Source organism: Sphaeramia orbicularis, chromosome 16 (assembly GCF_902148855.1).
Source record: "Sphaeramia orbicularis chromosome 16, fSphaOr1.1, whole genome shotgun sequence".
In the NCBI taxonomy this organism is placed as follows: domain Eukaryota; kingdom Metazoa; phylum Chordata; class Actinopteri; order Kurtiformes; family Apogonidae; genus Sphaeramia; species Sphaeramia orbicularis.
Window position 1 is genome coordinate 24,552,368 of NC_043972.1, and position 72,089 is coordinate 24,624,456.

The 72,089-nt window shown below is 35.9% G+C and overlaps 2 protein-coding genes across 4 annotated transcripts; one reads left to right on the forward strand and one right to left on the reverse strand.

Moving 5' to 3' along the window:
* Positions 1-21,834: 21,834 nt before the first annotated feature.
* Positions 21,835-33,997, forward strand: cmc1 (C-x(9)-C motif containing 1). 2 transcript variants are annotated; one of them, XM_030158026.1, is made up of 5 exons: positions 21,835-21,944; positions 22,386-22,478; positions 31,793-31,883; positions 33,250-33,378; positions 33,412-33,997. In XM_030158026.1, exons 1-4 carry the CDS (start codon positions 21,926-21,928, stop codon positions 33,368-33,370), a joined length of 324 nt encoding a protein of 107 aa, XP_030013886.1. In that variant the 5' UTR covers positions 21,835-21,925; the 3' UTR covers positions 33,371-33,378; positions 33,412-33,997. The 2 variants fall into 2 exon arrangements, with proteins under 2 accessions (XP_030013886.1, XP_030013885.1); XM_030158025.1 differs by having other exon boundaries at positions 33,250-33,997.
* Positions 33,998-35,057: 1,060 nt separating this feature from the next.
* azi2 (5-azacytidine induced 2) lies at positions 35,058-48,207 on the reverse strand. Of its 2 annotated transcripts, none has more exons than XM_030158024.1 (8): positions 48,058-48,207; positions 46,153-46,406; positions 45,339-45,455; positions 44,978-45,077; positions 43,172-43,305; positions 41,775-41,839; positions 39,972-40,096; positions 35,058-37,272 (listed from the first exon to the last, which is right to left on the reverse strand). In XM_030158024.1, the coding sequence occupies exons 2-8, from the start codon at positions 46,369-46,371 to the stop codon at positions 36,830-36,832; spliced, it is 1,203 nt and encodes a 400-aa protein (XP_030013884.1). In that variant the 5' UTR covers positions 46,372-46,406; positions 48,058-48,207; the 3' UTR covers positions 35,058-36,829. The 2 variants fall into 2 exon arrangements, with proteins under 2 accessions (XP_030013884.1, XP_030013882.1); XM_030158022.1 differs by having other exon boundaries at positions 44,972-45,077.
* Between the last annotated feature and the right edge of the window lie 23,882 nt (positions 48,208-72,089).

Sequence of the window (72,089 nt, forward strand, 5' to 3'; positions counted from 1 at the left end):
CAAACAGAAAAACAGACAAACAGACAAACAAACAGACAAACAAACAGACAAACAAACAGACAGACAAACAAACAAACAAACAAACAGACAAACAAACAGGCAAACCGACAAACCCAGATGAAAACATAACCTCCGCCGTTCCACTTGGCGGAGGTAACTAGAAAATCAACAAGAAAAGCACTCAGAGAGCGCAGACGTCCGCCAAGGCAGATCAGTCCCCCACCACCACCACTCACCACCAAAATGTAATCATTTGTTCCTTGTGCCAGTATCAACATTTCCTGAAAACTTAATCAAAATTCATCCATAACTTTTTGAGTTATCTTGCTAACAGACAGACAAACAGACAGACAGACAGACAGACAAAACCCAGTGAAAACATAACCTCCACCGTTCCACTTGGCAGAGGTAATAATCAATTCAAATAAAGTAAAAGAGCAGAGTGCAGATAGAACCCTTTCAGTTGTTGAACGGAGCTGTTTTCAGCCTGGATTTAAACATTGTCAGAGTCTGTCCACGTCATCAGAAGACTGTTCCAGAGTTTAGCTCATGGAACTGAAACGCAGCTTCACTGTGTTTAGTCCTGACTCTGGGCACCAGCAGAAGACCAGACCCTGAGGTTCTGCAGGGTCCAAGATGGTTCATATGGGACCAACATGTTGTGCTCATGTTTCTCTCGTTTTTTTGTATTTCCATCCATGCCATACACTATCTGAAAGGTGCACAATGTGAAGAGTGGAGCCATTTAGCCTCTAATTTCTATGGAATAATTTACTTGATCACTTTATCAATAACACTTAGATGTGATGAGGTTTTTTTTTTACTATAGCAGAGTTTTTCATGGTATGTAGATTAGATTCGATTCGATTCGATTCGATTCGATTCGATTCGATTAGATTCAGTTCGATTCCATTAGTCTGGTTTCTACCAACTCATGTATGTAAAGCGTCATGAGATAACCTTTGTTGTGATTTGCCACTATATAAATAAGATTTGACTGACTGATTGATTGATTGTTTGACATTCTCGTGCTGTTGTGTGTCAGTGTTAATAAAAGTATCCCCTCTCAAATAACACTCTGTGCTAAAAGTTCATATCAGAGCCGATTAAAGTTTCTCCGTGTAGCTTTCTGTTTCTCTATTTAGTAAATTATATTTGAAGCGCCTACAAACAGAGTCACATGCTTTGATGGTAAAAACCTATGAGTCAGAAGTGAGAATGTGGGGTGCTGAATGGTTTCTATTTTAGTTTCAATATAAGCCTGTTTTTGTCCCAGAAGTTTAGGGGGTTGCATGCCCACTAACACCTCCAGTACAGTCATAGATTTTCCTCCTTCCCCTTTCAGTACATTTCTCTAAAATGCAGTAAATACATAATCCCCAACTTGATCGTTTTCCTCCTCTGCAGAAACTTTTACCTATGTCATCATGTCATATAATGCTATTTAGGTAATGTGATGTTACAGGGAAGCCATTTCAGAGTGTGGGTGAGTGCTTCTGCTTCTGTCCCAGTCAGTGAACAGCTTCCCCTAGCTGTGCCTGCTTTTTGACACATCTAAAGGGCTGTTTTTGAAACCGTGCCATCCTGCCGGCCACAACTCCTGCAGCGCTCAAGCCAGGCAGGAGGAAAAAGCTGGTGACCTGGCCATCGCCGCTCTGCCCTAGGCCACTGCCGTCCCGCCAGCAGCAGAAGGTCTGTTGGTCTGCAGCCACGCCAGGATCTGTGCCCGCCGCAGCTTGTGATGTCACGACAGACACGCATTCGGCACAAATATCTGATTGGATGTGAGGATCTGTCTTTCTTATTTCCTGGGAAATGCCCTCGCCCCATCCACACACATACAAACCTAATTAATTATCACTTTAATTAAATGTGATCTCAGCTTTCTGCCCTGATCATCTGCCTTCACAGATCATACAGATAAACACAAATATGTTCTCCCCTCATGTGATGCAATTTGCATTTGAAGAGGATTATGGGAGTGTTGTAAAAAAACACTCACAGCCAGTATATGAAAATTTGTTATTAAAATTATGTTTTGACAGCTCATGCTTTACTCCCTTTCTGTAATTAGTTAACACTCCATAAAGAACAGAACTAATTTGTACAAAGTTTTTCGTGTCAGATCAAAGTTAGGCACTTGATTCAGGCCGACTAAAATGAGTTGTCTTACTATGGCAATGTTTTTCATACTATCTGAATGGCACATTATGTGAATTTATCTATTATTTTTATCAGTAACACTTAGATGTGATGATTTTTTTTTTTTTTTTTTACTATAGCAGAGTTTTTCATGGTAGATTAGATTAGATTAGATTAAAATAGATTAGATTAGATTAGATCAGATTAAATTAAATTAGATTAGATTAGATTAGATTAGATTAGATTAGATTAGATTAGATTAGATTAGATTAGATTGGATTGATTAGATTAGATTAAATAGATTAGATTAGATTAGATTAGATCAGATTACAATAGATTAGATTAAAATAGATTAGATTGATTAGATTGATTGGATTAGATTAGATTAAATTAGATTAGATCAGATTAAAATAGATTAGATTAGATCAGATTAGATTAAATTAGGTTAGATTAGATCAGATTAGATTGATTAGATTAGATTAGATTAGATTAGTTTAGATTAGATTAAATAGATTAGATTAGATTAGATTAGATTAGATCAGATCAAATCAGATCAGATTAAATTAGATTAGATTAGATTGGATTGATTAGATTAATTAGATTAGATTAGATCAAATCAGATTAGATTAGATCAGATTACAATAGATTAGATTAAAATAGATTAGATTAGATTGATTAGATTGATTGGATTAGATTAGATTAAATCAGATTAGATCAGATTATAATAGATTAGATTAGATTAGATCAGATTAGATTAAATTAGGTTAGATTAGATCAGATTAGATTAAATTAGGTTAGATTAGATTGATTAGATTAGATTAAATATATTAGATTAGATTAGATTAGATTAGATTAGATCAAATCAGATTAGATTAGATTAGATCAGATTAAAATAGATTAGATTAGACTAGATTAGATTAAAATAGATTAGATTAGATTAAAGTAGATTAGATTAGATCAGATCAATTCAGATTAGATTACATAAAATTAGATTAGATTAGATTAGATTAGATTAGATTAGATTAGATTAGATTAGATTAGATTAGATTAGATTAGACAACACTTTATTGATCCCACAACCGGGAAATTCAATGGTCAAGGCAGCAACAGAATAAAGTGCAAGAAAAAAGTATACATGCATAAAGATAGTGCACAAAACAAAACAAAAAAAACTATGAAAAAAAAAAAAACATATTCAGTCCAATCCAATCCACTTTATTTATATAGCACATTTAAACAACAATAAAGTTTCCAAAGTGCTGCACGTCATAAAAACAATAAAACAAAAGAAATACACTAAAAACAATAAATAAGTACACAAAACTACAACCATGCTATAAATAAGACAATAAAATGAAATAGTTAAAATATGGATAAAAACTATACAGACTCTATACATATTTACAACAGAGAGGAATGGTGCATAATATATAATAATTAACCTCTGATTTGCATGTAATAATCTACTATACACTCTATTAGTAATACTTATGGGGCATTTACTCAACAAACCAGTGGCTGACGGACTGGCTTCAAACAGCAGAAGGTTAAGGCCTATAATGACCCACTTCCTCATTTCACCCCTACGCTTACGTATATGGTTCGGTCCTACATCCTGTTAAGAGTAGCAGCAGGAGCGGACCATCACATTTGGTGCTCAGCGTGGGGGCGGTTGGTGAGCTGTCATGTTCCAGCTATCCCATGGAGATACACTTCTGCCTCTCCGTGAAGATTTGGTGTTTTCTCATTTGCATTTGCTAATGAGATCCTGTTTGCATGACTTTATACTGGAAGGCTATCTCACTGAATATCTCTTTACAAATATAGGAGGTGGAGGGAGTTTTTACATATTTATCTAGTGTTTGTTTAACAGTTAGTCCCATTAAGATAAGGGTGAAGCATCAAGATCGTAATGTAATGTTATAGGGAAACAAAAGAAAAGAAAACTACAATAGACCTCATATTATACCAACAGGAATAGGAAATAGAATACAAGCTATAATCATGTCTGTTCAGTCGCCCAGATGTGTTCAAAACAAGTGTAAAACTGTTTGTTTTTTTTCATCCTGCGCTTTAAAACAATCCACATTTTTACTGATCATCAAATGTCTGAGCCTGCCCTAAGTTTGTGCTCATTCAAAGTTCACACAAGGGATTCATTTTCCCAGAAGCTTCCTCAGCCAACACTCATGACTTCCAAAATCACTTATTTGATGGGAAGTTGTCAAAGTCCCCGGCCAATGCCAATTAAGGCCCGGTTAGAGCACTTCCTAGTTATCACCCGATCTGTACTGTTAAGAATTCCTGCCCACCAATCTGCCGGTGTCAGCAGCCCCTGAAGACCATCCCAAATTGATCTAAGATTACATAAAAAGGAGTTTTTGCACTAATTGTGTATTAAAAAAAGTAGTGATACCTGAAGTGAAACCAACAGGAAGACACTATAAACATACTTTATGTCAAAGCTACATGAAGTAAAATCACAAAAAGAAGCCAGACAGGGGAGTGGAGATTACACTTATAATGGGATATATACACTTAGCTTACAAGCAAATAATAAAGACAAAATCCTTTTTTTGTTTTCTTTCTTTTTTCACACTTTATTGGTGAAGACAGACAAAGACAGTGACACAGACCTGACATTAAATACATGCATACTACAATATATAGGGTCTTGATCAAGTTTTTTGTGATGTCTTTTCATTTGTTGTTTATTTCTTCATTCATTCATTCATTTGTTTTGAGCAGAAGAAAAAAAATAAACATTTTTTGTGTACAAGGAATTAATATCAGAGCAAATACATTAATAAATAAAGGTGATCGAGACAATATAGCAATTGTCATGTACACTAGTAATAATAAAATAAATTCAATATGTACTGCTCAAAAAGGAGTGGGAAGAAGAAAACTTATTAAATCCCACCCTCGTCTCACATTTACACAACATAACGCATTACTTTTGCTTCCTTAATGATATAATAACATCTGTTTAGAGTCCTAATAATGTAAATAACTGATAGAAAATAGATTAGGAAAACTGATGTATGTTACACTTAATAACTATCTAAATAATAGTCTGCATAACTTATTATAATAATAATAATAATAATAATAATAATAATAATAATAATAATAATAATAATAATAATAATAATAATAATAATGATAGCTTTATTCGCATAGCACCTTTAAAAACAAAGTTTACAAAGTGCTTTGACAGAGGGCACAACAGCAGGATACAAGAAGCAAGTAAAAACACTAAAACAGAAGCAACACAATAAGAGAGATGTGCACAGCAAATGCAAAACACATGACACTTTGAATAAATTAAGTGAATCGGAGTAAAGAGGCCAGGGATAACGTAACATGATGCTGTCAAATCAATGCAAAAAATGAAGAAATGAGATAAAACAACATCATGTATGAGAATATAAATTAACAATCAAACACGGTAAAAATCAAATTTAAAAAATTAAAATTAAAAAGGGACAGACATCACATAAAAGCAAGTCTACAAAAATGTGTTTTAAGAAGTGATTTAAAAGATGTCATTGATTCCGCAAGCCTTATCTCCTCTTATAACTTATAATACAATATATTCAACAATTATCACATACCAACAATGGTAATGGAAGTGGAACATACCAACGTAAGAAAGAGCCAAGGATGGATGGATGGATTTGTTTGTTTGTTTGTTTGTTGTTTTGATGATGTCTATGTCATCATCATTATGTGTATTTTTTAAAATGCCGAACAAATGATGTATCAATGTTGGCTGTTTTATGTCTTGTTCTGTCACCTGCAGATGAAAAGTAGTTATTTTTACTCATTCTGGCATATTTACATGGGTGAATTTTTTTATACAACAATGTTCATAAATATGCATAGTCCCTATTAAATAAACTAATAAAATAAATGTAATAAAATAAAATAAAGTGATAATTTACTAAGAAGAAATTAATTTTTTTTTTTTTTGAATCTGTCATTTTAGATGGTGATTTTATACATGTATATTGCAGATTAAACTGTCATACAAGGTACACAAAGCTGTTGCAGGATGTGGTGATATATGATACATCACCACAGACAAAATCCTTCAGATAAAATTACTTTTAAGGACGTCACTTAAACCCTCTCAGAAGCTGTTTTTCCTCTCACCTAGGCCTGTGTTTTTTTCTCCCTATGGAAAAAAGCACTAATTCTCATGAAGGCTCAAGCGAGGATTATGTTATTAAGAAGTATTAAGATGATATAAAGCACTGGTCAGCAGTTTTCCCTCTCCTGTCCTTTTCCTTTATATAATTTTTCCAATATATTTAATAATAATAAAATTTTAAAAAAAAACTCTCCTCTGTCCTCAAACTTATATCTTCTTGTCTGAGATCTGTGATTAAATTCACCCAACAACGCAGCAGAATAAAATAACCAAACAATATCAAAGTAACAGAAAACATTGCCTGTATTGTTTAGAGGAATGTCCCTCTCTCCAGTGGGGTGGAAGGAATATTTTCTGCATTATGTCCTTTCTCCGAGCAGGCAGGCAGGACCCTGAGCATGTTTTTCTCATACGGCAAATCTGCTGACGCTGGTATCACTTTATGATTAACAATTTAACTATGATCCCATTTTTTCCTCATTGTTATTCCACAGATGACTGGGGGTAAGAGCAAAATGCCAGCGACGGCACACAAGCTTCATTAGATTCATTGATTGATTTATTGTTTTCCATGGTTGTAATCACTTCCCCCAAGGTAATTTGCAAGCTCTTTATGGTTCAGAGGTATAAGCCTGAGAGTTAATTAATCGGCTTTGTTTAGAAGTTTGGAAGTAGAAATGCCCATCTGAATTAGTAAGTCCTACAAATGCAGCAATATCTGTGACTTAGAATCCCTTGTTTACCACAACAAAAGATCAAATCTAAGCAGGTAAACAGACATAATTATTACTGGATAAGTTTTGAGATCTTTTGGATTTACATTGAGTTTTGATGATTAAATCTTTTCATTCATTTAAGACTTTGTGTCAGGAAAAAAAAAAAAAACACTGTTTGGAAACTTGAAAATTACAAATGTGGGATTGAAGTCAATAGAAATCCCACAAATAATTTAAAATAAATGTCATTTGTTGATTGAAATAACAGAAAAAAACACTGTTGAAACTTGATAGAGATTTACATTTACATTTATTTACATTTATGCATTTGGCACACGCTTTTTTCCAAAGCGACTTACAGGGGAAAAACTAAAATAAAAGAATAAAATACAAGAATAGATTAAAGACATAAAGCAGCTAAAACAGTGTCGACCAGAAGAATAAAAAAGCAAAATGATAGACTAAAATACAAGAATAGATTAAAAAGTGGCTAAAATTTACTTAGGGGGTCAAATGAGTGGCCATTTTTGTCAAAAACAAAAAAAGTTGTAAGAAATGCATAGAACTGTGTTGAAATAATGCTAATACATTTGTGCACAGACTACTGATATTATTTGACAGTGGAAGCTATATTTTGAGACATATTGGATTTTGAATAGCATGTGTATGTGAAAACTTTTGCTGGTGGACGGACGTGACATTACCCATGATGCTCTGGTCAGTACCAGTACTTTATTAGGAATAAACTTATATACTTACTATTGATAATTATCCTCTTATTCATAACTGTTAGTATTGTGGATCTAAAACAATAACAGCTGACACAAAAACACAAAATGTGGCAGTGGACGGATGTGACATGGTTGTTCCGGATCCCATCATACTGATGCTCGGCAGCCATGTCACCGTTTCCACAAATGATCCCTGTGCAAAAACTAGCATCAGAATTATTTATTGTATAGTTTATCATCGTACTAAAGAGTAAATAACAATATAGAATTGTTATTTCTTTATAAAAATGCTTATTATTAGAAAACTGTTGATTTAAAAAGTGACGTGTGACATTCTTAATGTATGTATTGGCGTAACATAAGCAGGATGGATCAGCACCATACTCCATATTGAACCTGTACAAATAAAACAGGTGATATGTAGGATATAATTTGGAAGAAAAATTGGGGAACCTAAAAGAATAGAATATTTGTTTTTCAGGTAAATTCAGTTCAAATATAACTTGTCCATTTGTGACATGAAAATACAACATTAATTGTGATGAAATTGGACATTTTTGAGCTGAAAACATAGTTCATATGACCATCAACATGTTGCAACATACTGTAACTGAAATCCTGTAAATTTGCATAACTTGCATTTACCAACACAAAGTTCCTTTGGGGATTCACTTAGATTGATTTCTTATGCACAAAGACAGAAATAAGACCTCTAAGCAAATTGACATAAAACAGCTGTACAATTAAAAACAGTGAAATAAAAATACCAGAGCTACTATATATATCATTTCCTATGAATTCTAAATTGTCCTTGTTCCTATATTTTATTCTAGTTTTAGTCACTTCCAAAAAAATATCTCTCCTATCCAGCTATCAACGTAGAATCAGGAAACACTATTTTTATTTTGTGACGCCTATATCCCCTCTTGGCAGAAGCTTAAATGACACACTTGTCCCCCAGTCACCCCCACCCACAAAACCTTTCGATATCAGCTGGCCTTTGGCAGTCTTGAGGCTGGCTTTAATTGGCTTTTTGGTGACATGTGAATAAGAACTGCTGTTTATGGGTTAAGTGCATCTTAATCAGAGCTTTAATCCACTCATTAACAGAGAAACATGAGGTGTCGAGAGCAGTGAGGAGAGGTTGATAATTGAGAGGCTGCTTTCTTGCTCCCTGCGCTGTGTGTGTGGATGCGTATGCTTATTTTAGGAGTGCTTTGTGATTCGGAGGGGGAAAGCTGACGAGAACATGCAGCAAAGCTAAATATTTGAAGTAAATCCAAAAACTATAGGAGTGTAGTTTATTGAGGCTGCACAAAATGATGATAATGTAATAGGGAGTTGCCCGTGCCGCTGTAAAGTTACGAAGGGAATTAAAAAGACGGCCTCGGGTGTTCGATAACCAGATGAAAAAGACTATTCCATTTTAAACCATACGTCTGTATCCCGATGAAAACATATATACCTTTGCTGATAGTAAAAACAGATTGTTATTGTCTCCAAAATACTAGTCTTCCATACCACCCCATTCCTTCCTGTTGCTCAGCTGCCACATTCTCACTGAGTTTTTCTCACTGTATATTTTAGCACCTATCCCTGTGTGAGGCCTGTGTTCTTCCGTACCCCCACTCTAGTCCCCCCGTCTCACACACACACACATATACACACACATATACACACACCAATGCACAGAAGCGTTGAATCAACAAGACTATATTAAATAAACACCCAGCTTTTAGATAGGACCCCGATTTGCATCATCCTTTGCAAGGTGTATTTTTCACCGTTTTTTAGTGTAATTTATTATAAATATACACACACCTACTGATCCTATAAAAGCACTGTCAATTGCTCACAAAACTCCAGTACCACTCACCTTCTCAGAGAGGATCATCAACAAATAAAACTCTGAAATCGCATATTTAGGTTTGACTAATGACATAGAAGTTGTGTACATTAGGCTCAGGTTCCTGTAGCTGTTTATACATAACTCCATAAACACCCGAACATCCACTGGTGACCAAAATCATTCACTGATATTAAATGTTTAATACTTGTTGAGCTGGGTAAAAGGGTATTTGTCTATTCTGCTCCTTGCACATGGAATATGTTGCTAAAAGACTGGAAACTGACTGAACTGATCTCCCTGAATGCTTTTAAATCCAAACTCAAAGTGCTAGAGCAGGGCTATCAAACTCATTTTGGTTCAGGGGCCATATTCAGCCCAATTTGATCTCCAGCAGGCCAGATCAGTAAAATAATGACTTAATAACCTATAAATAATGACAAATCCAAGCTTTTCTTTTTGTTTTAATACAAAAAAACCCCAAGTAAATTATGAAAATATTTACATTTTACAAAAAAGATGTGAATAACCTGAAAAAACTGAAATTTCATTTGAAAAGTTAGTGCAATTTTAACAATATTATGCCTCGACTTATTATTTATACATGTACATTACACACAGTGTTACATAAACATTTGGTAACAGGCAGAATATTGTTAAAATTTTGGAGTTTGGAACTAAAATTTGAACAATTGCTACAATGTTACATCTCTTATTATTAACATAACTACAGATCACAGCAGATCCATAAATGCACAAAACATTTTGTAACAGGCAGAATATTGTTAAAATTGCACATTTGGAGTTGTTCATCTTTGTTTTTATTCATGTATTTATTTGCGTTTTATTGTGAAAGAATAGTTTTGTAAATGTAAATATTTTCACAGTGTAATGTTATTTTTTTCACTTAAATTTTTTCCACATAATTTTTCACAAAGAAAATTTGTCGTTGTCATTATTTATGGGTTTATTGTGTTGTTATTTTTACTGTAGATCACATTGGTCTGTATGTGGAACCTGAACCAAAACGATTTTGACAACCTGGACTGTTCAGGTTCATTTTTGCACTTTCATCCCTCGGGCCGGAATGGAACCTTTGGCGGGCCAGATTTGGCCCCCGGGCCGCATGTTTGACACCTGTGTTATAGAGAATATATAGAAAAACAATTGTGACCTATAATGAACACTTGGACTTGATATTTGTCAGTAAATCTGGACATTCATTCATGCACGCAACCTTTGGCGGGCCAGATTTGGCCCCCGGGCCGCATGTTTGACACCTGTGTGCTAGAGAATAACTCAATGACTTGCGCTTGTTTTCCATAGGTTGACTTGTCCTGTAATTTATTGTATGTTGTAACTGTATGTCGTAACTATGTGTTGTATTTCATGCTGCCTCTTGGCCAGGACTCCCTTGGAAAGGAGGTTCTTAATCTCAATGGGAAATTTTTCCTGGTTGAATAAAATAAAATAAAATAAAATAAAATAAAATAAAATAAAATAAAATAAAATAAAATAAAATAAAATAAAATAAAATAAAATAAAATAAAAATCCACTGGTCTTTTCAATGCATGCAAATAATTGTTGTAAAATACAGTTTGTCATCTTTTCATGGTCATCAGATATGACCCATTTGGACGTTCAGAGGCTTTATTTACATCAACAAATACAGACAAAATAGACACTCAAGATTTTACAAGAGGATATTTTGCACATTAACCTTTGCTTTAAGTCACTTAAGTGTGCGGTCACTTACCGCACAAGTGCAACTTTATCATTTATCGTTATTATTTATCATCTACTTTATCATTATTATTGCTATATTTTGTCACTTTAGTCACTTTAATAAACTTGTTTACATTTCATATTTCTATATTTTTCTTTTGTATTGATGCATACAGTCTTGTGCTTCTATACACACTTGAATTTCCTCCTTGGGGGATCAATAAATATATTGTAACTTTATCTTATAATAAAGTAACAAGAGCAACCTGTTAAATGATGAAGATGTGCACTAAATTTGACTCTGTGTATACTGCTGTCCTGAAATGGCTAATCAGAATTACTATATATTATGTTTTAATCCTATTTCTCACCTGTACAAAGACTTTAACCCAGGGGTCTCAAACATGCAGCCCGGGGGCCAAATGCGGCCCCCCAAAGGTTCCAATGCGTCCCGTGGGATGAATTTGCAAAGTGCAAAAATTCCACAGTCAAGGCTGTGGAACTCATTTTAGTTCAGGCTCTACATACAGACCAATATGATCTACAGTAAAATAACAGCAGAATAAACTACAAAAAAAAAAAGACTCCATATTTTCTTCTCGGTTTGATGTGAAAATAATATTACATGATGCCTATAAATAATGACAACTTCAAATTTTTGTCTTTGTTTACTGCAAAAAATAACATGAAATTATGAAAATATTTACATTTACAAACTATCCTGTAACAATTAAATGTGAATAATCTGAACAAATATGAACAACCTGAAATGTCTAAAGAAAATTAAGCACAAGTTTAACAATTTTCTGCCTGTTACTAAGTATTTAGTGTCTTTGTAGATTCGATCCATAATGCACATGTAGAAATGATAAGTTGAGGCATAATTTTGTTGCATTTATTTTTCTTGAGAAATTTCAGTTTTTTCAGGTTATTCACATCTTTTTAGTTTATGAAAGTAAGTATTTTCATAATTTAATGGGTTTTTTTTGCACTAAATCAAAGACAAAAATTTGGAGTTGTCATCATTTATCGGTTATTATGTTATTATTGTACTGGTACGGCCCACCGCAGATCAAATCGGGCTGAATGTGGTCCCTGAAAGAAAACGAGTTTGAGACCTCTGCTTTAATCATGTGTATATGTGCCTGATTGGGTATTGTGTACTATATTTGTGTATTATTTTAAGGTGTGAAAGACCTGATGACAAGAATAATACTACAGGCCAAGCTTGACCTCTCACAAGCAAAGCTTTACCACACACCACTCTCCCCGTGAAAGCGTGAAAACATTTACAGGCTATTTACAGCTCGAGATAACACTTCCTCCCAGGTCAGCGGGTCACGCTCAGTTTGCTGTCAGCCTAACAGGCAAGTAACATCTTCCTCTGATGCAGACAGAGGGGAAGGAGGCAGCAGGCGTTTTGCATCAGAGACTGGTTCATTCACATCAAATGAAGAGGGAAAAATGAAAGGATGTGAATGTGAGCGCATACTGGAAAAGCAGCAGAAGAGATGATGCATATAAAGTGTAGATTAAGACATCAGACTGTAAGAATGTGACGATATAATGCTGGAGTCTGGACAGCGCTTTTGTACACCGACTAGAAAGTCATAAAAGTGACTTTACTGAAGCACACACATGCAGACACAGTCACACATCCACCGATGCACATACGTTTTTACTTCTGAGATGTTATAAAAACTTCTCTTTTATCCATTAAAAAACTATCGATCTTGTGCTTTGCCTTCTGTACTTGATGGGTTTTTTCTGTCATAATGGAAAGTCTCCCAGGCCATTTCTTCAGCCTATTCTTTATTTGGAGTAATTATAGATGGAGAGGTAAAAGATGTTTTTTCCCCTTTCTTTTCTTTTCTCCTTCCTACCTATCTTCCTCTCCCCCTGCATGCATTCAGAGGAGCTCTCACCACTGCATTCTTATTAGAGACATGTCTGAAAGGCTCGCCGCAGCATGTGGTGTCCTCTGACCATTCGCTACGGCTGCTTTTTGTTGGCATTAACAAGCCAAGCAACCAAGGATAGCTTTTCAACAGGTACAAACTTTTCCTTTTAGATAATTAACCGCATTCAGACACTCAGTGCAGTGTGGGTAATGTGGATACAGAAACCCGGAGAGGATCATATTCTAGAAAAAAAAAGGATAGAGAATGGTGAAAAAGATGACGGAAAGAAAAAAAAAAAAAAAAACTTGATCAAAAGACAAGATGTTCTCTTTGGTGTTGTTTAGTGCTAGTAGGTTCTATACCAAACTCCTATTCAAATGCCGTGGTCTTCATTTCTTCTCTCCTTCGTCATCCTCATCTCTGCCCTCCTCATCTTTTATCAAGGTGGACCATGTAATGAGGGAAAAGTCCGGGCATTGTAGGATGGTCAAAGGTTTGGTGCCTTAATGAACAGAAGAAACACAAGAAGGACTGAATGCTGTTTCTTGTTCCTGTTTTCCTTGGTGCAAAAGCCCCGGGATGTCTCCTGAAGAAGGCCTCTTCCATCTATTACTGTCTCATCTCTTGTTAAAGGGGGCATAAAGCGAAGCCAAAGGGGAAAAGTAATTTTCTGCTCCTATCTATCCATTCTTTCAGTGGGTTTCTTCCCCTTTTTCTGTGTACTTTCATAAAGCTTATAATTATCTTGGCAAGAGGTCCTCAGACGTGAACGAATGGGGTTTTTGTGCCCTTCTCTCTTCAGCTCTACCCAGTTTCTAGGGAAGGAAGTCATATTAACATTTGGTTTTTCTCTTACAGATGCAGAGAAAGCCAGCTGTGCCTCCTATTTCGGGGGAAAAAAAAAAAACTTCCAACAATTAAATTTTTTTTTCTGTCCTGAGTCACCACCGCTGAGCATGTCAGAAAAGGACTGAAGCATAATGTAGCTCAGCGTTTACTTCGCACACATTATTGGAAATCTGTTGAATTTTTAATGACATTTTTATGTGAGTCTGTCGCAACTTATGTGCAGCGCTGTTATGGAAACCAGACTCTCATAGTGAAAGTCTGACTCCTTAAATTATGTGTTAGGGTTAATACTTTATAATTTAAGCGAGACCCATCAAATCATGTGTTGTACAGGGACCAAGGTTCTAATAGTTTTGGATTTTTCATTATGGGTTAGTTTTATTTAGTTTTGACTTTTTTTTCTCTAATTCAGTTAGTTTTAATCAGTTTTTAGAGCAGGTTTGCTAGTTTTTATTAGTTTTTGTTATTTTCTAAATGTTTAGTTTTAGTTTAGGTTTTTCATATATTTTATCTTCTTCGCCATCTAATTCAAATAAATCCCAGACAGAGAGTCCTGTATGGGATTTATTTGCTGCTTTCTCCCAATTTTAGTCTCCATGTTTCCAGGTAGAGTGGGGATGAGAAGACGACTCTAAACGACAAGTGACGACAAGTGACGGACCGTTAAATATCATACGGTGCCAGCAGCTAAAAATTGCTTGAGGGAAATAAATTGATTTCATATCAACCTGACATTGACAAAGACGAAAACGAAGGGAATTTTATCCATAATTTTTACTTGTTTTAGTTAGTTTATTGTGTTTTTCTTTTAATTAAAGTTTTTATTTGTTTCAGTTAACGAAAATGTTTTTACAATTCTAGTTTTCGTCATTTCGTTAGTTTTCGTTAACGATAATAACCTTGACAGGGACAACTACAGGCTGTCTAAGCATTACAAAATAGCATCTGTATCTTTTTGGTGACCTGGTATCAAAGCCCACCGGTCTAAGGTCAAATTCTCCCCCTTTTATCATCTATGCAAACCTTTCCTCCTCTGACTCCCCCCTCCCTCAATCCCTCTGACCTCCATCCCCAACTCTTTCGGCTGATTACTCTTAATGTAATTTTAATTAAAAACTGTGGTGTCAAAGGGTTTAGCCTGCCTGAGAAGCGGGTGCAGATTGTGGCACAGTGGCAGACCCCTTCACTTGCTTGAGAGGAAATGCATTCTGACATTACTCAGGTGGTGCCAACATGACCAGAGCCAGGTTAAAGAAGAAGACTCAAAAGCTGATTTAAATATCACAGTTTACCTACGGTGAAAGTCAAAGTGAAAATGTAAATTTCTTGTTGCTAAACATGCTAATTACAATGATTTGGTACACTGGAGCACTGGGAAGTTAAGTTGGGGAAAAAAACTGTAATAAGCTACAGATCAGTTAATAAATTACCTAATTACCGATCAAAGTAATGTCATTTTATTATATTTGTCACTTTCTTAGCATTAAAAACAATCTCGTCTAACAACATCGACATTGTTATGGCTGACTGTTAGTCTACATACAAGCTTTTTACTGAAAATCTCTGTAATAGAACCTATTTTAATCTCTTTTTTGTTGCTTATTATTGATTAATTTTATTTTACTTTTCTTTACAATTACATATAATAGGTAGTTTAATTGCATGCCTGTATTGCACTGACCATTCCCAATCTGTATTAGATGAGCCGAGGAACAAATATTACCGTTATATTGATATGAAAATGTTTTTGTGCCTCATATCGTGTACTGACAGAGCTGATTCATAGCAAATTCAAGAAAGAACATGATTTTTTTAAGAAAGCAGAAGCAGTTGCTTTTCTTTACCTCCTGGCAGTCAGTCTAGCACCCAATGCCACTCAGATAAACCAAAGCCAGCTGAAGGGAAAGAAGCTCCTGAGATGTGATTCATTCAGGAGACACTTAGTTGACATTGACAGTAATTGGTGCTGCTGAATTTCACAGTGGGGACCTGTGGAAGGTGCCCCACAACAGGACTCAACAGCAGAGGTCTGCCTGTAGGTTTGTAATCCCCTCACCCGAGCCGTTGGATTGTCTGCTCTCCACCGACCCTGAAGAGGCTTCCTGTGGCTCGGGTTTAAACACTCTCTAAAATCTCATCTCCACACCCCATCTGCCGGCCAAACAACGTCTTGGAAGTCACGGGATACACAGGAGCAGACGAGGGATCAGAGGACACATCCACTTTGTCGCTGTGGCTGCATAGAGCGAAGAACAAGAGTCTGAAGAAAAACCCTGACTTCAGTGTCTAATCATTAACCCTTTAGGGCACTCATAGAAATACTCTGAAATTAAAAAATTCAACTTTAGTGTGTTGTTGGAGAACATAACAAGAATTTATTACTTTTATGAACTTTATCAAAACATTTTTCTTGTTGTTGTTGTTGTTGTTGTTGTTGTTGTTGTGTTGTGTAGTAAATCAAGATTAATGAAATTACCATATTTGGTTTCTTGCCTGTATGTGGTAAATAAATAAATAAATAAATTAGGGCTGTCAAAATTAACGCATTAATGCAGATTAATCCATCATCATGATTAATCTGATTAAAATTTTTAACACAATTAATCCATCTGCAGCACAGAATGACTCTGAGCATCTCTGTCAACGCATTTGGGTCAGTTTGTCCAAGTAGAGTTAACATCACACATGAATAAATGGGCAGTAGATCTGGTAGTGACAGGCAGCAGAACCAACCCATAAAGATGGAAGACACTAAACAGCACGTTGGCCCTCTGGATGGAAATATGAGGACAAAAAAAACCAAGACAGAACAGTCGACCGACATAAAGTATTATCCACACTCTGCAGGAAGGAGTTTTCTTTTCACCGAAGCACTTTTAACTTAAAATACCGCATTAATGCAAAGCATACGTTAGTGTGGGATTCTGCTAGCACTTTGGCTAACACGTCGCCCAGCTTTTGACAAACACGTTAAGTGCATATATATTCCCTTCTTTCTTGAGTCTGTTTGCTCATGCAAAATGAAACATGATTAATATAGATTCAAAATGAATGATATTTAAACATGATTAATCGAAACAGCAACCCTGTGATTAATCTGATTTAAAATTGTAATTGTTTGAAAGCACTAAAATAAACCCAAGTATTTATAAAAGATACTAGAAAAACACATGTAAGGTGAAAAGAACATGTATTTTAGAATATTACAACATCTTTTTCGGAGCATTACTACATCATAAGTGCTGATCCAGACCCCTGTCTACATCCACATTATCCCTTTGAACATCATTCCTCACATTAGTACCATTACTTCATGGTACCTAACAAAGCAGGTACACTCACTGTTCATGCAGAGGTGGACCTGACAGACCCTGTAGACCACATTGGACCTGTAACTGTTGCTGTCACTGTCTTGTAATGTGTGTGGAAATTACCAAAAAATAGTCACTTGCCCGAAAAAGGGTTAAAACATAAGAGAGTTTAGTTTCAGTTTGCAGCTTGCACGCTTTCATCTAAGGAACACTTTATCTTAGCAAGCAAGAAACAGCCTTTTTTCCTATATTGTGATTTATTCCCTCTTTTTTATGACAGCTATTATAAATACCTTTTATGACAAATAAACATCATAAAAATATACCATTAATCCTGATTTTTTTAGTGACTCTCAAGACCAAGAGGTATGGGTGTCACTGACCCTTTAACATTCTCTGACAGGGGCCTTGTTTTGTGCCCGTCAGTGGACAGTTGGAGGAGCTGGTGGTTGGCCCTGACCAGTGAGGCATGTAGTAAAAGGGTTTAACTTTGCTAACCTCCTTCTGCCAGGTTCATGGGGCCCTGCTGCTTGGGTTATATTGGATCAGTGTTGGGAGTCTATGCCCCTGCCATATCAGCCAGCATGCCACCTCGGGTAGTGAGCAGTTTCTACTCCAGAGCCAACTGGGCCTGGTCATGGCATACTCATTGTCTTCCATGTGGCACGTAACAAATGTATCTGACTTCTTCTGTAGTATTTTGAAGAGAAATACATATTTTTTGACTGCATTAAGGGTGATTTCTTCTCTTCTGTGACATATCATAACAATAACTTGTAGCTGGATTGGATATATGTGCTTGGCTTTTAAAACTTAACCTAATTTCAAAATAACACATGCTCTAATAGATGCAATTGCTTTAATTCTGATAATGCTGAGCTGCAGATATGTTTCATAGGCAGTGTACTCTAAATCGGTGTTTCCCAACCTTTTTGAGCCATGGCACATACTTTACGTTAGAAAAATCACAAGGCACACCACCTAACAAAAATGTCACAAAAAGTATATTTATTGAAATATAATGAAAATCTAGTCTCAATTTACTTCCTCAGTGTGAAACTTGGGTCTGTTTAGTTGAACACAAAACTGATATTCTTGAAGGAATTGAAGATTCATATAACAGAGGCATATGCCCCTCGCCCCAACCCGATCCGCGGGTCTGCGTTACACTAGTGTGGGTGGGTTTACCAACAGAACCCACAGCATTGGGGCTGGTTCATCTTCATTTTCACTTTGCAAAGGGGAACTTTTGTTGTAGAGTGGATCACTGGCGCGTGCAGTTATACATATCCACATCACCATCACCACAGCCACTTTCTTACAGAACCAATCAGGTGAAATTAGATAATCTTCCGTGGCACACCTGATGATTTCTCATGGCACACTTATGTGCCTCGGCACACTGGTTGGGAAACACTGCTCTAAATAATATGAAAAAAAACCCCAAAACTAACCTCAAGCCCTAATCCAAGAAAAAGTCATAACATTCATCGTTCCAGATATCTGTTAACACTACTGAGATTATAGATAAAATAGACGAGATAAAACAGTTGCTTTAATACTAAGAATGCTGAGCTGCAGATGTTTCATAGGTAGTTTATTCTAAATGATATGAAAAAACCAAAAAACCAAAACTAACCTCAAGCCCTAATCCACAAAAAAAGTTGTAACATTCATTGTTCCAGATATCTGTTAATATTAATGAGAATATAGATAAAAAGAGAAAATAAAACAATTGCTTTAATTCTAATAATGCTGAGCTGCAGATGTGTTTCATAGGTAGTTTATTCTAAATGATATGAAAAAAACAAAAAAAACTAAACTAAACTCAAACCCTAATCCAAGAAAAAAGTCATAACATTCATCGTTCCAGATATCTGTTAATACTAATGAGATTATAGATAAAATAGATTAGATAAAACAGTTGCTTTAATTCTAATAATGCTGAGCTGCAGATATGTTTCATAGGTAGTTTATTCTAAATGATATGAAAAAAAACCTAAAACTAAAACTAAACTCAAACCCTAATCCAAGAAAAAAGTCGTAACATTCATCGTTCTAGATATTTGTTAATACTAATGAGATTATAGATAAAATAGACAAGATAAAACAATTGCTTTTATTCTAATAATGCTGAGCTGCAAATGTTTCATAGGTAGTTTACTCTAAATTATATGATAAAAAAACAAAAAAACAAAACTAACCTCAAGCCCTGATCCAAGAAAAAAGTCGTAACATTCATCGTTGCAGATATCTGTTAATACTAATGAGATTATAGATAAAAATAGACAAGGTAAAATGTAACAATATAAGTCTAGCGTTCAAGAAAAAAAAAATCATTTTCCCAGTTACGGTTAAATTTTGCAGTTATGTCTGTAAATTTCACTTTGACTGCACTTGTGTTGCACTGTGAACTGGTCTCGTGATATTGAAATCAGCAGATGCCCACCTAGTTTCATAAGAAATCGACAAAGAAGGCTGCGCTGGGGTGTTTGCCTGGAGATGTGTGTGATCACCTGTCTATACGTGTGTGATTCATAAAGAAAATCATGTGCTGAGGTGGTGTTGAAGTGTGGTCTCTTTTTGTTAGATGAGCCTTTTGTCATGATCCCCTACAGTAGGAAACTCACAGCTTCGACACTGTGAGGTCAGAGAGCTATGAGAACTTTAAGCAGACAGGCAAGAAATTCAATGTATCCCCTCGAATGGTAGTGTGTGTGGGTGAGTGTGAGTTGTGAAAGCGAATAAGGTGTTTATGTGGTTTGGATGTGGAGGTGGGTAGTGTTCGCCTGTTTCTGACTGAAGTCTACAGTCTATATGTGAAGCTTTTGATTCAAGGTGTGTGTGTCTCTGGGTGGTGTACCCGTCACTTTGACTGAACAGGTGGGTTCTCTTTGCTCTTTGCATGGGATCCAGACAGTTAGCTCGCCACGCAGCTGACTGTGGTCAGGCTTACTGTGCTCAACCTGTCTGTAGTGCAGCCTCGGATACTTTGTGGTTCCATGTCAATTTACTTTCAGTGGCTTGTTTGGCTTTATGTCACTGATTCCATTTGGTTGAAGTAGCAGATTTGTATGTATGAAGTAATTTGAGATTTATTTGTTTTGTATGAAGATGTACAAGGAAACAAATAAAAAAACAAAACAAAAAAACAGCTAACAAACACACAAAAGAAAGACTTCAATTCAACATCTATCTACCATTTATCAGAACATATATTTCATGCCTATATTTCATGCCGTTAAATCCTGCATACATTCTAATTAACACATCCATTAATCAAATCTAATGTGGTATAATACTTAGGGAATATTGCTAAATTTACACAGTTAAGAGTATTGGTGTGATTTGTGGATCACATGATTTGGATGAGGGACTGAGATATAGATCCACTTTAAAATAAAGGTTATTTATATAATGATTTTGAGTAAATTTGCAGCAAACAATATTTGCTTAACACCAAAAACTAAAAATGAACAAATAAATGAATTAGATGTATTATTACATGTATTATTGCATTATTGTATGCTATATATTAGAATAGAATAGAATAGAATAGAATAGAATAGAATAGAATAGAATAGAATAGAATAGAATAGAATAGAATAGAATAGAATAGAATAGAATAGAATAGCATATATCTTTATTGTCATTGTACTTGTACAATGAAATTTAAAAAGTGCGATCCTAAAAGGTACAATGCTTGACATAAAAAAAACACACATACACAATCACACTCCCATAATAAATAGATTAAGAGGTAAAAACACAGACACAGTCACATCCTATTGGGCAGGAGTAGAAAATTATGATAATGTAAATATATGTAACATGCGTGCCGACTCCACTACTACACTCCACTAATACCACTAATAATAACAAAAAAAGAAAGAATAAATTAAAAAATTAAAAATTATTATTATTATTATTAACCCTTAATAGGTAACCATCTAAAAATGTTAATTTTTAGTCAGTTACAATACTTTATTGCTTATAGTATGAAAGGATTGCAATGAAACGAAAAAAAAATAACAAAATTGTGCTTTATTTTCCAAATAAATTCTCTTTTACTGCGTGAAGTACAATTCTCCTTTACTGCGTGAAAACATAAAAAATTAAAAACGTGGGGTCTGCTGGGACCCCAGGTTACCTATTAAGGGTTAATAGTAATAGTAATAGTAATAATAATAATAATAATAATAATAATAATAATAATAATAAGAAGAAGAAGAAGAAGAAGAAGAAGAAGAAGAAGAAGAAGAAGAAGAAGAAGTAGAAGAAGAAGAAGAAGAAGAAGAAGAAGAAGAAGAAGAAGAAGAAGAAGAAGATATCATTCGTGTGTGTAATTACTGTGGATAAAACATTACTGTATCCGTACAACACACCGCGCGGTCTACGGGAAGACGACAGGACTACGCATGGGCTTCTGGGACTTGTAGTTTATAAACTCAACGTATTACGTCAGCGGAAGTGTTTTGAGCGTCTGTTAGCTAAGCTAGGAGGTCACATTGGTTCAGTTTTGTAATGTTTTGAGAAACATCACTGCAATGGAAGCAACTAAAACAGGTAATAAATATTTATATAGATACTAAAACCATATACGTGTCTTTTCTAATATATTGTTATAAATTTCCACGTTTCATCGCTTTTTTGTACCTCTATTTGTGACTGCAGGACAGGGTATTCGTGTTATAGTGTAGCTCACATGATGAATTTAAACACTAATCTCCTTTTAGATGCTAATTATTCCTGTCCATATGTCCAAAAATGTACACATTCATCACACCATGTAATGGACCAAATCGCTTTAGAGTTTCCTTAATAATATGTAAAAGAAACTGTATTGTAGTGTGTGTTTACATTGTGAAATCATGAAAGCACAGATCCCACATGGCGTCTGAGCTGTTTTTAAAGTCACCTAACTAATGATGCTGCAGCTGGTGGTGGCCGAGGTCTGTTGTTTTATCTTTGTATCTATCTGTTTTTGCTTTTGCCCTGTTTCTGTAGATGACATACAGCTCAGGCATGTGGAGAAAGATGTCCTGATCCCGAAGCTAATGAGAGAGAAAGCCAAGGAACGCTGTGCTGAAAAGGTTGAAGGTGTGTGAGAGGCAGTATTTACCCATAGAGCACCTCTGTTCTTCTGGGAAACAAAGTCACACACTGACATTATTATAATGCAGCTTAAATCGAATCAAAGTCATCAAATCAAATTTTATTTATATAGTGCCAAATCATAACAAAAGTTATCTCATGATACTTTACATATAAAGTTGGTCAAAACCAGACTCTAAGCCAGTTTACAGAAACTCAACAGAATCCTCCAGGAGCAAACACTTGTGACTGGTGACAGTGGCGAGGAAAAACTTCCCTTTAACAAGCAGAAACCTCGAGCAGACCCAGACTCCTGGAGGATGACCATCGGCCTTGACCAGTTGGGGTTAAAGAGAGAGACTAAAGGAGGAGAAAAAGAGAGAGCAATAGAGGTCTGAGGCTTACATAAGGTCTGTGTGTTGGCTTAGATACACTGCAGTCCAAATCTGATGGTGTTTGAGTAAAAGTGTGCATTTTCAAATAAGTTTAGATTATTGGTGTGAGACTTCAGTAAAGGCTACAAGTCCTCTTGCAAGAAGAAATTATGTTTACATGGCACCCATTTTAATCTCTATTATTGCCATTTTAGGTACAAGAAATAGTTATTATTACCCCCCCCCCCCCCCCCCCCCCCCCCCCCCCCCCCCCCCCCCGAAGGGGAGGCAAGGGGTCTTGTTTTTGATTCCGTTTGTTTGTTGTTAACAGCAAAACTATTGTTTGAATTGATACCAAACTGGGTTTATAGATTGCCAGTGACCCAAAATAGATCTGATTACATTTTGGGGAAAGTAGGTCAAACTAAAAAAAATTTTATTTGAATTTTAAAATCTTTTTTCCCACCGACTTATAATGGGCGAAATTTCAAATGTCTGTAGCAGCAAAACTATTGATTGAATTCATACCAAATTGGGTTTATAGATTGCCAGTGACCCAGAATAGAGATCATCACATTTTGGGAAAAGTAGGTAAAAGTTCAAATTTTGTATGAATTTTGTAAATCTTTTTTTTTCTTCCATTTACTTATAATTGGTGAAATTTCACTTGTCTATAAAATCCTCCTGAGGCCGATGAAAATAAAAGTTATGCTTTTTTGCATTTAATATTTGCCTTGATTGGAAACAGCACGATGCAGCAGTTTTGTCAGATACTTTTATGTTTGTTTTTTTTTTTTTTTGCGACAAACAGTAAAGAGGAATGCTTCATGGACCTCCAGGCAGTAATGAAAAATGGTGAAGGGAACTGTCACTGCTCAAAAAATACAAAAACCAAGGCACTCTCTTCTAATTTTAAAATGCCTTTATTAATTATGGCATGTCTCAATGGACCTGACTGAGCACCAACGTGTTTCAGCCTGCTGGCCTTCATCAGGAGGACAAAAAACTTTATTTTTTATTTTTATTTATTTTTTTTTTAAGGGAAGGTCCTTTGCACTGGACAATTTTTTTTTTTTTTTTTTTTTTTTTTTTTAGTAAAGCTGTAAAACTCTCATCCCCTTGAGAGGACAAAACACATTGCTGGGTTTCAGGAGGATATAGAGGCAATTGATATGCTGGAATCACCACACGCATAGACAAGATGACATCAGCTGGATCAATGCCAAAATAAGCCACAATACATGTGAGGGGCAGGGTTTGTTGTGCCTGGCATCACTTGTTAATATATTGTATTCATGCCTCACTAGACAGGGACAGATACAGTGTACACAGATAAAGTGACCACAGCAACCCCATGTAAGTAGAGTAGTGCTTGTAGCAAATGCTAATTATCAACAGTTGTCCCTAGAAAGGGCTTTTATAAACCAACAAAGTAAAATACATAGTGAATGCATTTCTAACTACTTTACAGTTTGAAATGAATACAGCACAATATAAGGTCAAATACAGTCATTAAAACTGTTTACAGCCAGATACCAAGTATGCACTTACACAGATACATTACATTTAAATGCCATCAAAACAATAAACAAAACTCGTTACAGAAGTCTGCCGAGGACAAAGTACAACTACTGGGGAAAGCCATTTTAGTTGGTTTTGACACACCTCACTTTTATTTGACATTAATTTAGCTTGGCTTCAATGCTGCAGCTATAGTTACAGTTAAAACCCTGACAATTAACTTTGTTTTACATTAGATTTTTTTTCTTAGCCTGATTTACAAATTTGTATCCCAGTCCTATACCCAAATTCTTTATTTGTTATGAATAATTAAACAGCTCCATGTAGTAGGGTCTTTTTTCATCAAGTAAAGTTGAATGGCGTTTCATATATATCAAGATAGTTTTTGACCCATTATAACAGTAACAGTAAAGATGGAATGAAGAAGACTAGTATTATCTTAATTGGATAATAAATGAATCTTAAATAGTTAAATAGAGTTCTATAGATCCTTCAAAATAGAGCAACTAAAATACAAATACACCAAGTCAATAGATATCCTCAGTCGTGTTACAGAGCCAAAAGGCTCCCATAAATAAATTGTTGCTGCTATTTTTTTTTAGTGGCATACATAAGCAAACACCAAACAGCTCTCCAGAAAATTCACAGGGATATGATAAAAAGTACAATAAATGTGAAAATGTGAGTTAAAACTGGCAGGACTATAGAAGTAGACCCAAATAAACAGTAGAACCTTATTGGTACATTTATTTAGTACCCATTAAAGAGTACAAATGAATGTACTTGTACCCTAATGAATTAAATGCAGTGAATACGTCAATCTGCATATGCTCATTTCAAATGGTGTCACTTTGATGGCAACTGTAAATTTTGTTTATTGCAGTGCGGACCATCATTGCAATATTGAACAATGATATTTCACATTTCAGATTTTACGCCTATCATTCCGTCATGGTCACCATTTTATTTATGTGGAATTTAAATTCAGTATTCATTACAAATCCCTGAGTGCCTTCAGTGGCAGCTGTTCTAATGTGTGCTGTGTGCTAATGTTAATGCTAGGTTCTGTGTGTGTGTATTATGGCTGAAGTGCAGAGTGAATTTCCCAACAGGGCTAATAAAATAAATCAACCTTTAACCTTTAAATGATCCACTTTAGCCTGATTTGCAGGTTAGGTTGAGTTCTGGGATTTTACAAACAATAGTTTTTTTTTTTTCAGATTTTAGGAACACAAGGCGTATTTTTGTTTCTTTCTTTACTTTTTCAGGGATCAACTACTGTATTTACTACAATGGCAAGTGAACAGAAAATATGAGAACAGGTCTAAAGTTGCTGTGTGTTCAAATCACAGGCTAATTTTGGATCTGTTTCTAGTTATCTTTGGACATTAATAAATCCCTTGACAATTAGGGCTGTCATGATATTACAATTTCAGTTGATTAAATGTCATGCAAGTGCTTGTGTTAACACAAAGACCCAAACAAGCACTGGCAACAAAAACCATCTACTGATCTAAACTGTTTAATACCTGTTGATCCACTAATCCTATCAATGCATGTAAATAATTGGGGTAAAATGCAGTTATTCATCTTTTCATGGTCATCACATATGGCCCGTTTTGACATTCAGAGGCTCCATAGTTACCATGGAAACCCTGTCATCTTCTACAACATTGATTCACCAGTAAAACCCATAGAGTTTAATAAATGACAGTCGATGGAGACACTGGGTTAATGTTCAGTTCATGAAATCTTTGCTGAAAAAGTCACTTTTTCTTCACTTTTCTCTGTTTCTTATATAATAACCCTCAACTTTTATCTGAGCTTTTATGAACATCTACATGATCAGTGAATTAAATATAGAAAAATATAGGATTTACACTGAAAAAACGCAAGATAAGGAAGATAATATTACAATCAGTGGCGATAAATTAAGTAAGAAAGGTTCAATATAGAGGAAAAATTGATTTGGGAATTGACACAAAAGTAGCACTGGGTCTTTATGGGTTAATTGACATTATTGACCAATTTGTAAACTTAGACTAATCGCTGCTTAATTATGCACATATACCATTTTAAAACACATAAGTAATTATATTTGCTTTTGTTAATAAAACTTAAACATGGCAGGTACAATATAATTAAATATACAAACCCTATTAATTAAAATATTCAACCATGGGTAAAAAAAAAAAAAAAAAAAAAAAAAAGAAAGAAATTGCTACAGTGCTATTTCTACATTTTACACATGGCATTAGAGGAATGACAACTAGAAAATGTCAGTAAAAGAGCTTCAGCCCAGTGATGGTAGATGGTGTAGATTACAGATGAAATATGACGAGAAGATTATTGTGATTTTCATGATTACAATAATAATGCTTATTTAAAATAATTGTGATACGGGGGTTATGTAATAATTGTGACAGGGGTATTTATAAATGGACAAAAGAATATGAAAAATGCATTTGTGATTATATTGCAGATTGTAATATGAGTCACTATTTTAGCAGCAATGGTCATATTTTGAGTTTGACATAAAAAGGTGATTTTAATTATCTGGAGAATATAAATAGTAGGGCATTTTCTGTGGATTTTTCACTTGGACATATTACGAATTTGTTAATATTCAGTTAATACCTGAGCACTACATGACAGTAGAGAAATTTATATTAAGTGTTCAGTCACTGTTGTCAAGTCTTTAATATTATTGTATGATTTTTGTCACCTTTAGATGACAATAAATCAGGATTAGTGTTAATTTTTTTTTTAATGTTTTCTCTTGTTTCCTTTTTTGTCGTTTTTTTTAACATTTTCAATCATTGTGACCGACTGTAAACATCCTTGTTTACATGTTTAGTCTATTTTTCTCTGAATTGAGCAGCAGGCCAGTGGGCTTGACACTGGTTGCCCTTTCATGTGCATGTAACCGCTGGCTGCAGTTTGCTCACGCATGCCCTCTCAACTGCAGCGACACATCAGCCAGATAGTGACTAGGATGTGTGGTTTCTAGAAAATCTGATGAGCCAGTGTGTAGTGCACACGCAGACGATGCACATGCAGCCTCATGTGATGGGACAGCAGACAGTGGCTGTGTGGGTAGTGGAAACCCCCCTCACATTACTAGCTTTTCGTCCCACTCGTTTTCACACCTCGATCCTCCACCCAGTGTATGTTTGTATCTGCACTGGGCTCCCACGTGTGACTATCTGAACGTGTTTTACAAAGAAGAAGTAAAAAAAAAACGCTTGTGTGTTTTCCTGTGGTATCTATTGCTCTTATCATACCACTTTCATATATTATCGGCTTTACTGGTACAGAACTACCACTGACCTGTACGCAGTCTTTTTGTAGTTTAGATTTACCAGATAAGATTTTTCCGATTGAGCTGGTGACTCATGTACTCACATGATTTGAGAACTTATGACCGATTGAACAACTTACACAATTAGCTGCAACTTCTACTTAAATGCTGATTATGTTCATAAAAGGGCTGGGCTTCGATTTATACCAGAACAAAGGAAGGTAAATGGTCGCCAGTTGGAATTTATTAGGTGAGTGTCTGTTTCTAGATATAAAATGAGAAAAAAATTACACCTACACTTTAATGTGTGGGCGGATTCCTAGTCACCTTAAATTTGAATTTAAGTAGGATTGTAAAAATAGCGTCGAAGTTAAGTGTGATAATTAATATTTATGTAGGCAAGGCATTACTGTTAACAGCTTCTAAATGCCTGGCTTTTTCCGTGTAGTACAAATAAAAAGAAAAAACAGTTGTATGATGTTATAAGTAGTAACATATTGGAGGGCCATATCTTAAAGGTTCCTCTAAAGGTTTTGGGCCTCTTGGTTCTGCTTTCTACTAACTGCCAAACTACATTCCCACATCTTTAAATATATATACAGTCGCCGAAAAAATTTATTAGACTACCCTTGTTTTCTTCAATTTCTTGTTCATTTTAATGCCTGGTACAACTAAAGGTACATTTGTTTGGACAAAGATAATGATAACAACAAAATATCTCATAAGAGTTTAATTTCAGAGCTGGTATCTATCCATTTTCCATGTTTTCTTGATAATAACCAAAATCACTTCAGTTCTTACATCAATATCTGTGGCATTGTACTGACAAAAACAGTGCTTTTAGGCATTCCATGTTTTCTGTTCTGTCTGTTTTAGTCACATGATACACACAGGAGTTAGTACTTGATTGCATAACCATTATTTTTGATGACTTTTGATGGTCTAATAATTTTTCCCATGACTGTATTTATGTTTCTCTTTTTTAGTATTTTTATCCGTCCAACTTATTAATCATTAGCATGTTTGGTCTTTGTCCACCAGTCCATTCAACTCTAAGAGACGCCATTTAACTAGTACTTTTTAGTCATTTAGAGCTTTCAGTGTATTACACAACTGACTTTTTACTTTGGCGGTAATTTCTTTTCTTTTTTCCTCTTATTTCTTTGATGGTTACATGTTTCCTTCCTTCAGCATTCAGTTTTAGTCGCATGATACTCACAGGAGTTAGTACGTGATTGCATAACCATTGTTTTTGATGACTTTTGATGGTCTAATAATTTTTTCCATGACTGTATATATATATATATATATGAATAACAAACCATGCAGCCAAGTTAAGGTGGTATCACACTTTTCTTTCAGATCTGTCTCGTAGATTTTCCTCTGGTGTAGCTACTTATGTGCGATCAGAGAGGCAACCCCTCTGCAGCCTCTATTAGTACCCAGGGACAGGGATGAGGCGTTCGCTGATTAGATTAGTCGCACTGTTCTGCTCCTCTAAATTGGTTTTGCAGTGGGGTTTTTTCACATCTGCATCCTGATGAAAGTGTCTGTGTGATAACAATACTGATGCCACCGATAAAGGTAATTAAGATGTCAGTCGTTTGGAGGGGGACATGGGAGGGCAGTGTTTTTAATCAAACCCATGAGAAAGAGCTTGCTAACAAGGTGAAGACTCAGAGTCTTCAACACCTTGTTTACAACGAGGACCTTGCACGTTTAATCTTGAATACATTCCTAGCCAGGGCATAATGTCACTAAAGTGTCCTGGTGGAAGGGCTGTTGTCTGCCTTTTCATATTTATCTTGAGCGATAATCACAAGATTTAGTCCTTGTGTTGTATTTCTCTGGTAAAGATGAGTGATGACAAGTTGGTTAAACTGACTTTGATTGATGCTGTTCCAAGTGATTTATACAGTGTGTTGTTAATGTTCTGTGCAATACAAAGCTGGAGGTTTTGTTAGAACATTGAGGAGGTGGGGATGGGGGTTGTACTAAGGCAGTGGTTCCCAACCTTTTTTTGGCTCATGACCCCATTTTAACATCACAAATTTCTGGTGACCCCAGACCTTCAAACTGAAGAATTTTTTTGCTAAAATTAATTTGTTTTTGATCAGGTAATAGTTTGCTATACTATGTTACAAATAAATGTTAATTTTAGACAACATTTAGGCTATATAATGTATATAATGCATCTTTTTGGTGTCTGCCTCTCAGTTTCTGTTTGAGATGTCTTAGTGGGGCCAGGCGAACGAAGAAATCTTTCCATTCTCTGTTCGGTACGGTTTTCTGACTGCGACTGTGTCCAGGCAGGTTGAAGCGTAGTAACGCACAAGGTCATGTGATCGGGTCGATCAAGATATGCCCTCTCAGATGTTATATCCTGCATTTTATTTGAACTTGATTTTTATTTGGAAAAGTGTAGGAAAGGTGTTTTAATTATAATGAAATAAAGATTGAATTGTTAATTTTTTTTTTTTTTTTTAATCAATTACTAGAAATTTCAGGCGACCCCAAGGTTGAAAAACACTGTTAAGGTCTGTAGCTCCTCCTCAAGGAAATTTGAAGGGTAAAAAACAAAATCTCCTGCGTTCTGTTGAATTTTTTATCCATTTTACACCTCTTCTGTCTCAGCAGGAGTGAATTTTTTATGCAAATGAACACACATACCCCATTCTACAGACCTATGCATGTCAATGTTTAGTATATTAATGTCACAAAGTCCTCAACTTTTAACAGCTAACAATGATTAATGCTCATTTCCAAATTTATTTCCTCATTCAACACATATCACTTAGAGAGAATGTCTGTTTTGATCAAATCTGTTAGAGAATGAAACCTTTTATGAGGTTATTGAAAAAAAAAAAAAATTTTGGGAGTAAAAAGACCCAGAGCTGAAAGGTTTTTGGGAGGTGGGGGTGAGGAACGCACCCCCCAGAAATGGATGTTGTACAGATATCCATGTTTCTTATTGTGCTCTATTGTTTGTATGCCAGGTTATACTCTTTAAGGTAGTATTTTGTGCTTTTAGTGTGTGGTGCGATCTCTCACATGGGATGGATGAAGTTGGGAAATTTGAGGCAGTTGGTTGTATTTGTATGGAGGTCCCAAATGAAATAAATAATTAAATATTATTAAAATAAATCAGATATTTTAACCATTTCTTAGATTAAATTTACCAAAAATAATTACTGTACTGTGTTTTATATTCATAGTATGTAACTAGTTCCTGGTTTATGGTTTTCACATCTTAGTTGCAGCATTCGTAATTTATTTATGATACTTTTCTATTTTATTTTTTTATAATTCTTGTACAGTATTTTAATTACTTTTTATTTAAGAGTAGGTGTTTATTCTTTGGCATTTAATTTTTTACTCCCTGCACAAAAATTCCTATTTGCTTGGAGTGTTTGTTTGTGCACAAATGGCGAACACAAATCTTGAATCTATATCTAATCTATATGTAAAATTACTGATACTGTGATAATATGTGCATTATTTTTAACCAAGCCCATTTGTGATTTCTTAACTTGGACTGTCATTGACATCTTTACACCTTGGCAGAATCCTCAGTCAGAGAGTGTTTTCCGAAAATATAATTATCTTGCGCTCAGCTTCATTTTTCTGTTTCTAACCACCTAATAGTTACATGTCTCATATTGCTAAAATTGGGCCTGTGGTGTCTGTAAACAATCCTTTTCATTCTGGTTTTAGTGGCTTCTATGATCCATAAAACACTAGTATTTTTATTCAGGCGTGCAGAACTGCTTATATCTGTGGGTGTTGGGGTGACTGTTGCAGCGCCAATGTTGAATCGGGGTAACCATAGCCGCACCCGTCATGTGTTCGTTCTCTGCGTGGACCTGTAAGTGCCAGTTACAGTTGATAAAGAGGCCTTCCAGCGTGAGCTATGACCAGGTTCCTTATTGTGGTCCATTTCCAACTTGAGCCCTGTTTTGGTTTTATTCGTGGCTGCGTATTTCCTGTTGCTCGAGAGTCAAACAGTACAAGGCGGAAGGTATTTGAAGCAGATCCTATGAATAAAATGCATGTTTGAAATGACTGTACATGCTCAGTGTTCCCCTTTATGTGCTAATTTTGTGCTTTCTGTCACTTTCCTCCAGCATTCAACCACTGCTGTAAAGAATCTGGTTTCACCATGGTGTTCAAGTGTCGAGAACAAAATGCAGCCTTGAAGGAATGTCTGACGATGCAGTAAGTATTTTGCAGTTTCACTTGTAACGGTGCATCATAGTACTACCACAAAAACATGTCCACAGATGCTCTTTTCCACCCACTCTCAGCTTTTGCTAATGATGTACCAATAGTCTGGACCGTATTGTACAGGGTTCTGATTGTCATGACTAAACAGAAAGTCACAGATTTTTATTTTTCTTATTTTCCAGGCCTGAAGTCACGACATTAAAAACCAACAAAAGTTCTGCAAAAGTCATGGAATGTAATTTTATTTAATTTCTTGAAGAAAACCCGTAACCTTTTGGCTATAGAACATCATTGTGAAATTCAGAATTTTCAGAAATGTGGGTTTAAATTAACACTTGAAATAAATAGCATTATATAGCTTTTTTTTTTTTTCTTGAGCTGAAGAAAAAGTTAATTTCAGTTAAGTTTATCACTATATGTTTCAGAACAGTAAAATTAGTTAACTCTAGGGTGGGTTTGTGTCTTTATCCTTGATCCTGGTGCAGGCATGAAGCATATTTGTCACCTATTTAACTCTGATCCTTGAGTTTCGTCTGTAATAACACTCACATAACAAGAGTGCAAGCCTGTCAGATTTAGACAGTGAAGTAAAATGTTAAAAATGGAGTGAGATTTGTGGAAGGTTTAGTCGTTTGGATGTTTTTTGTTGCTGTCATTTAATTAAAAACGATACATTTTTGCCTAATTTTGTTTCTGTATTAGTACAACCCTTGGAAGTAGCTTATTAGTGTAATAGTTTTTGTTTTCTGAGTATTTGGACTGAATACAAAAATAAGATACTAGTCCATTCATGCACTTCTCAAGTACACTGGAAAAAATCAGAATCTTACCAAGTGTATTTTTCTCATTTCTAGTCAAAATATCTCATCACACTTAAAATAAGACATAATCACCTAAAGAGTAACTTTTCAGTGAGATATAAGAACTTATTTTTAGACAATACATCTTGAAAATCTTGTTTCAAGAAATCTTACCAAGATTTTTTTTTTTGCTTGAATCAAGGAGAAAAAAAAATCTTGAATTAAACAAAAAAAATCTTCCAATGGAACAAGTGTTATCTTGGTAAGATTTCTTGAAACAAGATTTTCAAGATCTGTTGTCTAAAAATAAGTTCTTATATCTCACTGAAAAGTTCCTCTTTAGGTGATTATGTCTTATTTTAAGTGTGATGAGATATCTTGACAAGATATAAGAAAAATACACTTGGTAAGATTTAGATTTTTTCCAGTGTACTTAGAGGTAAATGCTCAAAGAAATTGTATGATTGGTCTTTGAAAATGTGCAAAAGCTTTGACATTTTGTCTGTAAAAATACGTATGCATTTATTTCAATATTTGTACCTTTTGTTTTCCACCAGTTACACAAACCCTGACTTCTATGAGGAATGCAAAAAGGAGTACATTCAAGAAAAACTGGAGTTTGAGAGGACGGGGATCCCAGCCAAGAACAGGAAACAGAAACTTCCAACTAGCATGTAATGATGAACCGAAACAACATCGGCCTTCTTTTTTTTTTTTTTTTTTTTTTTTTTTTGTAAGGTGCGAAGCGTGAGGCTTTGTCCAGAACCAGCACCGATTTCTGTACACACTGGACAAATAGAGATGCAACAAGACAGTGTGTGTGTGTCTTAAAATCAGTGGAATTAATGGCTGAAAGTACTTTGGTCTGTAATGTGCATTTTTATATTTTGTGTATTTCCAAAAATGTACATTAAAATGATCTTCCATGCTTGATATTTAACCAGTAGCATGGTCAAAAGAAGTACATAAAATCTTTGAGTTAATGTACTTTTACCACTGAGCCAATTCACAAGAAATTGTAAAAAAAAAAAAATGGCACTGAGACTAATGAGACTCCAGCTTTGGATTTGTGCAGTTTCCTAATTTGAGGAATGCTCGATGCATATCTCACCGTGTTGTTACGTGTTTGTATTGTAACAGCACAAGTGTTAATGAAGCATCTGCTTTGTTGCTTTTGCTCGATTCAACAGCTTGGAACCTTACACAGAAGAACCTGTATATGAAAATGAAAGAATCGGAAATAGAGTGGTGGAATAAAACACTTTGTGCAGTGTATCTACACTAAACAATAAACTATGAGTCATATACATGGCACTTTGTATTTACTGACAGCATATTGTATTTTAGTGGCAGAGAAAATGTCAAATATTTGAAATCTGTGCTTTATAACACTCAAACATCTTACAAACATGAATTACATATTTTTACTGCATAAAGAGTTCACATATTTAGCTACATAATGCATTTTCTGGATATTTTAATTGCTTATTTTGGCTTTAGTTGGTAAATATAAAACTGTATTAACAGAACTCTCATAAGTCATCATTTATAAGATGATTTTATTTAAAAAAAATATATATATACCTTTTTTATGTTCCTTGAGAATTAAGTCCTTTCCAGCTTTTAATGTTGACAGTCTGTTATTACCACACAAAAAGTGAAATGACCACTAAATGTGAATACTATTTAAACTTAACCTGTTTTTTTCAGTGGATTGCTTTAATATATCAGTTGTAACTTTATTAACATCTAACAGTGCTTTTCAACCTTGGGGTCGGGACCCCACGTGGGTTTGCCTGGAATTCAACTGGGGTCGCCTGAAATTTCTAGTAGTTGATTAAAAAAAGAAAATTCTAATACAAAATATATGGTGAATTGAGAGAGACAATCACAATATACAAAAGACAAACTATGAAGCTGAAACTGAAGCACTGTGGTACTGTTTATCTTTCAAATGTTCACTGTGGTCAGTTTCAGATGCTGCAGCTGTTTCATAATTCATAGTTCGAGTTATTGTTTGTTCAGTATTCATTGTCAGCCTTGTAAATCCAAGCTGGACTGACTGTACATATCCTGACCAAGGAAAACAAAATTCTCACTTTGTGCAGTAATCTACACCTGGCTTTTCTACCTCCGCCCATAATAATATACATTATATCGACTGTCATCTAAAATTAACGTTTATATGCAACATAGTATAGCAAACTATTACTGATCAAAAACAAATTTTAGCAAAAAAAAAATAAAATAAAATAAAGTCTCCGTTTTGAATGTCTGGGGTCGTCAGAAATTTGTGGTCACGAGCCAAAAAAGGTTGGGAACCACTGATCTAAGTGGTAAAAGTAACGAGCAGAAACACAGCCGCTTCCTTTTTATCTGTTTAATTGACCATATTTACAAACAGTCTGAAGTGCAGTAAATCTAAAATATAATCCATATCTACTGTACATTGCATTTTGGCTTGCAAATTGTTTACAGAAGTATGAAACTACTGCTGTAAATAAACATTTCTTAAAAATTAAGAAAAAAGACCACAGTTATCGTGAAACAGACTGAAGAAAATGGAAAATAAGCCTTTTTCAGCAACCATGGGCCTTTGTGCTTTGTGCACCCATTTGTCAAGTCACAGCTCGCATTTCTTCAGTTAAATACTTATTGTCTTGCCACCGTCAGTGGCGGCTCTGAAACACATCAGAATCATTTAAGGTGGAGGGGAGAAACAAAATAAAACCTACTGTTTGGAGTGCAAAACTGCGATTTGGCAGAGTACTAAAGCCCACCCATATACATTTATACAAATATGCACATTCTTCCTTGTGTTGATCTTGTATCTGGTTAAAATGTGTTTCGTTTTGTACATCCTTCAGGTTATACATGTGCGAAAACTGACCAAGAGAAATCAAGGAGCAATCTTCCTCATCGCACAAATGAACCTCACACTGCTAAATGTATCGTAATATTACATCAGCACAGTACAGCGTCCACATACATTTTCTGTTTTTTTTTTTGTTTTTTTTTTTAAATCTCCACAGATTTCCACTTAATAAGGTTTTCATAATGGGGAGTGTATGCCATAAGTTCATCAAATTAAAAGTACTGCACAGAAGCATCCAAAGGGCACAGTCTCATCCCCTTACATGTCATATCAGAGCTTGTTTTGAGTTGTAGAATTCAGTGAGAAAACTATAACCAGGTTGGCATTTTTTGGTGCCAGTGAAGACAGTGTAGAAAATGTTTCCATTACTCTTTGCTATCCCTTATGCAAGTTCATGGAAAACCCAAACACAGTAACTGCATTTCTCAAAAAGTGATTTTGTAGCATATGGATCACTTACTTTAATGAATTCGTATGTATGTTGGTAAAAAAAAACGACGCAATAATTTGGTGAAAATTTATATCAAATATTCCATTTGGTTAATTTTTAATGTACAATTTAGAGCAAAATATGATTATCCTATAGTTACTGTGTATCTGTCTCCATTACATTATAGTAACACATGGAGTCCTTATACTGACACATCTGCTGTATGTGAGTGTGAGACTAACATGGAACTACATTTCTTTAAATACTTTACAGCGATCAGATGTAAAAAGACTTGCATTGGAGGGAGTACACTTTTATAAACGGTGTCCTGCTGTGGTCCCAGTGATCAGCAGCCACAGCACATGGACAGAGGGGCCTTTTGAGCCCTATTAGGTTTATTATGAATAGATACAGATGCAGGCAGGCTAAGAGAAGCCCACATACTGATCTGCACACACAGGCACACGCTGTCTGATGTGCATATATGCACGCACGGAAACAAAATGGCTTGTATGCATGCTTGCACAAATTTATGCATACAAGGACATATACACACAGACAAACTATTGATTCTGTTAAGGGTCTCTCGTCGACTGTTCCTCTGCAAAGTCAGATATGTTCACAGATGCAGTGCGCAGAGGTGCTAAATTAATAAGCTTACGGAGTCTTTACCTCAAAAAGGCCCCTACTGGCCTTAATTAGTTCCTACAACCAGTAGGTCCAGTCAAGTCCAGCCCAGAGGAGTGGTCTTATCAACTTAAGGCAGGTTAGGTGGTAGCTATGTGGCAGGGTTGAAGAGTTCATTCATTCATCCATGCGATTCGATTCCGTCTCAGTAGGGCTTGGCCCACTCTGTGTTGGGAGGGCTCCGGGGACTGCAGTTCCCCATAGAGGACGAGGAGTTAGAGGCAGCAGAGTGTGCCTCCCAGAACATAGCGTCACTGGGCTTGGGGGGACTGGGGAAGGACCGAGAGCTGTCGTCCAGCGATGCCTGGTTGAGGGGAGGCGGGGGGAGGACGACGGAGCAGGTGTCACTCCCGACCAGAGCCTCCGCTGAACAGTGCTGGGAAGGCCACGGCCGGTTGTACCAGCAGTCGTCTCTCAGGCTGTCCGGCAGCAGGGTGCCTGATGGGACACCGACGGGGGGGCAGGGGCGGCCGGAGCAAGACGGGAGCGGAGGGGCGCTGGGGGGGCGAGGCACTGACGCTCGGGGGACCGGGTGGTTGTTGTTCTTCTCTACGTCATCCAGACACTGGATTGGAACTGTTGAGGAGCCTAAAGACAGAGAGCATGAAGTTAAAAGTCTTCTTCTGTAGAGGGCCATGTGGTAAAGTACTGGACGCAGCAATGACAGTACCAATATTTACATTTTCAGTTGCACACTTGAGCTCCACTTTCAGAATACGGGCAGTAGTGTTGATTTTGGTTCTGTCAAATATTCCTTGGCTCAAACAGATACTTCAGTTTATTCTATACTGTACAGAACAAGATTTTCTAGTAACTGAAATAAAAGCTGCTTAAACACGCTCAGTAAAGCTAGAACTGAAGTGTACAGTTTGACATGCAGTCCCATTTGAGTACACATTTTACACTGACACAGTTTGTGCAATAAGATTTCACATACTACATATATAATACTCATCTTATTTAACTTTAACTCAGAAAGTCAACATTGTTTCTCAGTGCATTTCCACTATTCATAAGTAGAAAGGAAATTATTTAACATGTTATTTATTTAACAACGGATTACGTGTTCTGTGACTGGTCAGATAAAATGATTTTTTTTTTTATTTTATGTTGAGGGTTGTGAGGAAATGTGTTATTATGGCAACTGATCTGTATTCCCATCAGATCTGTTTTATAAAGTCACTAAAGATACAGCTATCTTCTGACTCCCAACATCTGAAAAATACCTGCTTTTGCATTTGGTTCCACAGTCTCCCAATTGTCATCTGTACTTACTTACACATTGATTTAACTTTGATCTTCTAGACAGATTAAACATTTCCATGGTGCGTTCAGCAAAGCCCTTTGATTGAAAAGTGGCTGCATAATGGAAGTATAAAAGTAGCAAAGGAAAATACCATATCACGCAGCAAGCTATTGATTTTGCAATAAAACTCCTGCACCATCTAAATTCACTTCTTCGGAGTCAGGTAATCACACAAAACTCACCAGAACAAAACCTAATCAAACCTCTATGCATAAGCTGCCCTTCCCCCCATACAGAGCATATATATATATATATATATATATATAAAAAAAAAAAAAAAAAAAAAAAAATCAAATGTCCTAATCTCACACACACATCATTGCTTTGCTATCGAATCATCATTTTGAGCGAATAATAAAGCTTAAATGAGAATATCCTCTCTTGTTTTTTTTCCCCTACCTCTCTCCATCCACACATCATCTATCCATCCATCCCTGCCCGCTACTCTTCCGTGAGAGGGTCTCCTGAGTCTAGGATTTGAATAAAAGTGATTCCAAAGGAGGAACATTAGAAGAATACAGATGCACAATATGACTGAACAAATACACAGCCTGCTCGCCACCCCCCCCCCGCATCTTCTCTCCATTTCTTTGCCACTCCTGCTTTTCTTTTTTTTTTCTTCTCTCCATCTGCCTCATCTAAGTTACAGGATTACCCTCTTATTCAGTGGAATAAATACGGCAAGATTTATTTTCTTGCCATATTTCGTTCTAATTTTCACCTCCTGGTCTCCTCTCCTGACACACCGAGGGAATTGACAACAATGGTAATAACTCCAAGGGTAGAATACATCATCGCAGAGGGATGGCAGAAGAGGAACAGTCTATTTCCTGATGTTCTTTATCAAAGTGTTTGAATACTTTGGTCATATCTGCTGTCTTATCACACTCTTATACAAACTGCAACAAGGAGCAGCAGGAGAAGGTTCTTAATAAGTAGTGCTTCTTTAGAAAAGCCTTCACTTTACTGAAGAGGTGCAGCAGTAATCCCATCTTTTATTTGATGTTAACCACATTAGTTCTGAACTTCCTGCGTAAAGAAACAGAAGCCAAGCTGCTGTACATCAAGTGCATATGAACCATAAATCTGACTCTGATGTACACATATTCAGATGATATGAACAAATATATTTATTCCCCTTATTCAGGTACTTGTATATTCTAAATTTCTATTCTAATTTTTTTTAATATGGCATCATAAATTATTATATTTTAAGTTTATGGCGATACAAAAAGCTCTTCTCCTTTGTTTTCTCCAATGTAGTTGCCAATAAAATAAATCTCCTGTTATTACACTATCATACAACCAAAAAATACAGGATTTGTAATTTCATGTATTAGTTTATTTTTAATGACTTCAATTTATGTCTTATTTTTCCAATATCTATTACGTCTTGTGTTGTATGTAAAAAATCTGTTTTTATCTCGTCATTTGGTTTTTTTTTTGGTTGGACTTGGATAACAAGCAAGTTACTGTTGTTTTGTCTTTTACAATAAAACAGTAGAAAACACAATGGAATAAAGAATTATGAAATAATAAATTATTATGAAATACATACACTCATCAGTAAAATGATCAAAATAAAAGCATTACAAAAGAAGATTTACAGGTTTTTACATAAGTATTAAACTGTAAATAAAAAAGTCTGTAGCTGCACTGACTGTACATTGTAACCTGTGAGGAAATATTAGAATGGAACAGATAAGAGTAATGAAGAAAAAGAGGAAGGTCCCAATACTGGAGATACTGAAGATGTGAGGAGACTCTAGGGCTGCAGTACTGATGGGTTAGTACTCATACTGACACAAACATTTACAGCATTAATTATTAGTACAGTAGAAACAGTAAGAACATAATCAATTTACTCACATTAAGGTTTGATCGATTAAAATTAATAAAAAATAAATTAACAGTTACTATGTGGACCAGGGTTTTCCCCACATTTACAGTCTAGTATATGTTTGTTGTTTGTGTGCCTCACCTTGTCTCATCTCACTGATAAACGGCCTTAGTTTCCTAATCAGGCCCGTTTGGTGCTTCAGCTCTGAATGGAGACGTGAGACCTCGCAGCACAAAGCCTCGTACGTCTGCTGCATGTTCCTCTCCCTACAGAAGCAATGACAATTTTATTTAAACATCACATTTAACACATTTCTGCCGCCTGGATTCATAGGAGCCTTTAGCTAGAATATCACTGCATACAGATCAGAAGAGCTGTGAAATACTGTAGATAGTGGATTTTAAAGACTTTAAAGACAGCCTTTTTGTAAAGATACCTTTTTCGGTTTCCTCCTAAATCCAAGATCTGAGAGATAAGATATATTTTTTTTATCTTACCCTTCTGGGACAAATAAACAAATGTGGTAACTTCAAGGAGTCAGTGCAACTGTAGAATTAGTGGTTAAATTACACTTGGTTTGTAGTATGAACAATCCACTATCACTGAGTAAAAGTACTTTACCAAATTGAGGATGTAAAAATATGTTTGTTAATACATAGATTTAGTATTTATTTGAGATACAAAAAAATTAGCTGTAATTTTACTGTTAAAAGGTGCTGAATGTGGTGATTTAAAGCCACACATCACAAAGTTTGTCAGTATAATCCCCTAATAGTTCAACTTCAGATTATTAAAGCACATTTTCATTACTGTGTATTCGCAAAACAAAAACACATCTCCCCAACGTTAATAATTATGCAACTGTTGCTGTATTGAGAAAAATAAACCTGGTACTTCATAAACACTCACACGTACAAGCATCCTATCCACACCTTAGGAGAAGATGCAACGTCTCATCATCACTTTTGCCTTAACTTGAAACACCTGCATGAAGCAGCTCGAAAAACTGTGAGGAGCGACTAAATCACTTTGCGCTGCTGAAAACTAATACCGCACGAAAAGAGATGACACAATTAAATTGCCTCGCATAGAATTTTCACAAGCGATTATCTTCGCTGAAAAGCAGAGTGTGAATACTTTGTATACATTGAAGACAGTGATTTTAAATACTGATAGTGGTTAACCTTGTGTCCATCTGTATAAACCTAAGCTGCTTTACAGGTTAAGTGCATATCAGAGGCTGTTATGTGCTCAAAGATAAAACATCTAAAGCTGCATCCTCCTCTGGTGGTCAAAGAGAACAATTACAACTGTTCATTCACATAGGAGGCTCCATTCAAGGCAAGGTATATACGTACATCCATATATATAAAACTACGTTAGAAAATAAGCAAAAACACTAATGAGCATTTAGAAAAGCCTAAATGTTAGTATACTGACCTTCACCAAATGAAAAATCATACCATTTTATTGCCAGTTGCTACAGTATAATACTGTTTACTTTCTTAATATACAGTTGTGGAAAAAAATATTAGACCACTCCTTCTTTTCTTCAGTTTCTTGTTCCTTTTAATACCTGGTACAACTAAAGGTACATTTGTTTGGACAAATATAATGATAACAACAAAAATAGCTCATAAGAGTTTAATTTCAGAGCTGATATCTATCCATTTTCCATGTTTTCTTGATAATAACCAAAATCACTTCAGTTCTTACATCAGTATCTATGGCATTGTACTGACAGAAACAATACTTTTAGGCATTCCATGTTTTCTTTTCTGTCTGTTTTAGTCACATGATACTCACAGGAGTTAGTACTTGATTGCATAACCATTGTTTTTGATGACTTTTGATGGTCTAATAATTTTTTTCTGTGACTGTAGATCATTGAAGTTCAGTAGTGAATTGGCACTTTTCAAAGATATTCTTAAAAAAATACTTCACCTGGCATTATACTTTGCCCCAGAGGTCTGGTCCAAGTCTGGTCCATTAAGGCCATGGGGTTCCTCCTAAGACAGAGTCCAGTTATGTCAAATACAGAGTGGTCTTGTAGTTTGAGGTTGTCTTTTAGTGTTTTCATACCCACCACAAAATAACACTGTATCACTAATGACTCCTCTTCTTTCTAACCCTCACTTGCGTGAACTTCATCAATTTCTTGTGTTTACTTTTTAAAGTGGCTATATGTAGTATTTCTAGTATTTTCTATTAATTACCCAAAATACCATTAGAGTCTTTAGAATACAGAGCTCTGAAGTTATGCCAAAGACGTCAGTGTATTGTACTGTAAAGACATGTACTGTGTATCTATATACGGACACTCAGACAGATTTATGTGACCACTAGAGAGAGTAGTGAGTCACACTACTGGTCTCCCATGATGAGGAAAATGTAACATCACAGGCTTTTGACCTTCAGTGTCTGAAAGTGACCAGATGGGATCAGAAGCAATTTTTAACAGTCAAAAAAGTGATGCTGTGATAAAAAGAAGAAGCACTGTTGTTGTTTTCACCACTAGATACAGCTCTAAATGAAAACAATGGAGCTTGAGGCTGAAAAGGGTGAGTTTGATTATGAGGCTTGTGAAGGTATGAAGTTATTATGTGATGTTCTTATGTTCACTGTTTGTTAATCAATGGTTCAGACTAAACTGTGACAGCTCTGACCTTGTTTGGATGATTCCAAACAGATCTCTAGTGCAGCTACTGACAACACAAACCATACAGAAAACAGAAGTGATTTGTGTTTCTACGATGGTCGTTTTCTGTCTAAAAACAGAACTAAGATAACAGAGCTCTAATGTAGACTATCAGCTGACGCATTATAGAATAAGGTGAAGATTATAAGACATGGTCATTTTACTGAATGTCAAAATACAAGTTTTGTTTGAATCAAAAAAACTTGATGATATGATTATGTCCGAATACAGATGTTTGTAAACCATGTGCTTTATACTTTATTCAGTCTGTGGATACATAGCATTGATTCATTGGTGGTTTTGGTAGTCTTAAGTGGGTTCTAGTACACAACTTCAGCTTGCTGTTGGAGTTTTTAATATCACTACTACATAGAACCCCTTTATGAGCCAAGCGTTCCTGTCATCCTTTCTCCATCTCACTCTTCTCACCTGATTGTCTTCTAGTGTTACCCTGTGACACTCTGCCTTAACACCTTTTTTCTACTGTATTCCCCTCGCCGTCTTACACCAACATCTTCCTTCCAGTGTTGCAAGCACCAACTACTCTTATCCTCATCACCCTACATTTTGTTTTATCTGTCGTCCTTTGCCCACACTCCTCCCTTCTCTTACCCACTCTTTTTGTCCCCTCATCATCACTTACCCCACTCCTCTCCAGTAGTCTGCTGTTTTCCAGTGTCACTCTCTCCAGCTCCTCCTGCAGTTTATGGATCTTCAGCTCAGTGCTGAGCCTGTCTACCTGCCAGTAGTCCTGAGGGCTGTTCAGACTCTTCATCACTGAACACACACAAAGCCATTTGTTAGATTGTTATTGTACAAAAATGAATATGATCTTGAGTAGGGCTGCACGATTTTAGCCAAAAATAAAATCTTGATTTTTTTCCCTCTAAAAACTCGATTTCAGTTTTTGGGTAAAACTACAAAAGACAACAGAAGTCGGCATGTTGTTTTCATGAGCAGCCCACAATGCAAGGTACTGACAGAAGTGTTACCAATGTAAGTCAGTGACAGGCATCAGCCATGCACGCATGGACCGTGTAATATGAGTGATCCCCACACAGATATATTTAAAGTGGGGGATCCGTGTGTGGAAGAGACCAACCCAGGACACACTGGAGGGATTATATTTCTGGACTGGCCTGGGAACGCTCTGGGATTCCCCCAGAGCTGGTGGATGTGGCTGGGGAGAGGGCTGTCTGGGCTCCTCTGCTGAAGCTACTGCCCCTGTGACCTGGACCCGGATCAAAAGAAGACGGTACGGTACAGATCAGATCCGTGCGGGACAACAATAGATGAGCGATCTCCATACAGTTATATTTGAATTGGGGGATCCGTGCGTGAAACCATAGCTTACATTGGTATCACTACTGCGGGCCCACCACAGATTTAAGGTCCGTGATCATTACATGGACTTCTGTGAAACACCACTCTCACAATTAGGAGGAGGAGCCTACGGTAGCCCAGAGGCGCATGGCCCGGAGGCCTGAGAGAGATGAATCAATTTAACGATTTCCCTTTTTTTAAAAATCGTGCTAACTAAAAAAAATCTGATTTCAGTTTAAAATCCATTAATTGTGCAGCCCTAATCTTGAGTCTTATACTTTGTTGAAAAATTGTTTCAAGGTTTTTAACTTGTTAACATCTTCATGCATAAATTGTTAATAAACTAGTGGTATTTTTGACATAAAACATATCCAATTGGATGTCTTCAGTATTTTATTACTTTAGCATAATATCCAGATATTCATTGTAGTGGATTCCACGCATCAACAGTTTAACATGTAATGGTATTATTTTTAAGCATAAACACATCCATAAAGCTCTTTCCACAAAGAGAATATATTGATGATTACATAAAACATATAATTTCAGTGTAAAATGGAACTGTCCACTGTGGTGAATGTCATGAATCAGTGATTATATTCTGGGAAACTTCAGTCACTGCAGCAAAATAACAAAATCCACAAGGATTAAACTGTGAACAAACTATTCCCAGTTTCTTTGTAACCACATGTTTTAGATTCATTAAACAATATGTAAGGGTAAGATTAAGGTTTAATTATCTCACAATGGGGAAATTCAAGTGTCCCAGCAGCATTTACAGTAAAGTGAGTTTAACAAAGATTAGAAAACGCTGGAGACAATACAGAAAATAATGTGGCTTTAATTAGAGACTGAATAACCGTCCACTGCAGTAACTACATTAAGGCAACACTGTTGTGATAACTACAGTGAAAGTGGTTTTACATCAGCAAACTTGTTTAGAAAGAAAAGGTAAATATAAAGAAAAAAATGGGATGGCATATTGTTCAGCCTGTCAAAACTACAGTTTCATTGAAAAAATCTGTCAGAAAAATATAATTTGTGCTTGCCGGGGTACACAATCATTTCCATTGTTTACAGAGTGTATAGTAGTGTTCAGTCGTCATCTTGTGTGCTCTACCTGTACCTTGGCTGGTCTCCATCTCCGTCCTCAGCTGAAGCAGCTCCAACTCTTTGGCCTGTAGCTGCTCTGTCAGCAACCTCTCACTCTCACTCTTCTCCTTTTTCTGACCGAAAAAACAGAGGAGACAGTGAGTCGGAGAGGAAGAAATATGAAGAAAGCGTCAGTATTCATAGCAATGCAGCAGACACTGTATCTTGGACATAGTGGAGACTGTAATGACAACTTAGGTAATAATATCACAATGATACAGAATTTAAAATATACATGCATAAATATACAACGTATTCAGGTTTGAAACACACTTGATCTTACTACTTAGCTTTAGTATCAGTATGAAGGAAACTGAGAGACAGAGTAGACTCACCAGTTTGTTAAGCTCCATCTGCAAATCCTCCTTCTCTATATAGATACCTCTGTAAGCACTGAAAGCTTTGTTCACATACTGGGGTCCCTCTGGAGGAAGTGCCTCTGGCCTAAAGAGCTACAATGAGGACAAAATAAACAACTGAAGGGGAAAGTTGAAAAGAGAAGAAATACATTCAATATAAATGTGTGTGGTAGGAATTACTCTCCTCCCACCACATCCTATCCTGATGGGCCAAGTGCTGCAGCAGATAAAACCAAATCTAATAAAGACATTAGACACTGCTCTACTCTGCTCATATTCTTTGCAGTGTTTTCACTTTTGCCTACCATCTGCATTAGGTCCCTCCCAGCTCAAATAACTCTTTTTGTACTGCTCCCTTTGTTTATTTAGTCCAATTTCAAGAGCTTTTCCCCCCAATGTGTTGTGCTCCAACTTACTGTTTGGCAATGCCACACTCTTCCAGACCTTCTCTTTGTTTTCAGACAGAGCAGATTTATTCCTCATTGTTTTATAGCTTTGACTATAGTCCAACAATATTAATAATGCTGGCATGCAGACTCTCCCAGAGGCAAGCAGTTTGCAGTGTTGTGTTGAATGTGCTGACTTTTTCCAAACTTACTCTCATTTTATGTTTGTCCATATTTCTGACATCCTGGAAAATGGAAAAAAATCTGTTTCCATCCATCTCTGTCCATAGCTCTCCCTTTCTAAACCTTAGTCTCTGGCTGTTCAGCAGTATCCTTTATCCCTCAGTGAGACTCTCCTTGCCTATCTCATGTCATCATCACTTCCTGCCCGTTTATGTCTATACCTTATCTTCCAGCTGCTTAACCCGCTTCCTCAGCAAGGTATTCTCACGCTCGGTGTCTCTCAGCCGCTTTTTGATGTCCTCATAGGCTGTGACCAGGGCGAAGTGGGAGGCGACGGATTCATCACCTGCGCAAACCGATACAGGGCTCTCGCCGGCTGCAGAAGAGGCTGTCTCACATTTAAGGATACAAATGTCATCATCCACTGCCAGGGGCTCCATGCCTGCACAGGCCAACTCGGTAGCAGATAGAAGACCTGGGGGTTACAAGAGTTCTGTTTTAGAGTAATTTATTTGCAGTTAGCAGCTTCCATTACATATATATCTAATAAAGGAAAATCATATCTGTTTTGTTTCATTCTACACTGTTTTTCTTTAGCAATTTAATATTTTATGTTAATATGTATGTAACAGTGCACCCTATGAATCAGATCACTGTATAGTCAATGTCAGAACTTCGCGACAGTTCTATAAATAACCACTTTTACAAGAAGTGTACCCTGCCTCATTCCTGTACACATATTTTCACAAGAAGAAAGCAAGTGTTAAAGTGCTTACAACTACTTCAAAATCTTTATGATCTCATCTTGCCTGGAAAACTAAACCTGTTTGCTTGCATGACACAAAGTCAACTGTGATTTTGAGCACTGTGACACCATATAAACTACAAGCAGCTAACAACAAAAATCAATAGCGTATATACCATGATATTAACATGGGCAATCTGTTATTGTTAAAAAGAGTTGAGTGAATTTTAACATTTTACTGACGATGCCAATTTAGATGAGAGTAAAGGTTTGGAAAAATCTTTACAGCTACCTGCATAAACACAATAACCTTTATAATGGGACCTATAAGCCATGCCACACCCAGATAGTTTTGAGTTAGTTAATCTATGTGAAATCTATGCTATGGAGTGGAAAACTATTGTGATACCTGGAACATCTATGCTACTTTTGGCCCATAACCAGTGGGTAGATGACAAAAAAAGCTCAATATTTGCAAAAATCCATTTCTATAGTGGTCAACTGGGATGGACAGGATCACAGAAGATACACAGCTACGAGTGTCCTGTTTGTCTGTTTCGATATAAATAGTGACAGTCCAAATGAACTGCAATGTCTTTCTCAGTCCAGTCAGTCTAATAGTAAGTTGAGACTTTATCCTCTCACATTTATGGACATCTTCTGTTTACAGAGAAGAACTGGCACAGAAAACAGTGCAGCTAAAGCTAGTTGATGATGTCAGCATGCAATGAGGCAGCAAACACCAAAGAGCCAAGTTTAGAACACCTACATTATGTTTATACAAAGACAACTTTTGGTAGAGCCCCTAACCGATTGGCTGTTTAGACCACTATGTGAACCAAACCAAATAAAACCCTTTAATGTTTAACTATAGACCACCTCTAGAGACTGTGTGGAATCGAAAGTGACCCCACAGTCGCCACTTTAAAACGAAAGCCAACGTGAATCCGCAGGAAAAGACATTGTTAGCTTTCCTTAGTGAAACAAATGGTTAATACTTTGTCACTTTATCTGGAATGACAACTTTACATGTTTTATTCTATTTTAAGAAACGATGAAATGCAACAATAGCGATGTAAACAATGATTGGACCTTGTTCGTGATACGATGCTAACCCTATGTTAGCTTCCGTGAGCTCTATTGACAACAGACAAGACAAGGATAGAAAGTCCTAATTAACGCCGGAAACTAAAAACGCATCCACACCACAATAGTCTACAAGAACAAAATGTCCAGAAATACCAACAGACACGACAGTCCAACCTGATGTATCTGTTATGATGATAGCAGTTAGCTAGCGCTTAGCTAACGTCTTCCGGCTGTTTGTGGCTAAGGTAAAGCAATAGCAGTCAATCAGTTTTTACTTTCGACTTCCACCAACCTTGTTAGACGCTATCCTCAATTCTATCCCCGATAACCATAAAGGATTGTCATTTATCTCGACGAAAGGAGAGCTGTTTTCCGGAGAAAAACAAAGAGATAAGACTGGACACTCGCACCGTGTCAGAACTGACAGGTGAGGAAACAAAAACTTCCGGGAGTCATTTGACTGGTGAAATATTTTCAACATAAAAGCATGGTGTTAAAAAAATGTGCTTACTTAAGGAAAAGTCCTGAGACACTTATTGAAGCAGATGATAATGTTGAAATAAACAAAATTGTGTTATATTGAGGAGGAAATTATAGCGAATATACTTCCGAAATGTTAGTGTATATAATGTCTGTCTCTGTTCATGAGCATTCAGGCCCTCATTTTACTTTATTATGTGCACAATTGACCAAAAGTGGAGCAACTTATGCATAAACTAGCTCCATATAAGACAACACTGGACATTTATGTCAGATACATTATTTTAAAGCTTTGGGTTAATGCTAACTACCATTTAGCATTAGTGTTACCATGCTTCCTTAGCTAGCTTAAGCTAGCTGAAGAAAAGAAGAGTAAAAATCCACAAAAGTTAAGAATAGAACCCAAGAAAAACGAAACACAAGGGTGAAGTAGTATATTTTGGGCAAAAAAATATCTAGCTACTGTTGTTTATTTAAGTAGTTATTAAAATAATTGACGTTCATTAGCTACTTGGCTAACTACAAGCATTTTACAATTAGCTTTACCAGCTAATAGTGCCTATTAGGCCAATGGTAATTTGAAGATGTTAGCAAAGGATGAAGATGAACAGAGGTCATAAACAAGCGATTCTTTTTTTTCTTCTTCCTATTATTATTATTATTATTATTATTATTATTATTATTATTATTATTATTATTATTATCATCGCTTTTTGAGTTCTATCCATAAACACTCTCAGTACTGTCTTTTGCATTTTCAGTTAATGCTATTTTAATTACTCACAGGATATAGAAGTCAATAGTGTGAAATATAAACCTCTGGCCTGAGAATGGAGAATACTGCCAAGACCCAGGACAGGACATGTGAAGAGGAACTTGATATTAGTGTGTTGACCCAGGAGCGTAAGGCCAACACTCACATCAGCAAAAAAGACAAAACATCTTTCCTCTACACTGTAACCTTTTGCACCTATGTAACAGTTCTCAGTGAATTTGGGATGGTTTTTCGGTGTCAATATCAGCCACAATGCTCAAATTACTGCTGCACATACAGTTTTCTTTGCTGTATTGTTCATACTGTGCTTTTAGGCTCTTAATAACCCCAAACACTAATTTGTTGTGTTTTTGTTTCTTTCCCATCAAATCCTCATGTCAGACCATTTATTATTCCCTGTAAAGACTCTGCAATGCTATTGTTTACATTTACATCAGAAATTGACAATTGTAATGTGGATAGAAGAAACATCTTTTATGTCACTGTCATTGCAGTATTGTCTAACTCTCAGTTGCTCTTGAGGGACATGGAAGAGCTGCTAAACCGGTGCAAATCAGCTGACATCCCTGATGAGAGCCAGCTCAAAATGGTACACATACAAACATGAAAGAAACCTCAAGAAATGTTTTGACCACAATCTTTCTTTTATGTTAATTAAGAAGTTTCATTCACTTTAACTTTTCCATACTGCCAGTGGGAAGCTGACCTTGTCATGTGGTTTCATGAGGTTTGACTTTGTTCTGTGTTTGTTCTTACCCCTGTAGCTTTTCTGCCCTAGGCCCTTTATGCCCTAACCACAAAGTTGTATCTACAATACTGAATTCGTTTTATCTAATGTTTTAAGATAATTAAGCAGATACAGTTCTTATAGTCTGTTATTTCTGAAGACAATTCAGGTTACATACATATTTTATCAGCAAACAGAAAACTGATATTTGGTGAAATGCCATCAACTACATTTTTGACACAAAACTTACTTAACCGTTTGACAACAAATGATTTAAAATTTCCAAAACCTTTCGGCATTTCATACCCACAGCAAATTCACAATGTTAACAAAATGCTTACAATGCATCAGCCACCCTAAAGTTAGCAAGATAGTAACTGTTTATAGGGCATAATTTCTCTTTTTTAATGTCAGTCTGTCGGGAGCTGTTAAAACTGACACCAAAAAAACAGAAGACATATGCTGGTAAACACATAAATTCACATGCACATCATTCTGCAGATGCTGCACAGGGCATTGTTAACAATGATGGATGTTCAAATGACCTTGTTATTGTTTGATGCTCAGACATGCTGTGCACAGCGTCATCCAATGTGTGCATATTGTTGTTGTGACAGATTCAGCAGGAGACTGAGGCCACCATACAGGAGGACGTAGAGACCTTGGTCATAGATGGCTTCAGGTTTGAGAGTGCGGCCAGCAGCGCGATCCTGAGGAGGCCGAGTGCATGAGGACCCCAGGGTAGCACATGACTGATGGCTACCTCTGTGGTTTCATCACACAAGGTCACCAATGTCAAATGACTGGCAGAGGGAACAGTAGCAGATAGAGGGCTAACAAATGACATGCTTCAAAAATGATGGCTAACAAGGCTAACAATTGACAGGTGGCTTATAACAAAGATACAACGGATTAAAAAGGTGACATTAAAATACATCCTTGTGGGAAAATGTTTACCTTTTATTCATTTTGATTCCTCTTATGTGTTCATGTTTACAAATGCCATTGTTCTTTGTTGCTTGTACTAAACACATTATCTTTGAGGGCTTCTTTTAGTTTGTTGGTTTTGAGTGTTAGGTTGATGATTTTTAATTGAAGCGTTTCATTAACTGTTTCCGATATAATTTTGCTTTGATAATTGGCTGTCTGAAGGTTATAAATTCGAAGAGAGAATACTTCTAATCTGTAAGTTCAAGTTGTAAGATCATTGTTCAATGAGGGGGATATTTTCTTTCTTTCTGTGTTATTCTCTTGTTGATCTTAAGCAGTAAATTTCATAGAGAACTTGTTTCTCAGTGACCTTCTCTTCTGCTTACAATTATTGCAAATCTTTTTATCTTTAGTCGGACGTGATGCTTTTCTCTGCAGTGTGCTTCCTTAAATGTCCTTCTATTTTCAACAACCCCCAGTAGGATAAAGGAGGACACCAACAAGGCTTTCTCCTTGATTACAGGCAGCCTTTAGACTGTTTCGTGTCCTTCGTGGTTGCTCCTAAAAACCACCTGCAGCACTGTGATTATATTAATGTCTCATTGCTTTTCAGTGCAGGTGGCTTCCAGAACAAAATAGAATAATTAAACAAACCTGACTGTGCTATTAGGGTGTCATAAGAAATCTGAAAGCCAAGACCCTTAAACTCATAAAATATTAATTATGATAAAACAGTCATTTAGTCAAATGTTAAGCAGGAATGTTTTAGTTTTGACACATTTTTGGGGTTTTCACCTCAACCCTGTAGTAATGAATGCCATTTTCTAAATTTTGTACTACTTTTCTATTAACACTGAATGGGAATTTAAGAGAATTGTTTTTATTTGCTTCTTGCACACACTGTTTAGTATGTTTGTTTTTTTTTAATCAGTCTTTAATTTTGTAGTCCTAACATTTAGAGCAAAACTGACCTGATCGGGTCAGAGAATAGCAAAGGCCGTATCAGTAAGTTTAACCCAATATGACCCATTAAAATCCCACTGTGTTAGGTGTGCATGTGTGCTGATGTTTATTGCTATATCGCATCAGTGCTTTCTTATCTTTGCACATCACTGGTTCAGTTAGAGGAGACTTTTAAAGAAATGAAAGAGAAAAAGAGCATGTGCAACTACACTGAATCAATCGTGAACAGAAGGAAGAGACTTTGGTGCTTTCCCCCTACTGCCTACATTTATTTACAATTATAGAAAAAATAATATTTGTGTGGTTGCTGTGATACAGATCCTTAATTAGATGGAGGTTGTTAATTTGAATATAGCACCTACAATGATGCAAATTAGTGACATTAGGCATAACTGCCATAATAGTAAGGAAACACATTTTCCAATCTCAGGTATGTAGATTATTTAATTGATTGATTGATCAGTTATTCCATTTGACAATCCAAGCAAAACAAAAATAACCAAAAATCATCAGAATGTAATGAAATGAATAATACTTTTACTGAAACAGGGTGTTGAATTGAGCCATGAACGTCAGGGGTCAAAGCATTGAGCAGCACCTCATTACAAAAACAGTGGATTATTGAGGTAAAGTTGTGATAATATTCTACGAGGGGTTAAACCATGGCCAGAAATGGCAGAAATTGTCCCTATAATTTATGAGTTTAGGTCCTAGTGAAAGTGATGATGCAGGGACATCTTGATTTGAAGGATTCAGTTCAGTTTATTTCGAATATGCAATAAAAATAAGCAAAATCTTCCATTAGTGGCTAGAAATAAAAAGTGATTTCAAGAAAACATGAAAAGTTCTACCAACATACAATGATGTGATTTGCATGTTCAGAAAGGAATGAGACGAAGTGTAAACTTACTTAATCCCACCCCTTCTCCACACAACAGTCAATCATTTACCTTCATATCAGTATAAGGCTACATGAAAAATTAATTCTATTGTAAATAATTATTTACAATTGTCATTTTCACAAAAATACATACACATACAGTGGCAGAAAAAATTTGTAGACCACCCTTGTTTTCTTTAATTTCTTGTTCATTTTAATGCCTGGTACAGCTAAAGGTACATTTGTTTGGACAAATATAATGATAACAAAAATAGCTCATAACAGTTTAGTTTCAGAGCTGATAACTGTCCATTTTCCATGTTTTCTTGATAATAACCAAAATCACTTAAGTTGTTACATCAATATCTATGGCATTGTACTGACAAAAACAGTGCTTTTAGGCATTCCATGTTTTCTTTTCTGTCTGTTTTAGTCACATTATACACACAGGAGTTAGTGCTTGAATGTATAACCATTGTTTCTGATGACTTTTGATGATCTAATAAATTTTTCCGTGACTGTACATGCCCACCTATACAGACAAAAAAAACAAACAAACAAACATAAAAAATTAATAAATAATTCACCCATAAAGACCCCGTGCTACTTTTGTGGCAGGTCACAAATTCATTTTTGTCCCTATTTATCCTTTCTTAAGTGATTTATCACCATTTGTGCTAATATTATCTTCTGTAGTTAGCGTAAATTAGGTATTTTCCTATATTTAATCCATTGATCATGTTGATGTTCCTTAAAGCTCAGAGTAAATTTAAAGGTTATTGTATCAGGAACAGAAAAAACTGAAGAAAAAGTGACATTTTCAACAAATATATCAATAACTGACCATAAAACAAGTGTCTCCATCCACTGTCATTGATCAAACTCCATGGGTTTTACAGATGAATCAATGTTGTAGAAGATGACGGTGTTTCCACATTTACTACAGATCCTCTGAACATCCAAATTTGTCAAATTTGATGACCATGAAAAGATGACAAACTACATTTTACACCAATTGTTTACATGTATTGATAGGATTAGTGGATCAACAGGTATTAAACAGCTTAGATCAGTAGATGGTTTTGGTTGCCAGTGGCTGTTTGGGTCTTTTTGGGTTAAATAAAGAGAAGAAAAAACAACACAGTTAACATCTGGTATCATATTTCTGATAGATTTAAGTCAAACATGACTGGGTAGAACTTAATGAAGATGATTATAATAGATATAGCAGGAAACTTGTTTTCCTGAATGCATTTTTTTTTTTTTTTTTACCAAACTTCACGTAGAATTCACAATTCACATAATTTTCAAACCTCACCTTTTGTAAACAAATTTTCAAGCAAATCTCCTAAAGGGTAGAAACAAGACATTAATATTTAATCGTCCCTGCCTTGTAAAAGCCCTGTGTGAAGTGTGGAAGTCGACTCTTAAGGATTGAAACGAACAAACAAGAGCTGCCAGTAGATTAACAAGTGTCAGTGCATCGACGTAACCAATTAACAAACTCCCAATTATAATGTCTGCTGAACGATTAAAGCCAGAAGTTTACTAAGCATTAACATACTAAACAGACTGACATAATATATGCAAATAAGGTCATTATTATGCATGTGCTAGTTCAGTGCCCAAATTAAGTGCTTGTTTGGAGCACTCAGGATGTGTTTGCAAGCGTTAGCTCTGTGACAACATATTACAGAAATAATGGTCACTTGAAAAATCTAATTAGTTTTACTTTTGCCTGTAAGCTGTAGTAGTCAGTGAAATGCAAAGACAGCCTGAATCACATTTAGTAAGCATTCAGACCTGTAGCAAGAAATACCCCTAAAAAAAAAAGGCTTAGTAATGACTTATTTAGGAGTGTAATATGCAGACACATACTCACACTAAGCACACACACATGAATACTGTAATCAGGCCAGTTCCTGAAGTGGTAGAAGAGCCTTCAGCAGATGTTGAATTAGTAATGACAGAAGTTAAAGATTGACTCTGTTGATTGTCATGTTTTTGTCCTAAAGTGCTGCATGAATTATTTATGTAACAGCCCATGTAATTAGATGTTGATGGGAAAAGATTGGACCAAGAAAACTATAGCGCTCACTGTTCTTTAGAAATGATTAATCAGCCGCTTGTTGCTGAATCATTGTTGGAAATTTCAGGACTTTGAACCTCTTGAAAAACTGAGCCTGAAACAGACTGACACACTTGTACAGGGTGGTATCTTTTTATTTATAATTGCAGATGTGATGTGTTTGGATCATCGTCCCATGCCTGATTTTGATTTAACATCTGCTGCCTGTAAATCTGGTTTGATTGAATCCAGAGATTTGAACAAGCAGCGTGTTATGTTTTTTATCCACCAGAAGAGAGCGCTGTTTCTTTGTCATTTTATACAATCTTTGCACTTTGTCTATTTATCTGCCGCTTGAGACATGAGAATGGATGGTAAAGTGGAATTCAAAGGCGCGTAAACCTCGTTTTATATCTGTTCTGTGTGACTGAAGGTTGGACTTTAACATAGCTGTCTTTATTAAGCCTTTAGATATAAATAAATAGAGAGCACATACATGCAGAATGTATTCACCTCTGTCTTTTAGTAGAGAAGAAGAATGTATTTACCTGTAATTAATCATCAGTGAGACATGTATGGATGGTGGGGTCACACTGTACCCCCTACGATCCCTTTCTCTGCAATATAACACCCCATCAACTACCACCGCACTACTGCAGTTAAAGTTAAGATCAATGATGCCAGTGGTACGGTCATATATCACACTGCTGTCTCAGAGTTGTTTCACACTGCTGAACTAAACTGCACCAACACAAATTATACCTACTGTAGACATAACCCCGCTCTTTCTCTCTTCATTTCAAAAGACTGGGGGAAGTTTCACAGCTGGGGTTTCATGCGACTGCCTATCAATTGTGTTTCGAGCTACACTGGGCAAGATGGTGCCATAAAATTTAGTTGGAGCTTGCAGAAGGCTGCCGTCTTTTCTTTTTACAGTTGGATTTTGTCAGATGCAGTGGATAGGAAAATGGCTCAGATCAAAAATTGCACAGAGCACTTGAAGCTTGGAACCTTGGTGTCAGAATTTTAGCCTTGGAACACTTTTTTTTTTTTTGCACGAAGAGTTCATAAGACCCACATTGGTCCGCAGGTTGTTTTTCTATTGCGCTTCAAAACTATTCCAAACTGAAATGCACTTGCCTGCTTACTGATTCATTTCAGACCCTGAAACTCTGCCATGTAATCAAGAACTGGCCTTCTTTCGAGAGCGCAGAGGTCAGCCATATTCAAGGTCCTTGTACGTGTGTTGGTACATCAGAGGGCATCCCTGTAGACTGAATGAGCATAGCTGCAGCAGGGCATCCAAGGCCCTTCCTTTGTTTTTGCTGAGCCAATTAGAGAGAGATAGCATCTGCTGTGAAAGGAGAACAATGGTTTGTTCACGGTGTGTTTGAATCCATGTGTATGTATGTGTGTGAATATGCATAAAGTTTCTGTGTGTGTGTCTGTAGGCTAGTTAGTCATTATGTGTGTGTATTTCTGTAGCTACAGTATATGAGTATGTGTGGTAAATAGTAAATAATAAGGGACAGAAGAGTACTGTATACAGCAGAAGCATAGAAACAACAAATGACTGCCTGCAAAGTATGACAGACAACATATGGCTTTGTCTGTTGTGATTCAGTTAAACCTCAAACACACACACACACACACACACACACACACACACACACACACACACACACACACACACACACACAGTATATCATCAGAGAGGCAAATATAAATATATAAAGTAAGAAGACTTCCCGCATTTATTCACTGAGGCACATACAATGCTTGTAATTAAAAAGTCACCACTGTTGAGTGACAGCCTAGCTCACACACACTTAGTTTGTGTCCTCACTCTAAGTTGTGTGAAACTTTTTGACAGGAAGTGGGGTGATGATTTCACAGTAGGCCATAACACTCCATCTCTCAGAAGGACCTGGAGGTCATTAACCCCTACCTGCTGCTGTCTGGAGTTGTGCAGAGTTTGATGACTCCTCTTTTCTAGCTAAGGAGTAAAAAGGGAGATGTATGACAGTGTGTATGTGTCTGCGTGTGTGTGTTCAAGAGAGTGAGCTAGCACCCCTGGCTTGGCCAGCCGGCTCCACCATATGGCCACATTTATCATGTATCTCGCTATTCATTAAGACTGCCCTTGCTGGCTGCAGAAGCACTGCTGGGGGCCTCAACCTCACCTCAGTTACTGTGGACGACTGACTGCAGTCCACTGAAATCTGAATGTTGAAAAATAATCTGTGCCAAATAAACTCGGGCTAATTTTACAACTAATTTTGTATCTGTAAATTACATTATGTGCAGTTTAAAGAATTTAAAGGTGTGGGAGACTTTCCTGACCAATTTTTTATAAGATCTGTAAAACCTCAGTCACAGCCTAAGTATTGTGAATCTGTAAGTCTTTCTGTCATTACTCACCTGAATCTCTTGCATTACGGTGAACAATTTCTTAGTACCATCCACCATAAACAAATCATGTGTTTACAAACTGAGCCGGGAGGTAACTCGGGCATCTTCAGAATTTTGTCACGACGTGCATTGTGGGAAAGGGAGGTTTGCGCAGCCACCTGACAGCAGCAGCACAACCATATGGTATTACATGGATGAAACAAACACAATGCAGAAACGTCTGAAATGCAGAAACGGCTGGAGGAATATGCACAGAGGGAAGGGAGCTCCTGCTGTTTCCACGTCATGTCTGTTCCAGCTGCCGCTGTCAAGTGGCTGTGCGAGCCTTCGCTTCCCACAATGCATATCTCGACAAAATTCTGAAGATCCCCGAGATACCTCCCGGCTTGGTTTGTAAACAAATGGGTTGTTTATGGTGGATGGCACTTTGAAACTGTTCACCTTAATGCAAGAGATTCAGGTGAGTCATCACAGAAAGACTTTCAGATTCTTGACAATGAGGATACGACTGAGGTTTTACAGATCTGATGAAAAATTGGTCACGAAAGTCTCCCGCACCTTTAATTATGAACAAAGTGTCAGTTGTTTAATGCACTTAAAGAAAAACATGTTTACTGTGACCATTTACCCTCACCACATGCAAAGGTTTGGGATATAATATCTGAGAAATGTTGAGATGTGGCTGTTATTTTACAGCTCTTCTGAGAGGTTCCTCATTTTCTGCATCTAACTGACATTGACATTTATTCACTTCACTTCCTCTCTGATATTTGTAAAATAAAATAAATAAATAAAATCTGTCAGTTTGCATTATGTTCTTTCATAAATATTTACAAACAGTCTTATTCATTATAATGAATGATTACAAGTGACTGGTGGCACCATAGATTTACAGAAATGCTTTTCGGTATTAAACCTGCAGTAGGCAGCAAACTGGAAAAGGTAGAAAAAAACAAAAAAAAAAAAAAGAAGCCCAAACAGAGTATACTTTTGCACAGTACCTGTAAAAAAAACATCCACCCAGTTGGATTCATTGAAAGCTTTTTCCCTTCAGTGCTTTCCAATATGGCCTCAGGGTCAATCTAGTTCGACTTTTTTATGACAAAGTTTAATGTCAAAGTAAAAACAACGGAATACTGTGTTGAAAGTGGCCAATAATTATGCAATAGGTTGGTTATTTTTGTCTTTGTTTTCACTTTAACTTTTAAGATTTTTTTTTGGTAAATTCTTGTATTGTCTTGTCTATATTGTATTGACTGTGATTCCATTTATACAAACAGTAAAGGGGAATACATCCTAACCCATTTTATAGGCCTTGTAGATCAGCCAATTGGAAAAGTTTTTCTCTGAACAGACGTACGATTGGCCAAAGTATCCTGTCACAGCAAGATTTTCTGGAGCCTGAAAACAGAACCAAAGTCTAGCTCCATCTCAGACCACTCGATGAGAGATCACAAACAAAAAATAAAAGAAAAAAGTCCTGGTTATGTATCTATGAAACCTATTTATTTACGGGGAAATGGTTAAAGAATTTCACACATATTTTTTGTAATACCTTTGTTAGATATATAAATATATAAATAGAGCTCTAATTAACATATCCAGCTTGTTCCTGGAGTTAACTGTGGCAGTGCAAAATAATTACTGAAGCAGGGGATTTTTTATTTTGATCTGCACTCCAGGTAGAATGTCACTGTGCATTTTCACCATGCTTTCCATCTTTGACTTTTTGATCTAGGTTGTCTTTGTTTTATTGTAATCTGTAATTCTTTGTCTTGTTTTTAATGACATAGATGAAAAAAAAAAACAGACCGTCTAAAAACACTGCTAAACCACAGCACGTTAAAAAAAAAAAAAAAACACAAAACAGCACTGATAAGGAGCCTGACACTCATGCTGATGTGATGATGTGGTGTACTTGTCGTCCAACTGTTTTCTTTTACCAAAATCACTTCATTAGCAATTTTAAACCATTCACTATAAGCATGTTTTAGCGTTGCAGAAAAGCCTGACAGTGGTGCTATTTGTGTTCATGCATAAATAATAATATAGAGGATATTATCCAAAGACATGCACCTTAATAAGTAAATTGGTAAAACTAAATAGGTGTGAATGTGAGATTGACCCTCACAAGGACTAGGGCTACGTTTAGATGGTAACGATCTGGAACAAAAATGCAATGTCAAACAAAGAAAATATCAAACAACAGAGGGTCTATTTCCCTTTTCTACAGTTACCATAAATCCTTCTAAATCTGGACCTGTAAAATGCAGCCTTTTGCGGTGTTAAATTACAGTGGTGAAAAAAGTTTTGGACACCGCATGCATTTGGGATATTTTGCATTAAGAATCACTCTTACGTTTTTGAACTCTGCCCAGTATTGTTCCATTCTCCAAACCCACATGCTCCCTTCTGTGCATGTTCTGTTCCATCGAGGTCAAAACTGGATGTTTCAGCAAGATAATAAAACACATCCAGGGCATGACATGTTGAAACTGTCAAGAATTTAGTTTTAGTAAAATAAACAAAAACACAATTTCAAACAAAAAATATTTTTCCGCAAGTATTTCACAGTAATATTTGAGATTGTATAAAATTTTAACCCATAACAACCCAAACAGCAACTGGCAACCAAAATTATCCACTAATCTGAAATGTTTAATAACTCTGATCCATTAATTCTATCAATACATTTAAGTAATTGGTGTAAAATACAGTTTATCATTTTTTCATGGTCATCAGATATGACCCATTTGGACGTTCAGAGGCTCTGTAGTTACCGTGGAAACACCGTCATCTTCTACAACATTGATTCACCAATAAAAGCCATGGAGTTGGATCAATGACAGTGGATGGACACACTTGTGTTTGCATTCAGTTACTGATATCTTTGCTGAAAAAGTCACTTTTTCTTCCGATTTCTCTGTTTCTGATATAAGAGCCTTTGAATTTAATCTGAACTTTCATGAACATCAACATTATCATTGAATTAAATACATGATTTTCACACAAAAAAAAGCAAAACACAGAGGATAATATTATAATAAATGGTGATAAATTGTTTAAGGAATGTGAAATCTAGAATAAATTCATTTGAGAACTGCCACAAAAGTAACACTGGGTCTTTATGGGTTGAGGGTATCCGGAAACTTCTTTCCTTTCCTTTCACTACTGTATTTGATATTGGAACTACATTAATTGAGCGTTCTTAGTTCACTCCTTCTCTGGATTTACAATTAGCTGTTCACATCACTTGTATTAAATCAAAGTATTATTTTATGAATATAACCCATTACTAACCCTTTTATTTTTTTTACCCCGCCCCCCAAAGAGGAGGCAAGGGGTTTGGTTTTTGGTTCGGTTTGTTTGTTTATTTGTTTGGTAACACTCTAGCAGCAAAACTGTTGGTTGAATTCATACCAAATTGAGTTTATAGATTACCAGTGACCCTGAATAGATCTGATTATATTTTGGGAAAAGTAGGTCAAAGTTCCAATTTTTTATGAATTTTTAAATATCTTTTTTTTTTTACCCCATGTACTTTTAATGGGTGAAATTTCAAATGTCTGTAGCAGCAAAACTATTGGTTGAATTCATACCAAACTGGGTTTATAGATTTCATTTACCCTGAATAGATGTCGTTACATTTTGGGAGAAGTTGGTCAAAGTTCACATTTTTTATGATTTTTTAAAAATCTTTTCTTTTTCCCTATTTTCTTATAATGGGCAAAATTTCACATGTCTGTAGCAGCAAAACTATTGGTTGAATTCATACCAAATTCAGTTTATAGATTTCATTGACCCAGAATAGATGTGGTTACATTTTGGGAAAAGATGGTCAAAGTTCACATTTTTTTAATGATTTTTTAAGATCTTTTTTCTTCTCCCATTTACTTATAATGGGTGGAATTTCAAATGTTTATCAAAACGTCAATTTTGTTTCAATTTACTTCAAACTTGCCACATATATAGACTTGACAGCATAGACATGATGGGGGCGGGGTTTGTTGTACCCGGTACCTCTTGTTTTTAAATGTGTTGCAGCTGCATGTGAGGTATGGATGTGTATTTGCAAATGAAATCAATTGAAATGAATGAATGGATGAAATGAATTTAAAATATGCTGTGTCCATAATCTCTACAATGAAATACCTGCCAAAGTGAAGTTCAGTGTCTCCTCTTTGTTTTTTAATTTGTATTTTCCATACTGTGCCAGCTTTTTCTTATTTGGGGTTGTAAGTGTGAAGTTAAGTGATATGTCCTCTGTCAGCAGGGGAGTGTAGGATTGTGAGGCCAGCTGTTGTTTTAAAACGTCCCTGTTAGGTAGCGACACATCAAACAGCAAGCCCGACTTAACTGCCCTCAGAAGATCACAGACTGTTGTTGTGCTTGTCATTTTTATCTTAGGAAGAAGTCTTTGCATTTCTCTCCCACTCTCTGTATCACTTTTGATTTTCTCTCATCCTGCCTGTCTGTCTTCCTCTGTCTCTTTTTGATAGTTTGACAGTGTGACAGCGGTGGAGAGACGTCTTCCGTCTTGTGGGGGGGGATGTCAGCAGGAGTGAGATGTCTGTCTTGGCACCACTGATTGCTCTGTGTGGGTGTGTGTCCATGCTTCTGCGAATTTAAAGCTTGTGTGAGCATAATGTATGTGCGAGTCTGCGTTGAATATTGAATGTTATTTTCATGTGCGTTGTATCTTGTCACTCCTCGTTCATTTTTAATTGTACTGTAATGTTGCAGTAGAGTATAAATAGCAAAAATGGAAGCTCGTTCATTCATTTTTCACTGGTTACTTTAGGACAGGAGTGTTAAACATATGGTCAGTGGGTGAAAACCGGACCGTCAAAGCTTCCAATCTGGCCGGCTAGATGAATTTGTGAAGTGCAAAAATTTCCCTGAAGATGTTAATGGTCAACAGTGTCAAACTTTTTTTTAATTTCAGATATATAGTGCTGTATGTTACCACTGGTATCACTGCCTCTTGAAAGAATAGAGGGTTTTTTTTTATGTTTTTTATTGTGTTTGTATTTATCTGTTTGCTTTTTAATGTGGACCATGAGTCTGCAATAAAGTCTATCTATCTATCTATCTATCTATCTATCTATCTATCTATCTATCTATCTATCTATCTATCTATCTATCTATCTATCTATCTATCTATCTATCTATCTATCTATCTATCTATCTATCTATCTATCTATCTATCTATCTATCTATCTATCTATCTATCTATCTATCTATCTATCTATCTATCTATCCATCTATCTATCTATCTATCTATCTATCTATCTATCTATCTATCTATCTATCTATCTATCTATCTATCTATCTATCTATCTATCTATCTATATCCCAATTCTACCAACATAACAACAGATGAACATATAAATAATTGCGAATTGTAATATTTTAACAATATGTCTGTTGCATAATATTTTGTGCTTTTGTAGATCCACTGTGGTCTGCAATGTACAAGTATAAATAATAAGATAAGGCATAATATTGTTAAATTTGCACTTATGTTTCTGAAAAAAAATTCAGTTTGTTCAGGTTCGTCACCCTTTAAAAAAAAAAAAGATTGTTTATAGCTGTAAACATTTTCATAATGTAATTTGACTTTTTTGCACTAAAACATAAAGAACAAGTGGTTCTAGGCACTACAAACACCACCCCTCGTACATATTGTAGCTTATTTTGGCATCGATCCAGCTGATGTTATGTCTATGCTTGTAATATTTGTTATATATTTGTTATGCAGTATTTGTTAATGTGTGTTATATTATGTTTTTGTTTGTTCAAAAATAATAATATTTGAGCATTGAGACCCAATGTATCAAATTTTTTTAGTTGTTCAGAATAAGGTTATTATCATTAACGAAAACTAATAAAATGACAAAAACTAGAATTGAAAAAATTTTTTCGTTAACTGAAATAAATAAAAACTATAATTAAAAGAAAAAATGATAACTAACTGAAACTGTATTGTGTCCTTACAAAACTAACTAAAATGTATAAAAATTATGGATAAAATTCCCTTCGTTTTCGTCTTTGTCAATGTCGGATTGATATGAAATCGATTTCTTTCCCTTGAGCAGTTTTTGCTGGTGGCAGCATATGAGACTTCACGGTCCGTCACTTGTGGTCACTTGTGGTTTCCAGTCGTCTTCTGGTCCCCACTGTACCTGGAAACATGGAGACTAAAGTTGGGAGAAAGCAGCAGAGTCCTGTCTGGGATTTATTTGAATACGACAGTGAAGAAGATAAAAGATATGAAAAAACTAAATCTAAACTAAAACTAAGCATTTAGAAAAAAAATACAGCTAATAAAAACTAGGAAACCTGCTCTAAAAACTAATTAAAACTAAGTGATTTAGAGGAAAAAAAAGGCAAAACTAAATAAAACTAAACTATAATGAAAAATCCAAAACTGTTATAACCTTGGTTCAGAAGGACCAATAAAAGCTTCAGTTTCAAAGAACTGGAATTTTCTGTCAATGATTTAATGGTTCAGGCTTTACAGGGTTAAGTTGTTCGGTTGATCATTGTATGTGTTGTTTATCTTTATCTTGGATCATTTATGCCATATCGCCATGAGTGCTCCCACAAATCCAGACCTATGTAAGTTTAATGGGTTACTGGCTGAAAATGAGCCCCGTATTAACACCAGTAGATAGGATGAAAGATGTCTACTCCTGCTTCGCATGGAGACTGTTACGAGACACTGTGTTCTGTATAATTAATGGGAAACACTGCACACAATACCACAGCATGTCCTTTACAACCTTTTAAAATCCCCTTTAAGGTGTTACAAACATCAGCACTGAAAATTACTTCTTAACAAATGTAAATGTATTCTGAACAATACTGCTGGCTCCCAAAAACAAAATAATTTGTGGTTTCTAACCTTTTTTTAACAGTTTCTGGATTCAGAAGAGTCGGCTGACTTGCCAGTAAGTGAGAGGGCAGGACAAAGCAGCCACTGTCTTTGCTATTTTTGACCGATGAACGATGAAGAGCGATGTGACCGGAGGAACTTTGTAGAAACAGTAGCGCAGCTCTGTTCTTGTAAGACTAATAGCAGTGTTCCTGTCTCCTTATTGGGCTCATTTTTATTAAGCTCATTGTTTTTATTAGTTAGCCAACTAAACCTTATATTGCTTTGTTTCTGCTCAGCATTGGCACAAGTAGAGAGGGGTTTTAAATTGTTTGCTGGCTTCTCTTATTTCAACATCTAAATTAAAACACCATCTTAACGAGAAAATATAACAAAGCAACAGTGTTTCAATCGTTTTTTTTTAATACCAGTTAAAGAATGCAGCCTTTTGACCCACCAGTCGTACTGCTTTCATGAAGAAATAAAAAGCCAGAGTAGGTTTGATATTATGACATGAATATATTTGCAAAGAAATTACAGAATTTTAATGCCAACTCCTGAATATATATTTCTACAAGGCTGCTTTTTCTGCAGCTGTATAATAAAACTCCAGGTTGTGGTCTGGAGGAGTTTTGTAGACCAGATCCAGTGGTACCTGTTCAATAAAACAGCTTGCAGAAAGGCATGCTAGAGCATATAAAACCAGAAGAATGAGGATGTGTGGACCCACATAAGAACATCAGATAGGAACAGAATACAGCTCTTCTGATATCATGACCTGTGGGACCTTGATCACATATAACCTTTGGTGGAAAAAGAAGCTCTTGTTACTGCAGGGAGGGAAAATCCTGCATGTGTTGGTATCTGCATTCTGAGAATGATATACTAATCACATTTTATATGTGTGTGGTTAAGTGTGAAGGAGTTTTCACACACTACCACAGCGGTGGAAATTCCCCGATCCTTGTATTTCTATCAGTGGAATTACCCCTCTGGACACCTGATGCTTCATAACAAGACAAACACACATGTACACATCATACACATCATACACACACGGAAAGACATATCAAAGTGACAGGAGGTTATTTATCTGCTCACTTTGGTCAGAGCCTTGTTGTTGGGTCACAGACATGCTCCCATATGTCAGCTTTTATGACATATCGCTCTAATATGAAGCAATATAAAAAGGAGAACCAGGTGTTAGTTTCACTGTGTGTTTACAGTATGTGTTTGATCAGGCTACAGCAGACAGAAGCAGTACAATTTGTGCAGTTGTTCACCTACACAGACTCATATTTAAAGATCCAACATCATGTTTCACAGCATATGTTAATTTAAAGACAAAATCAGTCATATTTATGTGTTAGTGCTGGAGTTAACATTGTCTCAGGGTAAGGGTATGGGGGCACAAAATGAATCAAATCACAATCTGAACTACAATATCAGCCTCTGCATTCATACTATATACTTGCAGATGGTGGTAATTTAACCTTCTGATATCTAGTTTTTCTCATGAAACCCCAACCTTAAGACAGGGTTAGGGTTGGGAGATGTTTAGGTTCAATATGCATGAATTATATGTCAAGTGGAAGATGACATTGTAGTACTGGTGTTGTTATGAAGGTAGATTTGTGTCTTTATTGCTTCAGTCAAAAGAAAAAAAAAATATTTTCAATCAAAAAAAAATATTTTCAATCACAAAAACTTCCCTTCAATAAAAAAAAAAAAACAAAACCTTTTCAATCAAAGAAAAAAAGTGTTCAAATGCAATTTTTTGGGTCTCAAATATTTTTTTTTTTGCATTCAAACACTTTATTTCTTTGATTGAAAAGGTTTTTTTTGATTGAAGTGAAGGGTTTTTTTGATTGAAAATCTTTTTTTTTTTTTTTTTGGTTAAGACAACTTTCTTTTTGATTGAAGCAATAAAGACACAAATCTACCTTCATATACTGTCACCTAAACATATACTGCTAAAATGGGTTGATTTTAATTGGTTAAGATCTGGATTAAAGAGGATTTAAGGTGATCTGACTGCAGAAATGGCAATAAATAAATGAATGAATGAATGAATGAATAAATAAATAAATAAATGGACAAAACCACTGTTGTATGGTGATATTTTGGATGTAGCGACACTAAACACGGAAAGGTGCTGTGTACAGCATTCAAAATGAAAGTGTTAGCATTTTTATTCCAGCTTTAAGTTTGTTTGTTGAGACTGAATTTGAATAGTTTGTGTGAGCAAGTATAGCTCAATCGCAATTTTGTCCACAATTTTCACCCAAATGATCAAAAATATTGCTCTGAAGAATGATTCGTGACATGATATAAACCAGGGGTCCCCAGCTGGCTTGTAACAAAAACAAAACACTGTTTGGCTATTTCTTTTCATTCCATATTTTTTTTGGTTTATTTGGAAGGAAGAGTGTACATTAACCAAAATTTCAACTAATCTAAATGTACCTGAGTTAGATGAGGTTGATTTTCATTGGTAGTCCCTTTGTTCGTTGTTAAGGCATTATAAAGTCAATAAAATAACAATAATTACTACATATGAATACAATATACAATCCTACACAGCATACATAAAATAGACTAACAAACAAAATAATACATTTTAGATGTTAAAAGGTTTTACATAATTTGTAGTTAAAATGACATTACAGGACTAGGGTCAGTGAACTATGGAAGAGGATTAGGGACTGGAAAAACCAAAACAAAATTATGGTCCAATATATATATTTTTATTATTATTATTATTATTATTATTATTATTATTATTATTATTATGAGAAAAAAATGTCAGAATTCTAAGATCAAAGTCAGAATTCTGAAAAAAAAAAAAAAAGCTCTTTTGAATTCTGACTTTTACAGAAAAGGATTAGGGCCACAAAAAAAAAAAAAAAAAGAAAAAAAGAAAAAAAAGAAAAAGGTCTAATATTTTTGTTTTAATTATTATTATTCTGAGAAAAGTGTCAGAATTCTGAGAAAAAAGTCAGAATTCTGAATTTAATCTCAGAATTCTGACTTTTTTCTTGTGAATAAAACTATATATTGCACCTTGATAATAATAATAATAATAATAATAATAATAATAATAATAATAATAATAATAATAATAATAATAATAACAAAATATTGGACCTTTTTTTCCCCCTAGTTGCCCTAATTCTTTTCCGTAGACTTTAATCTCAGAATTCTGACTTTTTTTTTTTTCTCAGAATTCTGACTTTTTTCTCTGGAATAAAAATATATATTGAACCTTTACAATTTTTTTTTTTTCCCCAGAGGCCTTCATCCTCTTCCGTAGTGAACGCATCTTTATGAAACAACAAGCCTTTTATTGTCATCAGAGATTTTTTAACAGGCACAGCGAGGCCAACTCTGTTACAATATTGGGGTCCTAAACTATGCGGATGGCTAAAGCTAAAGCTGCAAAGACCCTGAATAATTAACTATCAATTAACTTCCGTCCACGCGCTCCGGGCCCATGAGTCGCGTGTGCTGTTCAGGTGTTTGGACTGCCCTCAGGACAGCTGCTTCACCAGGTAACACCACCCCCACTCGAAGCCCACACCTGTCACCACCCACGGAGCAGCTTCACACCACAGGACACAGCTCCACTGAGGGATGACAGGAACATTCTGTCCTGTCAGTTCACCTGTAAAACCATTCATATGTTATCCTTGTCCAATTAATTATTATTAGGTGTTTTATTTAACTCTGAAAGACCTAGAACTACTTCTGTGGCTACACCCAAATGAACTCATGAAGACCTAGTGATAGTTTTGTGGCACTTCCCAAATGAATTTTTCTCTATATTTAACTTTTCTTAAGTGATTTTTTACCATTTATTATAATATTATCCTGTTTATTTTGTGTTTTTTTTCAGTGAAAATCCTGTATTTTCCTATAATTAAAGTACTGATCATGTAGATCAGGGGTCTCAAACATGCGGCCCGGGGGCCAAATGTGGCCCGCCAAAGATTCCAATCCGGCCCGTGGGATGAATTGCAAAGTGCAAAAATTCCACAGTCAAGGCAGTGGAACTCATTGTACAGGGTGTCCCATAAGTCTCCATACATAGGAGACATAATACATTCCATACATATATGGTTCTAACATGTATTTCTTTATATTTCTTCTTTATAGTTCTTCAGCAGACACGCATTGAAATGTGTTCCTGACAAAATGGCAGTCATATAGAGCATATTATATAAATAAAAATGGTTTATGTCAAGAAACGTTTATTTTTCCTATGTATGGAGACTTATGGGACACCCTGTAGTTCTTGTTCCACATACAGACCAATATGATCTACAGTAAAATAATAGCATAATAACCTACGAAAAAGAATGACTCCATATTTTCTTCTTGGTTTGATGTGAAAAAATATTACATTATGCCTATAAATAATGACAACTTCAAATTTTTATCTTTATTTTAGTACAAAAAAATAACATTAAATTATGAAAATATTTACATTAACAAACTATTCTGTAACAATAAAATGTGAAGAAGTTGAACAAATATGAACAACCTGAAATGTCTAAAGAAAATTAAGCACAATTTTAACAGTTTTCTGCCTGTTACTAAGTGTTTAGTGTCTTCGTAGATCCGATCTGTAATGCACATGTAGAAATGATAAGTTGAGGCATAATATTGTTAAAACTGCACTTATTTTTCTAACGAAATTTCAGTTTTTTTCAGGTTTTTCCACGTTTTATTTGGATAGTATATAAAAGTAAATATTTTCATAATTTGATGGTTTTTTTTTGCACTAAAACAAAGACAAAAATTTGGAGTTGTCTTTATTTATAGGTTATTATGTTATTATTTTACTGGTCCAGCCCACTGCAGATCAAATTGGGCTGAATGTGGCCCCTGAAAGAAAATGAGTTTGAGACCCCTGATGTAGATGTTCATAAAAGCGCAGATTAAAGTTGAGGGTTATTATATCAGAAACAGAGAAAACTGAAGAAAAAGTGACTTTTTCAGCTGATTATATCAATGAATTAATGTAAAAACACGGCCATGGCTCAGATGGTAGAGTGGGTTGTCCAATAACCGAAAGGGTTGGCGGTTTGAATCCCGCTCTGTCCTTGTCATGTCCTTGTCATGTGCTGTTGTGTCCCTGGGCAAGACATTTCACCCTCCTTGCCTCCAGTGCTGCTACTCACACTGGTGTATGAATGTGTGGTGGTGGTCGGAGGCCGTAGGCCGTAGGCGCGGATTGGCAGCCACACTTGGCCAACCTGCCCAGGGCAGCTGTGGCTATAAATGTAGTTTACCACCACCAGAGGGAGAATGTGAGAGCGAATGAATAATGGATCCTCTGTACGTGCTTTGAGTATGCATTCATAGAAAAGCGCTATATAAAATCTAATCCATTATTATTATTAAAACAAGAGTCACCAGCCACTGTGATTTATCAAACTCCATGGGTTTTACTGGTGAGTCAATGTTGTAGAAGATGACGGTGTTTCCATGGTAACTATGGAGCCTCTGAACATCCAAATGGGTCATATTTGATGACCATGAAAAGATGACAAACTGTATTTTACACTGATTATTTACATATATTGATAGGATTAGTGTTTATGTTTATGCATTTGGCAGACGCTTTTTTCCAAAGCAACTTACAGAGGAAAACCAATCAAATCACTCAATCAATCGAATTTTATTTATACAGGGTGGGGAAGCAAAATTTACAATGAACATTTAGTTGTTTTTTCTCAGCAGGCACTACGTCAATTGTTTTGAAACCAAACATATATTGATGTCATAATCATACCTAACACTATTATCCATACCTTTTCAGAAACTTTTGCCCATATGAGTAATCAGGAACGCAAACGTCAAAGAGTGTGTGATTTGCTGAATGCACTCGTCACACCAAAGGAGATTTCAAAAATAGTTGGAGTGTCCATAAAGACTGTTTATAATGGAAAGAAGAGAATGACTATGAGCAAAACTATTACGAGAAAGTCTGGAAGTGGAGGAAGCAACAAAAAACTTGGCAAAGCTTTTATTAAAGCTCTCAAATCCAAAATCCTAAAGGATCCAACCAAATCTGTGAGAAAAATGGCAATTTAACTTGAGGTAGACGACAAGACCGTTAGAAATGCAGTAAAATATGATTTGAAGTTAAAATCTTACACAAGAACACCACAACACTGTTGACAACAGCAACAAATCCAACTTTAGCAATTTTTGGGAATCATGTTTATGGCCGCCTTCTAGCCCAGATCTAAACCCTCTGGATTCTGCTATTTGGGGCGTTTTAGAACATGCTACCAATAGAACATCACACAGGAATGTCGACTTTCTTAAAGATACTATTAAAGAAGAATGGGAGAAGTTGTCACCCGAATATTTGAGGAACACTTGCGCAAGTTTCAGGAAGCGTGTGAAGGCAGTTATTGAGAAAGAAGGAGGACACATAGAATAAAAACATTTTCTATTATGTCAATTTTCTTGTGGCAAATAAATTCTCATGACTTTCAATAAACTAATTGGTCATACACTGTCTTTCAATCCCTGCCTCAAAATATTGTAAATTTTGCTTCCCCACCCTGTATAGCGCCAGATCGCAACAAAAGTTATCTCATGACACTTTATATATAGAGTTGGTCAAAACCAGACTCTAAGCCAATTTACAGAAACCCAACAGATTAGTGGATCAACAAGTATTAAACCTTTTAGATCGGTAGTTGCTTTTGGTCTCCAGTGGATATTTGGGTCTTTATGGGGTAATTTTCCTCTACATTTAATCATTCCTTGATGATTTATCACCATTTATTATAATATGTCATAATATAATGCTCTGTACTTTTGCATTTTTCAGTGAAAATCAAGTATTTTTCTGTATTTAACTTACTAATCATGTAGCTTTTCATAAACGTTCAGTGTAAATTCAAAGGTTATTATATTAAAACAGAAAAAACAGGAAAAACCAAACTGAAAATCAAGCGTCTCTAACCATTGTCATTTGTCAAACTATATATGGGAGGGGGGTGTTAAATGTTCATAGGCTGGCTAAGAAGGAGTTATTCCATTCCACTGCAATGAAACTTATACATTAAATTAAAACTTTCCTGATACTAATGCTGCGTTCCAGGCAGGTTTAAGAGCCCGTAAGTCACAACTTCAAACCATGACTCATGACTTTGAAACGTTCCAGGCAAGTCACGCCAAACTGCTGCTAGATGTAAATAAACCAGCATGGCGGACCATATGGGGTTATGCTCATTTACAGTCATTTCTATACCAGAAGTTCTTGCTCTTTGATTATTTGAGAAAAACAGACATGCATAAGGCCAGATTTGGATACGTATTTGGTATTATTAATTTATTATTGCACTCAATGGACAGAAAACTGGCTAACGACAGAGCAGCTGCTGATTATGCAGAACATTTGTGGATAAATAACTTTACTAACTCCGGTCCTGGAGGGCTGGTATCCTGCATGTTTTAGATATGTCCCTCTTCCAACACACCTGTTTCAATTAATGATCAGCTCATTTTCCAGCTCTGCAGAAGCCTGATAATGATATAATGGCTTCCAGGTGTGATGGAAGAGGGAAAAGTCTAAAACATGCAGGATACCAGCCCTCGAGGACCGGAGTTTGACACCCCTGTTTTAGAGCAATACCTTGTGTACAGGGTGAGTCAGAAAAAACGCTCTTTCCATTTAAAGAGATTGTACTGCTGAAACGGAAACACTGATTTTTCTTTTGACCATACAGTCATATTGATGTGGTTATTGAGCATGTCTGGTGATGTAGTCATAGATTTGTTGCATTGCATAAGAGAGAGAAGGTCCATTGTTTATTGGGCACTGAAATACCTGCCAACACAATGTATGCCACAGTGAACAAACTTGAAATTGACAACAATTACAGGAGTCGGGGCTTTGCTTTCACACTCAGGACATAGGCCTACATGACAGTGCCCAGGGAGTTTTCATCATGGCAAGACCACAGCGATTGCAGGTATTATTTCCTCATCGAGTTGTCTGTTTGGGTCAGGAGAGAGAGTGGCCACCTAGATCCCCGGACTTGACCCCCCTTGACTTTTTCTTGTGGGGGTATCTTAAAAACCGTGTGTATCAGACTGTTCCACAAACTCTTCAGGAACTCCGAAATCGCATCACGGCTGAAATCCAAGCCCTACGACGAACACGAATGGCGAGAAGAGCTGTGTTAGA

Bases quoted from the DNA above. Each gene is read 5' to 3' on its own strand.
- cmc1 (XM_030158025.1), top strand. The intron at 22,479-31,792 runs GTGTGTGAGAGG...ACTTTCCTCCAG, and splicing joins CTGTGCTGAAAAGGTTGAAG to CATTCAACCACTGCTGTAAA. The intron at 31,884-33,249 runs GTAAGTATTTTG...GTTTTCCACCAG, and splicing joins AAGGAATGTCTGACGATGCA to TTACACAAACCCTGACTTCT.
- azi2 (XM_030158022.1), bottom strand. From the start codon at position 46,371: ATGGAGCCCCTGGCAGTGGATGATGACATTTGTATCCTTAAATGTGAG. The intron at 45,456-46,152 runs GTATAGACATAA...TCCTCATTGTAG, and splicing joins TTAAGCAGCTGGAAGATAAG to CTCTTTAGGCCAGAGGCACT. The intron at 40,097-41,774 runs GTGAAGTATTTT...TTGCTTCTGTAG, and splicing joins GGGGCAAAGTATAATGCCAG to GGAGAGGAACATGCAGCAGA.